Source organism: Cibotium barometz, chromosome 59 (genome assembly GCF_041138505.1).
Source record: "Cibotium barometz isolate CiBa-2024 chromosome 59, ASM4113850v1, whole genome shotgun sequence".
NCBI lineage: Eukaryota > Viridiplantae > Streptophyta > Polypodiopsida > Cyatheales > Cibotiaceae > Cibotium > Cibotium barometz.
In genome coordinates, this window is record NC_141104.1 from 9,575,002 (window position 1) to 9,647,090 (window position 72,089).

At 42.1% G+C, this 72,089-nt stretch overlaps 2 protein-coding genes across 2 annotated transcripts in view; one reads left to right on the forward strand and one right to left on the reverse strand.

Moving 5' to 3' along the window:
* Positions 1-21,065: 21,065 nt before the first annotated feature.
* On the reverse strand, positions 21,066-50,748 carry LOC147605462 (autophagy-related protein 18d-like). The gene is made up of 4 exons (XM_086793164.1): positions 49,920-50,748; positions 49,538-49,808; positions 21,680-21,806; positions 21,066-21,595 (listed from the first exon to the last, which is right to left on the reverse strand). The coding sequence occupies exons 1-4, from the start codon at positions 50,652-50,654 to the stop codon at positions 21,499-21,501; spliced, it is 1,230 nt and encodes a 409-aa protein (XP_086649290.1). The 5' UTR covers positions 50,655-50,748; the 3' UTR covers positions 21,066-21,498.
* Positions 50,749-69,042: 18,294 nt separating this feature from the next.
* The window catches only part of LOC147605463 (uncharacterized), an 8,521-nt gene continuing 5,474 nt past the window's right edge, over positions 69,043-72,089 (forward strand). The window contains exons 1-2 of the mRNA XM_086793030.1: positions 69,043-69,238; positions 69,333-72,089. The exon at positions 69,333-72,089 is cut by the window's right edge and continues 5,474 nt beyond it. Coding sequence (XP_086649156.1) covers positions 70,497-72,089 — 1,593 coding nt within the window. The 5' untranslated portion in view covers positions 69,043-69,238; positions 69,333-70,496. The remainder of the gene's footprint in view (positions 69,239-69,332) is intronic.

Here is a 72,089-nt window from a genome sequence, read left to right on the forward strand (position 1 = left end):
GTATACCTCGAAGGCTGGGGGAGAATCTTACATTCTACCCCACTTGAAAAGTGCGAGATGTCCTCATCTCGCAAGGTAGAGGACAACTCTTTTTCTTAAGATCCAATTTATTCTGGGGTTCCTTATATTCTGGTCAACCCAACAGAATACGGGGATAATTATCCCTTATATAGAACTCATCATTAAATAACAATTCATTCAGATCATATCATTCATATCTTTAACACGATAATGGTTCATTAGTCTGAAAATTTTCCTTCTGAACATTCCTCCACAGGAATTTTAGTTAAGCAAGTTCTCAATTTGTCATCCCTTAACTTAATCTACCGTCTCAAGTGTTAACAGTAGCAATCTGACAGCACAATCCACTAATCTCATAGTGATTTGCTGAAATCATTATCATCATTCCAGTTATGAATATCATCACTGGGACTCGTCCCATTCATCCTCATTGTGGTTTCGCTCAGCTTATTACATTTCAACTAAATTTCGAAAATCGTCATTTTCAATCAGAATCCAATTCAATTCATCAATTCTCAAACAGAATTAAAAATCATATCAACCACATTCGAAATCATCATCTGGATAGCATTAACGCTTATAATTTCAAGTCTTAGATTTACTCGTATATACTATCGGTAAAGAGCTGCAGTTATACCCTCGGTATATACGGATAGTCATGATACTCGAAACTATAAGGTAAATACCATCATGTCTAGGTCTCAAGCAAGTCAGGGTTCCATACAATTGCGGTACTTCCAATTGAAGACCCAATTACTAATTTACGAATTTCAATTTGAATTAACAATTTGTATGAATTATATCAAACAATTACAACCTTTTTGTGCGTCTTGATAAACTTTTGACATAATTTGCTCCTCAGTTGATCTTATTGGAGATCTATGACTTAAGTCTGATAAATAGATTTTTCTTTATCCGATCGTCCGTAAAAAAAACATTTGTATATTTATATACAAGTTGCAATAATTACATAGAGTGGTTCGGCTCCAAAATTCAAAATCTCTTCGAGAGACGTATAAGACGACGGTACTGGGCCATAGTCATGCCCTGTTACATAAGTTCTCTAACTGCGAAGGAAATTATTATTTTCTCCTTAGGGATAAATTGACTAAGGAGTCTATAAATTTGACATGAAAGTCTGAAATTTCGAGGTGTCGAATGATATAGAATGACACCACGCACCATTTTCAGCTTTAACAGGATCATAGTCAATGAGAGATTCTGCCCCACAGCATTGTACGGCGGTTGCAATGAGCGTGGACATATTGCCCTGCAACCCACTTATGTTGTATTCTCTCCACTGGGGTAGGAAAATATAAATCCTTGAAATGGCGTGCAAGTCTTACTCAGCTTGTTTGAGTTGAAGCGGAAGAGATGAGATGCTCGAAGGCAAATGCAATCATATCTTGAGACTGGGTGAGGTCGGGAATACCAGATAAATGTGGAACTTCCATCTATAAAAACAATTTCTTTGATTAAAATTTCTTCATTAAAGAAGCTTACGGGATGAAAATACATTATGAAAATGCTGTTTCTGAATTCTTACCGAAACTGGAAAAACTTCCTTTACTCGGAAAGCATGGGCGATTCCACCAGGATAACTCTTTACTCTAACGTAGTCAAGATCATTACGGATCAACTGATCTGACTGCACCTTTAACGGTACTTGGTCAAATCAAGGTAGAAACTTGCACTTGGATCATTGGGATCAACGCTTTTTTTCCCCATCAAGAGGCACAGCCGTTGATTCCTATCCATAGAACAATTTCTATCCGGGATTTACTTTATCTATCGTAAAAACAAAGTTGAGTCTCGATTTATGGATCCATCAGTCCAGCCTAACCCCATCCGATCCCATGGGTTAGCCAACCGCCCAACCACTGTAGTGATGGGATCCAATTTGGAATTTGGTTAGGTTTTGTCCCGGGTACCAAGGAAAAGAGTTCCAAGGCCCCCTAGCCGGAATTTCATGCAAACATAAAACTAGCCACACCACTTACACACCCAATATGAAAATTGCCTTTTTCTTAGCATCAGCTAACTTTAAAACAATCCTTTAATGAAACCATAGTACCACTGATCACAATCTCCCAATTTATCCAGTTGATTCATAATTTCCCATCATTCCTTCATCGGAGTATCTATGGCATCATTGGCAAGTAGAACGCTCACCACCTGTCCACACAGAGGCCGTTTCCATAGTTCCTAGCCCATAATACTCGGCAATATAATCACTTATCAAGATGGACTCTCGTTGAAGATCAGCAAGATCAACCAACAGATCCATATAAAAGAGCCATGGACTCATCCGTTGAGGACCAGCAAGGTCAGTCAACCAGATCCATGCCCGGTTTCACAAAACAACTCTTACTCCTTGTTCCAATATCTTCCTCGACGCACGCGTGGGTATCCTAGGCGACCCAGAGCCCGAGCACCGTATGGTCAGCACCCTCTAGGATCCTTCGCAGGTGACCTAGCGCTTCACTCATAGGCCGCTTCCTTGGTCCCTCATCCACCGTACCGGAAGCTCACCATTTTAATCGAACCGAGGCTGGTCAAGACCTCGGTCGACCTTGCTACGCGAGACGTCCTCCATTGACTCTCCGTCAGCAGTTGCAACTTTATCAGTTAGGTCTCCACGACCTTAATCACAAGATGGTCAAAATGCTTCCCCAGCATTCTTGACATAAAACAGCCATTTACAAACAGCATTTACAAACAGTTTACAAATACAGTTTCTATATTAACTCTCATTTTTCCACATTATCCCTCATTAATCCACATTACTTATTCCACATTCCATGTATATGTGTACTCATCCAATCACCTCCTTTTCCATCTCTTCACTTCAGATTCCTTCACATCACATATCATATATTCACATCCATATCCACATCCATACATCCACATCCACATCCACATTCACATCCATACATCCACATCTACATGCTTATCTCCATTTTCACATCCTCATTTATACATCCACATCCCATATCCACATTCATACATACACATCCATATATCCACATCTACATCCACATACATACATACATCCACATCCACATTCCACATTCACATCTATACATCCACATCTACATTCACATTCACATACATCCACATCCACATTCCCATACATCCACATCTATACATCCACATTCCACATTCACATCTACATTCACATTCACATACATGCATCCACATCTACATGCTTACCTCCATTTTCACATCCTCATTTATACATCCACATCCCATATCCACATTCATACATACACATCCATACATCCACATCTACATCCACATACATACATACATCCACATCCACATTCCACATTCACATCTATACATCCACATCTACATTCACATTCACATACATCCACATCCACATTCCCATACATCCACATTCCACATTCACATCTACATTCACATTCACATACATCCACATCCACATTCCCATACATCCACATCTATACATCCACATTCCACATTCACATCTACATTCACATTCACATACATCCACATCTACATTCATATTCACATACATCCACATCCCCATTCCCATTCACATCTATACATCCACATCTACATCCACATATATACATACATCCACATCCACATTCCACATTCACATCTATACATCCACATCTACATCCACATTCACATACATCCACATACATACATCCATTTTCACATTCCCATTTATATAACCCCATATACCTTCACATCTAATCTTTTACATCACATCCATTCTCGCCCTATCACAACCCATATACATCTTATCCTATCACATACACTTCTTACCTCATCCCCCCATACACATCTTAATTCATCTTATCACATCCTAACTTATTTCATAAGCATCTTATCACCTCTTAACACACCTCTTATCACATCCTATCACTTTCCATACGTATCTTATCAATTCTTATCACATCTCATACACCTCTTATCACATCTTATCACATTTCATATCTTTTTTTTTTTTAAAGAGAATTCTTTTATTTGATATAAGATTTCTCTACACATTTATTTATACATAAATTCCATTTAAGGAGACTAACACTTTCGAAATTAAAATCAATCTTTTATGCATCTTCTTATGCATGATTTCAATTTGGTAGGGAATTATACTTTTAGAATAAAAGAATTTCTCTTATGCATCTAAGTTAAGCATAAAATCCATTTATGAGGAAAATCATACTTTTAGTATAAAAAGAATATCTTTTATGCATACCTATATGCATGAAATCCAATATGATAAAAGTAACACTTTTGATATAAAAATTTTTCCTTTATGCATACTTCTATGCATGAAAATTAAAAATGATAAAAGTAACACTTTTGATATAAAAATTTTCCTTTATGCATACTTCTATGCATGAAAATTAAAAATGATAAAAGTAACACTTTTGATATAAAAATTTTCTTTTATGCATACTTTTATGTATGAAATAAAAATGATAAAAGTAACACTTTTGATATAAAAATTTATCCATTATGCATACTTCTATGCATGAAAATAAAAATGGTAAAAATAACACTTTTGATATAAAAATTTATCCTTTATGCATACTTCTATGCATGAAAGTAAAAATGATAAAAGTAACACTTTTGATATAAAAATTTATCCATTATGCATACTTCTATGCATGAAAATAAAAATGGTAAAAATAACACTTTTGATATAAAAATTTATCCTTTATGCATAATATTAAAATTCAATTTCTCCATGATTATAATGAAATTCTTTCAATTAATCTAGGATGATGATTCCTAGAATATGGTAGGAAGTCCTCTTTTTATGCTTTGAATGAAAATTTTTTATGCATAATTTTTATAAAAATTTTGCCATAGCTCCGCTGCTATGACTGATAAATCTCAATTTTTCTAAGGGATAAAGCTTATCATTAAGGAAATAATTAAAATGATTCTCTAATTGGATCCTTAATCCATAATGGATTGAATCATCAATATACATAAACTAAAAGCATAAGAAAAAGCCATTAATTTGGCCTCAAGCATAGCTTTATCTTGGTTTAAGGAAAAGCTTTATGAAAAGCTTGATTTGGATTGAGAATGGGTCATGAGTATGACCATTCCTTGAGTGAGAGAGAGAATTTACATAAGAATCATTAGAATTTAAACATAAATGAAAATTAACTTCAATAGCATTTATTAAATTATGTAACTCTTCACTACTATTCAAACTTCAATAGCATTTAAAAAAAACCATACCAATTAAACTTCTCAAGCTTGAGAGGGGTTGAGAAGAGAGAAACATTGAGAAATTATAGAAAGATGAATATTCACTAATTACCTTACAACTTGCTTGATTCTTTGTTCACGGTAGAGGCCCCCAACCAATCAATTGGTTAAGTATGTTGATGGAGTCACTAATGGGGATTGAAGAAAGAGGGAAGCTCCAAAAACTAGTGAATTATTAAATGAATTCACAGTTCTTGGCTTAGGTGGAGTAGAGTAACGATGCATAAACACTATATATTTTTCAACAAGGGTGAGGCTTCTATTTATAGGAAAAATTGAGCTCCTAACCAAACAAACTGATTCTAGAATTTTCTAAATCAGTTTGGTCAATATTTGACCATTTTTAGGTCAGTTAAGCTAACTTTTTGGAACTAGACTTGAATGAGGAGAGAGGAGAGATGAAATATCTCAATTTTTATGAGTTTAAAACTCATTCAAGCATGTGAAATATGCACCTCCTTTAAAGAACTCCCCTTCCTTACATATGTCATATTTTTAATATTGCTCATAGTTTTTTTACTAATAAACCTTGTACATTTTCAACTCTTCATCTTATGTGAAATATGCACCTCCTTTAAAGAACTCCCCTTCCTTACATATGTCATACTTTTAATATTGCACATAATTTTTTATTAATAAACCTTGTACATTTTCAACTCTTCATCTTATGTGAAATATGCACCTCCTTTAAAGAACTCCTCTTCCTTACATATGTCATATTTTTAATATTGCTCATAGTTTTTTACTAATAAACCTTGTACATTTTCAACTCTTCATCTTATGTGAAATATGCACCTCCTTTAAAAAACTCCCCTTCCTTACATATGTCATACTTTTAATATTGCTCATAATTTTTTATTAATAAACCTTGTACATTTTCAACTCTTCATCTTATGTGAAATATGCACCTCCTTTAAAGAACTCCTCTTCCTTACATATGTCATACTTTTAATATTGCTCATAGTTTTTTTACTAATAAACCTTGTACATTTTCAACTCTTCACCTCATGTGAGCATTTACTCATTTTTGGGTATTTTCTTTTTACAAGTTGGATTTATCTCCTCCCTACACATGGATTGATGCTATTGGTCCATAGGAACCTTAATTGGACCATAGTCTAAAGATTTCTGAAAATCTAGACCCTTAGGCTAAGGTTCTTTATAGCTATTTTCAATTAATTCCAATTGCACATTGGAAAATTCTTTTTGAATTTCTGTTTCAGGGGAACTCATCTGAATTAGAAGAGATATTTTTCTATCCAAAAATATTCAAAATCTGAATATTCTCTCTCTAGAATATTTTTCTCTCTCTAGGCTAAAACAGATAGAAACAAGGTCTTTATATTTCTGAAGAGGGATTGATTACAGGGAAAGATACTAGACATCAAAAAGGGGGTGGGGGAGGAATCTTACAGCCTTGGACTTACTTGCCACGTAAAAGGGCACTGACATCTGGTGATCCTGAATGGACACCATAATGATACATTTTCCCTCTATAGGGTTATCTTCCCCTGAGAAGCTTCGTAAGTCAACAGGAATTTGCACAAGTGTTGGTTGTCCCAAGGCTTTCCATGTGTCAAACGAGAGAACATTATAATCTGCACCAGAGTCAATTAAGGCAGAGACAAAGTAGGTAGTCTCATGAAGATGAAGGCACACTTGAATATTGAAAGGATCGACATATGGTTCATCAGTAGCCAACTGTAAGGCCATCATATAAGCTTTGCGACGCTCCTTGGCTTTTGCAACTCTAGCTTTAGCCTCCTCTTGAGCCTGATGTTTAAGTAGGTCAAGTGCTTCTTTCCGTGTTTGTGCAGCATGCATTTGTTGAAGCATGGCTTCAGTTAATGGTTCATTGTATTTCTTGAGACGACTTCCATTAATGAAGTTAGGCATTTGCTCACCTCCTAGGGTCTCTAAACGCACTGCACCACTTGGAGTAAGCTCATTAATCACAAACGGTCCTAGGCCACGTTTCTTGAGCTTTCTCTTATGCTTCTTAAGTGCGCTTGTGTTTGGCAAGGAGGTAATCACTCAATTGTTTTCTATTTATTTCAAAAATGAAACTTATCTTTGTGCCAACATACATTCTCGCTAAAGCTACGGCAGTAACAATACAAACAAGGAACAATTCCCAGAAGATGAATCATTATGCTTTTGTTTTCTAAAAATGACCTATCACAAATTAATAATATATGAAAAATAAGGAACGAATTAGCTTGAGGCAACTTTAAATGATACATTACCTTAGTCAAACACCCTTGTGGTATTTCGTAAGATGTTAATATGATTCTTAATCACACACAACCTTCTATAAGACATTCTTTTTGCTACTCCTTTTGCTGCTCCAACAATCATAAGACCTGCTGAATAGGAATTCCATGGGCAGCAATATTGCATCCAACCCATACACCACACTGAAGCGTGTCATTCATGTGGTGTTCTTTTAAGCTATTTTGAATGCCCATAGTGCAGAATGTAGATTTCACTTTGTGTATACTAGACATTCAGTCTTGGGCGACTTTCTACCTTTCTTCTTCGCTTTTGATGTTTGTCAATTTGGTAGTCTGAACTGGAGTCAGTAGCATGTTCTCTCCAAACTTTGACACTGAAGACTCCTTTTCTTTGCCTTTTCTTTTCTCAGATGTCTTCTTAGTCTCTTTCTTACTTTTTTTTAGGATTCTCTTTTCTCTCAGTGCTCCTACTACCACTTGCTCAAATGTGAGAGTTTCCAGGTCAACAAGGCCACATCTTTCTCTAAAGCATTGTCCGAAATTCTCCCACAAACCATTGGCTAGAGTAGTTATTGATGTTCTATCAGCTTGATTTAATGTCATCATCAATCTCATCATGAGTGCTCTAAACTGAGCAGCATAGTCTTTCATGGGCCTTTTCTTTTGGGTCAATCTTTGCATCTTTACCATCACTTTTGTGGTCATCTTATCCTTACAAAACTCTTCATGAAAGCACTCTTGAGATCATTAAATGTATGGAAGTGATCCAAACCATGATGTGCATATTGACTGGTTACTTTATCGCCCACTGTTATTGCAAAAAGAACTCTATCTTTTGAGCTACTAGAGCTCTGGTGGGGCAAAAATGTGGTTTCAAATGAAAAGACATGATCATCTGATCTTCATCACTCTTCCCTTCAAACTTTGGGTATTTTAGTACCATTGCTTTTGGTTGGGATAGTTTTTGAATTCTCTTTCGTCTTCATGCCCTATGTTTTGCTACTCTAGTTGTTCGCTCCAGTTGCCTTATCCTTATTGAAATTCTTGATGTTCTTGAATTTCTTAAATCCCTTGATCTTGATCCTCTTTAATCTTGGAGTTCAACTTATGCATTGATCTGAAATGAGTGTCCACTTCCATGCAGCTTCCACATGAGCACAGCTTCTAGAAAGCACCTATTGTGACAATAACTCTTGTCATGACACACACTCTTTCCAAGACATGATTAGACCACTCCACTTAACTCTTTCTTTCCTATGCATGTTTCTTCAAAACTTTGGCACTTGTAAATTTCCAACACCACTTCCTAGATTACTAGCACAATAGTCATTTTTATAGTAGTGAGCTTTTCCACGATTTATATCTCCCTAGCTATTGAATCCCAATGAGTGGGATATCCCTAGTAGGATCACCAAACATGTCGATGTCTGGTCAAGCCCAACATTTCAGTAGTTCCGAACCACCTAGGTTGCATTATCTAGCCAAGCTATTTGTCTCTGCCCACTGCCATAAGTGGCAAAATGTGACCCACACTAGTCTACATGAAGTGGGCAACATTTCTAGAGGTTAGTCACCTAGCTAGGCAGCATGGGGCTAGGGAAAAAGGGTTATGATTTTCTTTTCACACCCCTACCCCATCATTATCTCCCTCCTAATCTATTCTTTCAAAGATAAGGAGCTAAATTAACTTTGGATTTTGAGATATCATAGAGAGGTCAAGCATTCATGGATGTCCTAGTGGGAAACATGCAACATGCCTATGGTACATTGTGCACTCAAAACTCAAATGGTTTGGGTGGAGCTGCAAGTTCTAGGTTGTAAAACGATATGTTTCCTCTGTATCTCCTACATTCTAAACATATGACTTTCTTGCATTATGTGCTCTCTCTCTAGATTTCTTGTGTCAAGTAGGATGGTGGAGTTTGAGTACTCAAATGGTTTGGGTGGAGCTGCAAGTTCTAGGTTGTGAAACGATTTGCTCGCTCTGTATCTCCTACCTTCTGTACATATAACCGTCTTGCATTATGTGCTCTCTCTCACCCACAATTCTAGCTTTCTTGTGTCAAGCAAGATGGTGGAGTTTGAGTAGCTCACATCGACAAGGAGGCAGACAAGCATGGAGAGTGGATCAGCAAAGTTGGGGTCAAGAAGTTTGCATCTCTTGTGGGATGAGTTCCAACACAATTTCAGGAGCAGAGAAGCAGCTGGAGCAATTGAAGAGCTCGAGCACTATCACCCACCTATCATCACCACCCTCCTATTTAAGATAGAAGAAAAGTTCACATTTGCTTATACATGTTCCTTAATCACACATTAAAAGCATATGTCTTCTTGCATCATGTAAGTGACTCTTTGCTATTTTGACACCCCAAAAATGAATACTTTGCCACCTAAGTTTTCTAACATCATCCTTTGAAGATTTGAATTCTTGGAGTCCTTTTAAATGGATTGTCTTGACCTTTTTTTTTGAACCAGCCTTGGGTATCCACTACGATGCATACAAGGCTATATTGGACTGCCTAGGTAGACTACATATACAAGTGCTCTACAATCATAGCTAAATTCATGAGACGGTGCAAAGTGTTATTAGGATATACTTCCCATCCTTTTGGGATGATGAGACGTAATCTTGATGCAAACATTTTCATCTATTCCACCTCCAAAATTTGCATAAAAGTAATAACCTTAACAACGTTCTTCCTATACCGGAATCCGTTGATCCCTCTTCATCTCATGCAAGCCACTCACTCCGTCACTCACTTTTTGAAGTCCACTAGCAAGAGGTCTTGATAGAGTAACTTGTTAAACTCTTCCCAAGTTGATGCAATTGTCCACCAGTCACACTAGAGTCTCTTTTAGGTGCATGGCAACATGTCTTAGCTTAGACTTCTTTGAGAAGTCCTCATCACAAAAAGGTAGGGCTTTGTTGACATCCAACTTTCCATAAATGTTTTCAAACTTTACCTTTATTCCTTGTCTTGAATTCTTTACTTTTCTTACTATGGTAAACTCTCTTCCATTATTTGCAACATTGCCACGATTAGGAGAGGTCCTTGAACTCTTTTTGTACTAATTTTCTTCAACTATAAACCAAAAGCATGAATCTTCAATTTAGCCAAAGTCCCATGCTTACTTCTTTTGTCATACCAATGGAAACTTTAAAATTGCCTTAAAGAAGCTGAATATTCCTAGATTACAAGACTTTGTGTACCTGATTAAACTTATCTCCTAGAGTTCTAGAGTTCTAGATTCCTAATAAGCAAATAAAAGCAATACTTAGCTCTCAAGAACAATCTCATGGCCTTGACTTGAAGTCAATACACACAAGAGCCTCAAAACAACTGTGCTATCATGCAACGCTTGTGTTTGGCAAGGAGGTAATCACTCCATTGTTTTCTATTTATTTCAAAAATGAAACTATTTTTGTGCCAACATACATTCTCGCTAAAGCTACGGCAGTAACAATACAAACAAGGAACAATTCCCAGAAGATGAATCATTATGCTTTTGTTTTCTAAAAATGACCTATCACAAATTGAATAATATAGGAAAAATAAGAAACGAATTAGCTTGAGGCAACTTTAAATGATACATTACCTTAGTCAAACACCCTTGTGGTCTTTCTTAAGATATTAATATGATTCTTAATCACACACAACCTTCTATAAGACATTCTTTTTGCTACTCCTTTTTCTGCTCCAACAATCATAAGACCTGCTGAATAGGAATTCTATGGGCAGCAATATTGCATCCAACCCATACACCACACTGAAGCGTGTCATTCATGTGGTGTTCTTTTAAGCTATTTTGAATGCCCATAGTGCAGAATGTAGACTTCACTTTGTGTATACTAGACATTCAGTCTTGGGCGACTTTCTACCTTTCTTCTTCGCTTTTGATGTTTGTCAATTTGGTAGTCTGAACTGGAGTCAGTAGCATGTTCTCTCCAAACTTTGACACTAAAGACTCCTTTTCTTTGCCTTTTCCTTTCTCAGATGTCTTCTTAGTCTCTTTCTTACTTTTTTTTAGGATTCTCTTTTCTCTCAGTGCTCCTACTACCACTTGCTCAAATGTGAGAGTTTCCAGGTCAACAAGGCCACATCTTTCTCTAAAGCATTGTCCAAAATTCTCCCACAAACCATTGGCTAGAGTAGTTATTGATGTTCTATCAGCTTGATTTAATGTCATCATCAATCTCATCATGAGTGCTCTAAACTGAGCAGCATAGTCTTTCATGGGCCTTTTCTTTTGGGTCAATCTTTGCATCTTTACCATCACTTTTGTGGTCATCTTATCCTTACAAAACTCTTCATGAAAGCACTCTTGAGATCATTAAATGTATGGAAGTGATCCAAACCATGATGTGCATATTGACTGGTTACTTTATCGCCCACTGTTATTGCAAAAAGAACTCTATCTTTTGAGCTACTAGAGCTCTGGTGGGGCAAAAATGTGGTTTCAAATGAAAAGACATGAGCATCTGATCTTCATCACTCTTCCCTTCAAACTTTGGGTATTTTAGTACCATTGCTTTTGGTTGGGGTAGTTTTTGAATTCTCTTTCGTCTTCATGCCCTATGTTTTGCTACTCTAGTTATTCGCTCCAGTTGCCTTGTCCTTATTGAAATTCTTGATGTTCTTGAATTTCTTAAATCCCTTGATCTTGATCCTCTTTAATCTTGGAGTTCAACTTATGCATTGATCTGAAATGAGTGTCCACTTCCATGCAGCTTCCACATGAGCACAGCTTCTAGAAAGCACCTATTGTGACAATAACTCTTGTCATGACACACACTCTTTCCAAGACATGATTAGACCACTCCACTTAACTCTTTCTTTCCTATGCATGTTTCTTCAAAACTTTGGCACTTGTAAATTTCCAACACCACTTCCTAGATTACTAGCACAATAGTCATTTTTATAGTAGTGAGCTTTTCCACGATTTATATCTCCCTAGCTATTGAATCCCAATGAGTGGGATATCCCTAGTAGGATCACCAAACATGTCGATGTCAGGTCAAGCCCAACATTTCAGTAGTTCCGAACCACCTAGGTTGCATTATCTAGCCAAGCTATTTGTCTCTGCCCACTGCCATAAGTGGCAAAATGTGACCCACACTAGTCTACATGAAGTGGGCAACATTTCTAGAGGTTAGTCACCTAGCTAGGCAGCATGGGGCTAGGGAAAAAGGGTTATGATTTTCTTTTCACACCCCTACCCCATCATTATCTCCCTCCTAATCTATTCTTTCAAAGATAAGGAGCTAAATTAACTTTGGATTTTGAGATATCATAGAGAGGTCAAGCATTCATGGATGTCCTAGTGGGAAACATGCAACATGCCTATGGTCCATTGTGCACTCAAAACTCAAATGGTTTGGGTGGAGCTGCAAGTTCTAGGTTGTAAAACGATATGTTTCCTCTGTATCTCCTACATTCTAAACATATGACTTTCTTGCATTATGTGCTCTCTCTCTAGATTTCTTGTGTCAAGTAGGATGGTGGAGTTTTACTCAAATGGTTTGGGTGGAGTTGCAAGTTCTAGGTTGTGAAACGATTTGCTCGCTCTGTATCTCCTACCTTCTGTACATATAACCGTCTTGCATTATGTGCTCTCTCACCCACAATTCTAGCTTTCTTGTGTCAAGCAAGATGGTGGAGTTTGAGTAGCTCACATCGACAAGGAGGCAGACAAGCATGGAGAGTGGATCAGCAAAGTTGGGGTCAAGAAGTTTGCATCTCTTGTGGGATGAGTTCCAACACAATTTCAGGAGCAGAGAAGCAGCTGGAGCAATTGAAGAGCTCGAGCACTATCACCCACCTATCATCACCACCCTCCTATTTAAGATAGAAGAAAAGTTCAGATTTGCTTATACATGTTCCTTAATCACACATTAAAAGCATATGTCTTCTTGCATCATGTAAGTGACTCTTTGCTGTTTTGACACCCCAAAAATACATACTTTGGCACCTAAGTTTTCTAACATCATCCTTTGAAGATTTGAATTCTTGGAGTCCTTTTAAATGGATTGTCTTGACCTTTTTTTTTGAACCAGCCTTGGGTATCCACTACGATGCATACAAGGCTATATTGGACTGCCTAGGTAGACTACATATACAAGTGCTCTACAATCATAGCTAAATTCATGAGATGGTGCAAAGTGTTATTAGGATATACTTCCCATCCTTTTTGGATGATGAGATATAATCTTGATGCACACATTTTCGTCTATTCCTATACCGGAATCCGTTGACCCCTCATCATCCCATGCAAGCCAATCTCACTATGTCACTCACTTTTTGAAGTCCACTAGCAAGAGGCCTTCATAGAGTACTTTCGTAAACTCTTCCCAAGTTGATGCAATTGTCCACCAGTCATCATCACTAGCAGTCTCTTTTAGGTGCATGGCAACATGTCTTAGCTTAGACTTCTTTGTGAAGTCCTCATCAGAAAGGTAGGGCTTTGTTGACATCCAACTTTCCATAAATATTTTCAAATTTTACATTTATTCCTTGTCTTGAATTCTTTGCTTTTCTTACTATGGTAAACTCTCTTCCATTATTTGCAACATTGCCACGATTAGGAGATGTCCTTGAACTCTTTCTGTACTAATTTTCTTCAACTACAAACCAAAAGCATGAATCTTCAATTTAGCTAAAGTCCCATGCTTACTTCTTTTGTCATACCAATGGAAACTTTGAGATTACCTTAAAGAAGCTAAATATTCCTAGATTACAAGACTGTGTACCTGATTAAACTTATCTCCTAGAGATCTAGATTCCTAATAAGCAGATAAAAGCAATACTTAGCTCTCAAGAATAATCTCATGGCGTTGACTTGAAATCAATACACAAGAGCCTCAAAACAACTGTGCTATCATGTGCAACCCTTGTGTTTGGCAAGGAGGTAATCACTCAATTGTTTTCTATTTATTTAAAAAATGAAACTTATTTTTGTGCCAACATACATTCTCACTAAAACTACGATGGTAACAATACAAACGAGGAATAATTCCCAGATGATGAATCATTATGCTGTTGTTTTTTAAAAATGACCTATCACAAATTGAATAATATAGTAAAATTGAATAACGAATTAGCTTGAGGCAACTTTAAATGATACATTACCTTAGTCAAACACCCTTGTGGTCTTTCGTAAGATGTTAATATGATTCTAAATCACACACAACCTTCTATAAGACATTCCTTTTGCTACTTCTTTCTACTACAACATTCATAAGACCTGCTAAAGAATAGGAATTCCATGGGCAGCAATATTGCATCCAACCCATACACCATACTGAAGCGTGTCATTCCCGTGGTGTTCTTTTAAGATATTTTGAATGCCCATAGTGCAGAATGTAGATTTGTTACACTTTGTATACTAGACATCTAGTCTTGGTTCAGATCTATTCTTTCCTACGTATCTCCAACAAGCTTGGATAGGGCAGCCTTCAATTCTTCTTGAACATCCATTGCCGACTTTCTACCTTTCTTCTTCGCTTTTGATGTTTGTCAAATTTTTAATCTGAACTGGAGTCAGTAGCATGTTCTCTCCAAACTTCGACACTGAAGACTCCTTTTGTTTGCCTTTTCCTTTCTTAGATGTCTTCTTAGTCTCTTTCTTACTTTTTCTTAGGATTCTCTTTGCTCTCAGTGCTCCTACTACCACTTGCTCAAATGTGAGAGTTTCTAGGTCAACAAGGCCACATCTTTCTCTAAAGCATTATCCAAAATCCTCCCACAAACCATTGGCTAGAGTAGTTATTGATGTTCTATCAGCTTGATTTAATGTCATCATCAATCTCATGATGAGTGCTATATACTGAGCAGCATAGTCTTTCATGGGCCTCTTCTTTTGGGTCAATCTTTGCATCTTTACCTTTTGTGGTCATCTTATCATTACAAAACTCTTCATGAAAGCACTCTTGAGATCATTAAATGTATGGAAATGATCCAAACCATGATGTGCATATCGACTGGTTACTTTATCGCCCACTGTTATTGCAAAAAGAACTCTATCTTTTGAGCTACTGGAGCTCTAGTGGGGCAAAAATGTGGTTTCAAATGAAAAGACATGAGCATCTGATCTTCATCACTCTTCCCTTCAAACTTTGGGTATTTTAGTACCATTGCTTTTGGTTGGGGTAGTTTTTGAATTCTCTTTCGTCTTCATGCCCTATGTTTTGCTACTCTAGTTGTTCTCTCGAGTTGCCTTGTCCTTATTGAAATTCTTGATGTTCTTGAATTTCTTAAATCCCTTGATCTTCATCCTCTTTAATCTTGGAGTTCAACTTATGCATTGATCTGAATGAGTGTCCACTTCCATGCAGCTTCCATCAGCACAGCTTCTAGAACGCTCCTATTGTGACAATAACTCTTGTCATGACACACACTCTTTCCAAGACATGATTAGACCACTCCACTTAACTCTTTCTTTCCTATGCATGTTTCTTCGAAACTTTGGCACTTGTAAATTTCCAACACCACTTCCTAGATTACTAGCACAATAGTCATTTTTATAGTAGTGAGCTTTCCCACGATTTATATCTCCCTAGCTATTGAATCCCAATGAGTGGGATATCCCTAGTAGGATCACCAAACATGTCGATGTCTGGTCAAGTCCCAACATTTTAGTAGTTTCAAAACACCTAGTTGGCATTATCTAGCCAAGCTATTTGTCTAAGCCCAGTGCCATAAGTGGCAAAATGTGACCCACACTAGTCTACATGAAGTGGGCAACATTCTAGAGGTTAGTCACCTAGCTAGGCAGCATGGGGCTAGGGAAAAAGGGTTATGATTTTCGTTTCACACCCCTACCCCATCAGTATCTCTCTCTTAATATATTCTTTCAAAGATAGGGAGCTAAATTAACCTTGGATTTTGAGAAATCATAGAGAGGTCAAGCATTCATGGATGTCCTAGTGGGAAACATGCAACATGCCTATGGTCCATTGTGCACTCAAAACTCAAATGGTGTGGGTGGTGCTGCAAACGATATGTTTCCTCTGTATCTCCTACATTCTGAACATATGACTTTCCTGCATTATGTGCTCTCTATCTAGATTTCTTGTGTCAAGTAGGATGGTGGAGTTTGAGTACTCAAATGGTTTGGGTGGAGTTGCAAGTTCTAGGTTGTGAAACGATTTGCTTGCTCTGTATCTCCTACCTTCTGTACGTATAACCGTCTTGCATTATGTGCTCTCTCTCACCCACAGTTCTAGCTTTCTTCTGTCAAGAAAGATGGTGGAGTTTGAGTAGCTCACATAGACCCTACACCAAGGAGGCAGACAAGCATGGAGAGTGGATCAGCAAAGTTGGGGTCAAGAAGTTTGCATCTCTTGTGGGATGAGTTGTTCCAACACAATTTTAGGAGCAGAGAAGCAGCTGGAGCAATTGAAGAGCTCGAGCGCACTATCACCCACGTACTATCACTACCCTCCTACTTTAGACAGAAGAAAAGTTCACATTTGCTTATACATGTTCCTTAATCACACATTAAAAGCATATGTCTTCTTGCATCATGTAAGTGGCTCTACTATATTGACACCCCAAAAAATGAATACTTTGCCACCTAAGTTTCTTGACATCATCCTTTGAAGATTTGACATTCTTAGAGTCCTTTTAAATGGATTTCTTCACCTTTTTTTTTTGAACCAGCCTTGGGCATCCACTACGATGCATACAAGGCTATATTGGACTGCCTAGGTAGACTACATATACAAGTGCTCTATAATCATAGCTAAATTCATGAGATGTTGCAAAGTGTTATTAGGATATACTTCCCATCCTTTTTGGATGATGAGACGTAATCTTGATGCAAACATTTTCATCTATTCCACCTCCAAAATTTGCATATAAAAGTAGTAACCTTAACAAGTGTCTTCCTATACCGGAATCCGTTGACCCCTCTTCATCTCATGCAAGCCAATCTCACTCCGTCACTCACTTTTTGAAGTCCACTAGCAAGAGGTCTTGATAGAGTAACTTGTTGAACTCTTTTTAAGTTGATGCAATTATCCACCAGTCACTAGCAGTCTCTTTTAGGTGCATGGCAACATGTCTTAGCTTAGACTTCTTTGTGAAGTCCTCATCACAAAAGGTAGGGCTTTGTTGACATTCAACTTTCCACAAATGTTTTCAAACTTTACCTTTATTCCTTAACTTGAAATCTTTGCTTTTCTTACTATGGTAAACTCTCTTCCATTATATTTGCAACATTGCCTTGATTAGGAGAGGTCCTTGAACTCTTTTTGTACTAATTTTCTTCAACTATAAACCAAAAGCATGAATCTTCAATTTAGCTAAAGTGTCATGCTTACTTTTTTTGTCATACCAATGGAAACTTTGAGATTACCTTAAAGAAGCTGAATATTCCTAGATTACAAGACTTTGTGTACCTAACTAAACTTATCTCCTAGAGTTCTAGATTCCGAATAAGCAGATAAAAACAATACTTAGCTCTCAAGAACAATCTCATGGCCTTGACTTGAAATCAATACACAAGAGCCTCAAAACAACCGTGCTATCATGCGACCCTTGTGTTTGGCAAGGAGGTAATCACTCAATTGTTTTTTTTTAATTTAAAAAATGAAACTTATTTTTGTGCCAACATACATTCTCACTAAAACTACGGTGGTAACAATACAAACGATGAACAATTCCCAGAAGATGAATCATTATGCTTTTGTAAAATATAGTAAAATATAACAAATTAGCTTGAAGCAACTTTAATAAATGATACATTACCTTAGTCAAGCACCCTTGTGGTCTTTCATAAGATGTTAATATGATTCTTAATCACACACAACCTTCTATAAGACATTCTTTTTGCTACTCCTTTCTACTACAACAATCATAAGACCTACTGAATAGGAATTCCATGGGCAGCAATATTGCATCCAACCCATACACCATACTGAAGCGTGTCATTCACGTGGTGTTCTTTTAAGCTATTTTAAATGCCCATGGTGCAGAATGTAGATTTGTTACACTTTGTATACTAGACATGCTACCACTTGCTCAAATGTGAGAGTTTCCAGGTCAACAAGGCCACATCTTTCTCTAAAGCATTGTCCAAAATCCTCCCACAAACCATTGGCTAGAGTAGTTATTAATGTTCTATCAGCTTGATTTAATGTCATCATCAATCTCATCCATGAGTGCTCTAAACTGAGCAGCATAGTCTTTCTGGGCCTTTTCTTTTGGGTCAATCTTTACATTTTTACCAGCACTTTTGTGGTCATCTTATCCTTACAAAACTCTTCATGAAAGCACTCTTGAGATCATTAAATGTATGGAAGTGATCCAAACCATGATGTGCATATTGACTGGTTACTTTATCGCCCACTGTTATTACAAAGAACTCTATCTTCTGAGCTACTGGAGCTCTGGTGGGGTAAAAATGTGGTTTCAAATGAAAAGACATGAGCATCTGATCTTCATCACTCTTCCCTGCGAACTTTGGGTATTTTAGTACCATTGCTATTGGTTGGGGTAGTTTTTGAATTCTCTTTCGTCTTCATGCCCTATGTTTTGCTACTCTAGTTATTCTCTCCAGTTGCCTTGTCCTTATTGAAATTCTTGATGTTCTTGAATTTCTTAAATCCCTTGATCTTGATCCTCTTTAATCTTGGATTTCAACTTATGCATTGATCCGGAAGAGTGTCCACTTCCATGTAGCTTCCATCAGCACAGCTTCTAGAAAGCACCTTGAATTTCTTAAATCCCTTGATCTTGATCCTCTTTAATCTTGGAGTTCAACTTATGCGTTGATCCGGAAGAGTGTCCACTTCCATGCAGCTTCCATCAGCACAGCTTCCATGCAACTTCCATCAGCACAGCTTCTAGAAAGCACCTATTGTGACAATAACTATTGTCATGACACACACTCTTTCCAAGACATGATTAGACCACTCCACAACTCTTTCTTTCCTATGCATGTTTTTTCAAAATTTTGGCATTTGTAAATTTCCAACACCACTTCCTAGATTACTAGCACAATGGTCATTTTTATAGTAGTGAGCTTTCCCACGATTTATATCTCCCTAGCTATTGAATCCCAATGAGTGGGATATCCCTAGTAGGATCACCAAACATGTCGATGTCTAGTCAAGTCCCAACCTTTCAATAGTTCCGAACCACCTAGTTGGCATTATCTAGCCAAGCTATTTGTGTGTGCCCAGTGCCATAAGTGGCAAAGTGTGACCCACACTCGTCTACATGAAATGGGCAACATTCTAGAGGTTAGTCACCTAGCTAGGCAGCATGGGGCTAGGGAAAAAGGGTTATGATTTTCTTTTCACACCCCTATCCCATCATTATCTCTCTCCTAATCTATTCTTTCAAAGTTAAGGAGCTAAATTAACCTTGGATTTTGAGAAATCATAGAGAGGTCAAGCATTCATGGATGTCCTAGTGGGAAACATGCAACATGCCTATGGTCCATTGTGCACTCAAAACTCAAATGGTTTGGGTGGAGCTGCAAGTTCTAGGTTGTAAAACGATATGTTTCCTCTATATCTCCTACATTCTGAACATATGACTTTCCTGCATTATGTGCTCTCTCTCTAGATTTCTTGTGTCAAGTAGGATAGTGGAGTTTGAGTATTCAAATGGTTTGGGTGGAGTTGCAAGTTGTAGGTTGTGAAACGATTTGCTTGCTCTATATTTCCTACCTTCTATACATATAACCATCTTGCATTATGTGCTCTCTCTCACCCACAATTCTAGCTTTCTTGTGTCAAGCAAGATGGAGTTTGAGTAGCTCACATCGACCCTACACCGAGGAGGCAGACAAGTATGGAGAGTGGATTAGCAAAGTTGGGGTCAAGAAGTTTGCATCTCTTGTGGGATGAGTTCCAACACAATTTCAGGAGCAGAGAAGCAACTGTAGCAATTGAAGAGCTCGAGCACTATCACCCACCTACCATCACCACCCTCCTATTTTAGACAGAAGAAAAGTTCACATTTGCTTATACATGTTCCTTTATCACACATTAGAAGCATATGTCTTCTTGCATGTAAGTGACTCTTTGCTATTTTGACACCCCAAAAAATACATACTTCGCCACCTAAGTTTTTTGACATCATCCTTTGAAGATTTGACATTCTTAGAGTCCTTTTAAATGGATTGTCTTCACCTTTTTTTTTTTGAACCAGCCTTGGGCAGCCACTACGATGCATACAAGGCTATATTGGACTGCCTAGGTAGGCTACATATACAAGTGCTTTACATTTTTGAAATTTGAAATGAAGGTATAATTTTTCAAGCTTGGGTCACGTTTGGGTTCACGCTTGGGAAACTAGTTTTTGTTATATAGCCTGATCGTACAAAGCACGGGTCAGCTACTTGTTAATATAATTGACACAAACACAAACACAAACACAAGCACAAGAGGCATAGCTGCGCAAGTATGCGCACAATTGCAAGGGCATGCATGTGCACATACATGCATAAATCACGTGTAGAGTTAATTCTTGAACCTAGAGAATACCATAGGCAAACATTTTCAAAATGAGCTGTTGGAAAATCAGAAGCCAATAATCAAAGAAGAAATAGTATGATTAATATACATTATGAGTGTGTAGTGCAAGTGGAGCAAGGGCTAAGACATAAAAGTTGGAAGATAGGAACTGTGCTTATAAGGTTGAGGGCTTGTACACTAATGTAGAGACTTGATTGAGATACAGCCCCTCGCGGAGTAATTCTGTAAAAACAGCAATCGTGTTTAACAGAAATTGCAAAAAGAAAGAATCTTGCTGTCTAGCCCAAAAAGAAGAATTCAAAGAAGAAGAGAAGGCCCATCTGTCTTAAATAAAACTCTCCCCTGCATGTAAATGGTATGAGTCTCACTTAGATTCCAGCTTTCGAAGTAGTAGACTGCTTTTTCTATGGCCAGTTATCATACGAGAAACACCCACCCAATTAGGTAACATTCAATTCTCATTTGTGCAAAGGCTGCTATGCATAAAGCAACCCATCAAACCATCACCTCACTATCCGATCTCAAAAATCTAGCAAACTCCTGTTGCTGCATCTCGCCTCCATGAACAGGATCAAAGGCACACCTGTAGAAGCTGGAGTTGCAAAAACCAAACACTAAAGGCATCAAAATGGCTCCAAAAAATGCCCCAATAACACCCGTTTTGACAGAAAAGTACCTTCCGTCAAGTCCAACAATGGTTACTGTAGTCTTGTCGGGTCCAAATGCAACCAGTGTTCTCACATCTTCAGGCAATCGATATTGAGCAAACGACCACTCGGAACTGAAATATCGTGGAAGCACACCTGCATTAGAGCCATTTTGCATCAGAAAAGAAGTGCAGTGAAGAATCAAAATATTTACATTCCCTTGGGAGTGTACAACCAACATAAAACAACCCAGCCCATAGTGCACTACAAGGCCATCATGGCTCCTTACATCAGGCTCATAATTAGGCTTGGTTTACTCTGCCCATCTAGTTCTAGCCCACCCGTCCACTTGCACCTTATGCACTTCTAAGGCTGCTCTCTTTCCCATTCGGACAGCAATCATAGGGGCTGCAGGGCTGCACCTTCTTAGACTTAAGTGAATCACAGATGCGATGACACAAATGAATTTGATAGCGAAAATGGAGAGCCAGAAACAACTTTTGCAAATGTTGGAACAGTTTATGGAGGAGGAAAGACAAGACCAACTTGCAAAAGATGTGAGACCCATTCCCAAGAAGGTTACAGTTTAGAAGGCCCAATTTTGCACGAGAAATTTAAGTAGGAGGAACAGGAGGTTTGTGGGTCCCAGTTGCAAGTGGAACAAGAAAAAGAAGAGCCGCTTTAGAACAAAGATGAAGAAGACCAGGTCAACAATGCAAGTATGTGTCCACAAAAAAACAAGAAATGGGACCTCGGCGAATTCACCCAGGTTAAACAATGTCAACCCCTTTGCTCCATCATGCATCATCTTCATCATGGATGCATGTGCCACACTACTGCCAAATATGTGTGATGAGGTGAGAGTTGGTGATAATCAATAAAAGCGCACAGGTCGAGTGACTCCAAAGGTTAAAGCCCTTTTTGGTACTTTCATCTTTACCAATTAATTAATGCTTTAGGCCCTCCAGCTTCCCAAATTATGCACTCGGCCTTAAGGGAAGCCAGAAAAATCAGGCAAAACAAGAGGAAAGGGTGGTTTCGTTGTTTTTTTTTTCTTCTTTTGGAGGGGGGGGGGGGGGGGGGTGTCGGGAGGGTCGCATAATGCATTCCATAAACAAACGGCATTCCCCCTCCAAAAGATACTCAGCCCCAGTGCAGCCCTTGTAGACAACACAATTTCAGCCTAGACCAGTCCCAAGGCCGAGAGAAATGGAGGGACTTCTTCAGTTTACTAGTTAAGCCAGAATGAAAAAAGGATTAGCCATCATTGCATTAGGATTGGGAGATGGATTTTGCACACTTGGAGAAAAAAAATGGATTTATTATTCCATTGCCGGTGGCTGGCCTAATATTGTACAAGAGAGCACAGCAGGGTATCTTTTTACAGATTTCAGCCAACCTTTTGCGTTGGACTTTTGTTATCATTTCAGTGAAGTAAATACTCCACAAAGGTGAGAGAGAATGGGTGAGGGCCCAAGGGGGGAGCGGGCTCCACTTGCAAAACTGAGACTTAGTGCTTGTGTATAAATAATTTTATGACTTGTTGTCTAAATGATTAACAGTGTCGCCGCAAGGCGTTCCTCCGCACTTGGCAGCCTGGCCCTTTCCTCACCGCGAGGGGCGAGGATGTCACTTGGCACTACAGGCCTCCAGTTTGGCTCTTCTCACCTCCCGCATGTACTACTAGGTAGCCCCCCCCCCCAGAGAGCGGCCAGCCACGGGGGTGGAGCTCCGGTGTTCACTGTATGTATTATCCCTCCTTGTGAGGTGGGCTTTGTAGCCTTATGGCGTCTTCTCATTAACTAATAGAAGGATCATTTTTCCAAAAAAAAAATGATTAACAGTGTCAAATTCTTGATTTAGAGTAATCTGTTAGAAGTCATCTCCTGTCTAGATTTATACACCGTAACACCAGGGCCTTTGTTGTGGGTGTGCCCGCCCTTATGAGGTGTTTTATCATTTTTCCCCACTCTCCGTATTTTTCCCCTATTTTTTCCCATTTTTCTGAGGCTTGGGAGGGCTGCCAGGTGATGCCAGGAGCACTCTGAAGCTGGCCGACTGCATCTGTAGCAGTCGTGGGCTGTCTGAGTGCTGGCCGACTTGTTCTGTGCAGACATGGGGCACCAGATGCTGGCCGACTGCTGTTTTTCAGCAGTCGTGGGTTTTGTCCAGTCGTGGGCCTCTTCCAGTGCTGGCCGACTGCCCTCTAGGGGAGTATATATAGCTCCTCAGCCCCCATACCTCATTTGTATCATTCCCCGGGATCTTCTTGTGTATATCGGAGCAGAGTTACACGCCTACATCTCTCTCTTTCTGTGCTGTTTTTTCTGCCTGCGTTTTTGCTCTTGTGTTCACAGATTTGGTCATCATCTCCGCTGCATATTCTGACATGGTATCAGAGCCTAGGCTCTAGATAGGTCTTGGGATTTGTGTGAGCAAGAGGGGGCTGTTTCGTGGCTGATTGGTGGACTGTTTTGGGCTGATCGGGAAGAGGAGAAGCAAGAGGAAGGCGGGCTGATTTGCTGGACAGCCACTTGCAGGTATCAGTTCTTCTTTGTTCCCACCCACCCACCCTTTTCAGAGTACATCCCCGCTATGGCAGATCTGTTTGAGATGGCCGAGAGACATGTGAAGATCCCGACACTCCCCACGTTCCCGGTGGACCGTCAGTTGGACGGGAGCAACTACGGCATATGGAAGGTGATGATGGAATCTGTTCTGGAGTCCTACGATCTCGCCGATTTCGTCGTTGTTGGTGTCCCACGGCCGGAAGTAGAGGAAGGGGAGTTACCGTCAACCCGAAAGGACCGGGAGGCCCAGACGCAGATGTGGGATCGCGTCAACGCCAGGGTCCGTTCGTTTATTTTCCTCAACTGCACACCACAGGTAATCAATCATGTAAAGCACATGACGCTGGCCAGAGGTATATGGCAGCATTTGGCTTCTCTGTACAACAGGGTATCACCCATGAAGAGGATTTCTTTGGAAGTACAGATGCGGGTTATGAGCCCTGCAAAGTCGGCGACGATGCCGGAGCATATTAACAAGCTGCAGGCTCTTCAGTAGGAAGTTCTTCAGGCTGGGAAGGAGATATCGTCAGAGGACATGGCCATAACGTTGCTGTCACATTTACCCTCTTCGTACTCAGCATTCTACTCGTCGTTGATTACCAGTGGCAGGCTCAGCACCATCACGTGGAAGGAGCTTGTGCCCATGGTCTTGGACCAGGAGGAACGATTCACGAACCCTCCTCAGGGTGGAGGTTCGGAGGCCTTAACTGGCCAACGGTCGAAAGGCCGTAACTCGGGCAAGGGGAAGGCTTCATCGGAGAAGTCTTCTGAGAAGATGTCCGACGCTGACCGCGAGAAACTAAAGGCAGAGAGGACCTGTAATGATTGTGGCGAGAAAGGCCACTACTGGAGGCAGTGTCCCAAGCGGAAGACCGAGAAGAGTGAAGACTCCTCAACAATCATGAAGACTCCGGCTTTTGTGCACCTGGAGGTGATGGACACCGATGTTCCATTTTCTTCAGGCAGGGAGGAGATTGGAGGACTCTCCGCAACGGATACTCGGGAGTGGATTCTTGATAGTGGTGCTTCCAGGCACATGACTCCTTCCCGTTCCGGTTTACAGGATCTCTGCAGGCTTTCTGGTCATATTCTTACTGGGGATACGTCCACTATCCCAGTTCACAGTGAGGGCAGGATGGAGATAGTTCCCGATGGCAGAGGGGGGAAGTATTCCTCCCAGGTGTTGTATGTTCCGGCACTTGGTTTTCATCTGTTGTCAGTGCATCAGGTTTGCAAGACTGGCGTACGGGTGGAGTTTGATGAGCATTTTGTTGCTCTCCGGGACAAAGCAACAGGCCAAGTGGTTTGGGAAGGTGGAGTGGAGAATGGAGTTTACAGGCTTTCAGCACTCTCTCTCCCAGGTCCTCAGGATTGTGATGAGTGGCAGTGTGGTAATGGCTACTCAAGTGTGGATACGCTGCAGGTACAGGCTTTCCGAGACCAGATGGTGGATAGCGTACCAATAGATGGCAGCAGTTGGCAGGAACTTTCCAGTACTGAGGTTGGTAGTTCTTGTGTTTGTGAGTCAGAGGAAGCTGAACAGGTCACTTATGCTCTGATGTCTCGTCGTGTTCGGGACATAGAACTTCCAGTAGTTGAGGATGTTCTTTCCACGGGGACCTTTCGGAAAGCCAGGCAGGTGACAGGTGTTTACTTGCAGAAGGAGGTGGTTTCTCCAGGCTTTGTGGTTCCGGATTCAGAGGGGGTGGTTGACAGGTTTCATCGGGTTTCCAGGACTTGCTTGTGCACCGTAACAGGTGTTGATCCTTGTGAGCAGTGTGATGTCTCTGTGACTCAGAAGCTGTACAGTTCATTGATCTGGTTGATGGACACCGGATTGGACGGGAGCTTCCTGATGAGGCAGTTGAGCTCTTGGTTGCAGATGTCTCTTTGTGAGGCAGGATTGCGTTTCCTGTGGTTTCTGCGACATGCGAAGGATCATGGACTCTTGTACACAGGAGGGGGATTGCTGGATGGAGTCCGACTCCACGGTTGGAGTGACTCGGTTTGGGGAAGAGATCCGGACACGAGGAGATCTACTTATGGCCCAGGAGCAGTTTTACGGAGCAGGAGGAGGTTACATTGCAGGTTTGGGCTTCCACTGGAGGAACCCTTGGTCATCCAAAGGCACTTTGTTCGTGAACAGATTGTTGCTGATGACATCTTGCTGGAGTTCTGTTCGACGGAGGACAGTACGGTGGACCTCTTCACGAAGTCGCTCTCAGGATTTGCTCAGGCGGCACCCCAGCTCCCAGTGGTTGGTCACACAGCCAGGAGCTGAGAGGGGGTGTTAGAAGTCATCTCCTGTCTAGATTTATACACCGTAACACCAGGGCCTTTGTTGTGGGTGTGCCCGCCCTTATGAGGTGTTTTATCATTTTTCCCCACTCTCCGTATTTTTCCCCTATTTTTTCCCATTTTTCTGAGGCTTGGGAGGGCTGCCAGGTGATGCCAGGAGCACTCTGAAGCTGGCCGACTGCATCTGTAGCAGTCGTGGGCTGTCTGAGTGCTGGCCGACTTGTTCTGTGCAGACATGGGGCACCAGATGCTGGCCGACTGCTGTTTTTCAGCAGTCGTGGGTTTTGTCCAGTCGTGGGCCTCTTCCAGTGCTGGCCGACTGCCCTCTAGGGGAGTATATATAGCTCCTCAGCCCCCATACCTCATTTGTATCATTCCCCGGGATCTTCTTGTGTATATCAGAGCAGAGTTACACGCCTACATCTCTCTCTTTCTGTGCTGTTTTTTCTGCCTGCGTTTTTGCTCTTGTGTTCCCAGATTTGGTCATCATCTCCGCTGCATATTCTGACATAATCACCTCTGTAGGATCGGTGGAAAAACAAGAAAACACCGCTCCGGGACCACCTTCATGACAATCTTCAAGAACTCATGCTGCTTGGCAAAGGACTTATCGTAGAACAAAATGTATCCTTGAACACATCGTGAGAATACCTCAATATTGGTTTAAAAACTGAACCATCATTTGATTAAAAAGCATAGGTCAATTTGATTGGCATTAGTAGGAATATCAATAAATATATTGTTATATTCCTATTTGACCTTTGGTTAGATAAGGGGTAGGCACTCAAAGGCTCACACCTAGCAGAATTTGTAACTATTTGGCCATCCTAGCACTATTCACATGATGGAACCCTTGCCAGGACACTAGAGTGTTGGAAGAAGCCATGGGGATAGGGACCATAAAGTTTGCACATGGAAAAGCACCAGCTTTGGTCAAAAAGTAGAGAAAAGCAAAAAGTCAAATTGAGTTGACCGGCAAGCCAAGAGCTGTGAACTGGCAAGAGGGGATTGAGCAAGTGCAACCAATAGATTGTGTTTCATGCTCTAAGAAAAAGAGGACAGAGAGTGGTCAGAAAGTTCCTCTTGAAATTCAAGAATTATTCGCCATTGGATGCAAAATGGATGCCAGAGAAGTACTTCCAAGACTATCCAAAGATACTTTGAGCTTATGACGAAGCAGTTGTTCCAAATGTATTTGAAGTGCATACAGACGTCTTGAGAACAAGACAGATTCAAGAGAGAGGGAATGTACCTCTAGCCCTCTTCATTGTATATATATATTGGAATATAATTGATCATTATTTTGCTTATGTAATGGTTAATTGGACATGCTCTAGTTTGGGTCAGTTGCATACCAGATGACCCAAGGAGCGAGATTTGTATTTGGGTGGCAGTAATGCCAGATGACCCATTGGGCTGCCTTTGTGCCAGATGCCTTGGATTTCACAGTCGGGCGGTCATTATGGCCCAAATGAAAGGATTTGATAGTCAAGCAATCAATGCGACCAAATGACCCAGATGACTATTTGACAGTCATGCGGTCCGAGAGAGCAAATGACCCAAATGACTGTGTTGATAAACACTCGGGCGGTCATAGTGACCAAATGGCCCAGATGAGTGGTTATGATTGACTGAGTGGTTATGATTGACTGAGCGGTTTTCCTTGGGAAGCCAGATAGCTTAGAAGTGGTTTTTGATATGAGACCACATGATCGACCATGACGACAAGACAATCTATGAACAGGAGGATTTTTACATGTGCACTGCATATTAATGTATGTTTAAGTTTCTTTGACTTTTGTGTGCTATCTTTGATGTGTGGACAATGCTTGGATTTATGACATGTGATAGTCCACTAAGCTTCAAACTACCTGGCCAATACCTAGAATATCCAATAGACGCGAATGATGCATACCTGTTTGTTAACCACGTAGTTTCCAATTTCTTGAAAACTTCCTACCAAAAATGAGCTGTGAACTTAGAGTCCCAATTACTCAGTAATAGATAAATTTATGAGTTTTTATGGTATAAAAATCAATGATTTTATTATTTGAGTTATTTCTACTTAGAATCTTCAAATTCTGAGTCCAAATTTGGAATCTGCGCGCGATTTTATCCTAATATAGGATTTTACAACATCCAAAACGAACACTGGATCAAGCTTATACGCAAATTTCAGTCATTTTTAGTTAAAAAGCGACGACCTTTAAACCTTAATAAATGCACGACCAGGCGTCCGATTGACGGACGCTCTACACCCCAACGACCAGGAGAACCTCCCGGAGAGAAAAAATTCGCCCCTCAGGACGGTCCAGCACGCAAATCGAGGCCGGCGTCCCAAATTTGGAGACCCCGTCCCAAAATTTAGATCGTACACACTTACCAGGGTGCCCGTACGATAGCCGCACAAGAACCAAAGGACGGCCGTCCACTGTGTGGTCCACACGTACCGCTACGTGGACACCCATGCTGTCCCAGACCAGATAAGGTACATGCGTTCCACTCCTTTCCCTTTTAACCAACACCGTACCTTTCCCACAAAGCCATGCAAGCCACTGATCTACAACCTTTGCTGGTACACCGTCCTTTCGTTCTTGCTTTGCGCAGCGCCCGTATCCGTACCCCACCGTTATATAAACCCCCGGGGTGCTCCATGGACAACACGCATTTCTGCATAGCATATACTCTGTTGTGCCGCCGTCCGTACCGCCGTCTGTCCCTGTGCAGTGTACTTGCTGTAGTACAACCGCCCCTTGCAGCCACTCCTCTCCACACCCCCTCATTTGCCACTTTTCAGATAAGGTAATTTTCCTCCATCTCCCTCTTGCTAGAGGCAGTGTCCCGTGTGAAGAGACTTACAGCAATCCTCAGCCCTTCTCCCCTTTAGCAAAACGTTTTTGTGTTAAGGACATCTCACAATTCCCTCCCCCCCCCCAATTTGCGTGGACTTTAGTAAGAGGTTTTTGCCTTAGAGAGGGTTCATGCGCTGTGATCTTTTGCTCATACAGTGAGCAAACGATCTCAAAATTGAGATCTGATTGGAGCGTTTCGACCGCGACAATGAGCCCTACAAGACGACGTCCAAGATGGCCCCTTCCCAAAAACGTTAGAATATTGCCTCAAGAGGAGCATGCAACAACGAGATTAGAGAAGATGCTCCCGATGCGGCTCCAACCCTCCCTTTACAAGCTCCTCAAGGAAATGGTGGCCAGGTTAGTTTGGTTATCTTTTAAAGACGAGTTTTTTTTCTATATTAGTGTTAATAAATGTGTATCTTTTCCTTTTAAAATAATGACATAAAATTGTATGAAGTTATGAATTGTGTGATGCTGTATTCAATAAATTGCATTGAAATTGTTATCTTTAAAGAGTGCAAGTTTTTCCTGGCTTCGACGCTAATACCGTTCCAGGCGGCGTCGTTAGCAAAGCTCGGAAATGGCCCAAGGTATCCCTCATACCATTGGGAGAATAAGGTTCGCCAATTGAGGCGAGAGATTATGATGCTGCCTAATTCTGAGGGCCCAGGCTAGTGCAGTGAATAAGCCCACCCTAGTGTGCAGACATCCCTCTGAGGGGCGGGAGGATCGAGCGATGGAGCCTGAGAGGGCGACAGGCCGGCTTGAGTCCTCGCCAGCGGCGGCCGACGATGAGGTGTATGGTCCTGTAGGGTTTCGCCCAACATGTAGAGGCTGGAAGGCCGAATTCTAGATCATCGGCAGTATAAAGGAAAAGAATAAGAGAGCCAATTTGGCTTGTATAAAATTGATTCATGTATAAACTTTTTTATAAATCTTATCTTTGGCATTATTGTACTGTGAAAAAACGTTGTTTTAACAAACCTTGTGAGATATTTCTTCATCCGAGCAAATCGAATTGGAAACCTTACCACCGACCTAAAGTGGATTCGTTGGATTGAAAAGTTGAAGATGATCTGTTTATTTTGGTTCGTCGGTACTCCCAGGACCGACACCTCTGTAACTATAGATGGGTTTCGCATACCTCAGGATCGCTGGGTGTATGACCAAGTGATGCAAGTCTTACCTGCTGACAGAGTAGCTGTGTTGGGACCTACCCCAATCCAGAGTCTACCACCCTTACCATCAGTTTTTAGAGTCTTAGAAACTACAGCGGAACCCCCATATTTCACCTATGTGGACCGCTCTACCCTTATGTCATAGTCAAGCTTAGGAATTTCCCTTGATGGCAAATAAGACTAATTATATTAGCCTCAGATCTTTGTAATAAAACTCATCCTTGTAAATATTTGGAAATAAAATGCTTTCAATGTTTTACTCTCCAAAATAAGTGTTGTGCAAGTATGAATCTTGTAATCTTAAAATTGTTTTTACAATTGTCCGCATATGCTCACTTATGGTAGTGCTATGTGTGAACAGGGCTTAACCAAGGGCACTTTTTCCCATGTGGTTTTTCCCCTTGGACATCAAGTGTGAAAGGACACTCTAACATATAATATTTTGTACTTCTATATTATATGGATGTGGCACACATGCAAGGGTTGACTTGCATTTTGTGGATACCACACTTTTGGCTCTCTCTCTCTCTCTCATTTCTGTGTGTGAGCTTCTCTACCCTGCACCTAACCCTAATGTGCAGGTTTGTGTGTGTGAGTGTGTGAGTCCAACACCCAACATTTGGTATCAGAGCTGGGAGCTGGGAGCTAGCCTTGGAAAACTGCTGCTGGAAAAATTTCTGTGAAATTCCGTCCACAGGCTGCCAAATTCCGTCGCCTGTGTTTTTCCGTCCGTCAGATTCCGTCGCCGCTGTGTTTCCGTCCGTGGGAGCTCAGCCATCCGGCCGCCAGAGACGGGCGGCACTAGTGGGGAGCCCACCACCTCCGCCCACCAGCTCGCGGGCGGTTCTGCAACTCCAGCCGGCGCCTGCTCCTGCCGCCGCCCAGGCCCCCCTCCGCTCCGTCACAGCACCCGCCGGCCAGCGTCGTCTCGACCTGCCATTCTGTTCCGGCCGACCACTTCCGTCCACGCCTCTCCGTTCCAGTCGCCGTCTGCTCACGTCTGGCGTTTCCGTCAGCGCTCGCTGTTCCGACCAACGTCGTCCCCAGGCACCGGCGTTTCCCCAGTGCTCGACGTTTCTGCTCCGGCCACCATATACACCTCCGTCGACGTTCCGCTCCGTTCAGGCCGTCGCCGTTCGCCAACTCGCTCGCCCAACACCACCGTGCCCAGCAGCGCCCAGCACATCGGCGCTCTGCTCCCGTTCGGCCTCCGTCGAAGTCGCCCGTTTCAGGCCATTCGCGCTAGCCCACTACACCGACGACTCCAGTTACATCTGCTCGCTCCCCGTGCTGGCCCACGGCTGCCGCTTCCGCTTGCTCGCCTGCCCGCCACCAGCTCGACTACCCAACATTCGACTGCTTGCACACCTCCCACTTGTTCGACTCCCTACAACAACAACTCCCCCTCCACAGCCTCCACCTTGCTGCCAGCTACATGCAACAGCCTCCATATTCGTGTCCTTCTCATTGTTGAGTCTCCACCTGCAACGTCTCCCCGGCTGTGCAACATTGCTGCCCAGGTACCTTTGTTTCAGTAAACAAAATAAGGTTTGCAGGCAGATTCAACAAATTTTGGGGGTTTGCCAGGAAGATTTGAATTTGCAGGTGGTACAGGAGTCAAGAAATTTGGGGGATTTATCAATTTCAAGACAAATTGAAAAAAATTGGGCATTTTGCTTTGCCTGCAATTTGGGGGTTTTCGAAATTGAGGTCAAAATCAGCCAATTGAACCTCTTTCATTTGCAGAAATTTGGGGGTTTTCAAAATTGAGGTCAAAATCAGCAAATTGGAACTCTTACATTTGCAGAAATTTGGGGCTTTTGTGAAAATTGGCCAATTAGATGCACATTGCAGCGATTGGAGTGCATAAAAATTGGGGATTTTCTGATTGGAGCATGTAATTGGGCATTACAGCTGCGATTTGTCGCGTATGTATACACATTGTGTGTAATTGGACAATTTGGTGCAGGTTTACACTTGCTTTGGTTTGCAGGCATACATTTGCACATGACATTTGGTTGCCTGGCAGTGCACATTGGTGCTTGGTTTGCTTGCAGTTATACTTTGTTGACATGGCACAGAATGCTACAGATGTATTTGGTGTGCTCACCTAGGAGGACAAGCTGGATGGATCTAACTACTCCCTCTGGAGTTTCATGATCCGTAATTTGCTGGTAGCCAAAGGGCTTTGGGGCATCGTGTGTGGTGATGACACACGCCCACATACCATTCAGCCAGCCACACCTCAAAGGGGAGGTCCACACCTCAAAGGGGAGGTGCTCAAAGAGCTCCTGATGTAGATCCTGCTCCCACACAAGAGCAGAAAAGATGGGACTCTAGAGATGCACAGGCCATGTCATTGATAGCCCTTTCAGTGAAAAGGACTATTATTCCGCACATTCGTTCATGCAAGACATCGAAGCTTGCATGGGACACATTGGAAGCAATGTATCAGGTACGCAACGAGGCAAGAGTTGCCTACTTGAAGAGGCAATTGGATCTTCTTTCAATGGATGAGGGTGACTCTATGGCAGATCATCTCACCAAAGTGAAAGATTTGCAGGAACAATTGCTCAACATTGATGAGGTTATCCCAGACAGACAGATGGTCACCAACACTCTTCATTCTTTACCGCCTTCCTACTTGGGCTTTCACACCTCTCTCAACCTCTCGATGAGAGGAGGTGGTGATCCCGTCACTTTTGAAGAGCTCGTTGGTTTACTCTTGCAGGAAGAGCAAACATATCGAGCAACCGTGGTGGAGAAAAGGCATTTACAGCCAAGGATAAGGGTAAAGCAAAGAGCTTTAAGCATGGGGGACAACAGTCTAGCAAGGCTGGTCATGGACAGCCCTCTTCTAGTGGTGAAAAGTTTGACAAAGGGGATGCAAACAAGCCCAAAAAGAAGAGCAAATGTCACTACTGCCATAAGCCTGGACACTACATCAGTGAATGTAGGAAAAGGATTGCAAAAGAGAAAAAGAAAGAAGCAGGCAATGCAGTAGCAGACTCTTCGGACCCTAAACCCTAAACCCTAAACCCTAAACCCTAAACCCTAAACCCTAAACTTTCCCAACTCATTGAGCAAGGATTCGTACGCCCCAGTAGCTCTCCTTGGGGGACACCTGTTCTTTTCCAAAAAAAGAAGGACGTAACTCTCCGCCTCTGCATAGATTATCGAGGACTAAATCAAGTCACTGTCAAGAATAAGTATCCTATCCCTCGCATCGACGAACTTCTTGACAGGCTTCATGGGACCTGTTGGGGTAAAGGCGTTATGCCCACCCTTATAGTGTGTACAAGTCCATAAGTTATAGTACATAGTACACTTAGTACTTTTAATGTACTAAGTGCACTATGTGTACTAGTGCAATATACATGTGTGATAGGGGAGTCACACACTCATGCTTTTCATGAGTTGACTTATCCCCACAACTCACTCTCTCTCTCTCCCTTGCTTCTCTGTGTATGTCTCCCATGAATGAACTCTAAACCCTAATTACAGGTTTCTCCCCATCAACTGGTATCAGAGCTTTGGTCCCTCCCTCTTCTCCTTGATGGCTCCTGCCTGCTGAATCTCTCTTGGAGCTGGTCGCCTGCTGAATCTCTCTTGGAGCTGCCTGTATTTTTTCTGGTCTCTGCCCAGCCAGTAGGCGTGGGCTGGCTCAACTGCTGCCCAGCCATCAGCGTGGGCTGCCCCATTGCCCAGCAGCCAAGCTGGCAAGATCTACTATCATGTTGTCTGTGTCAGACTCATTACTTTTCAGCATTCGTGAAGAGAAGACAGCTTGGGGAATGTGGCAGAGATTGCAGGACTTGTATGCCCAACAAAGTGCCTCAAGCAAAGTGTATTGGTTGAAGAAACTCATAGGCCTTCAGATGAAGGAAGGGGCATCTATGACAGCCCATCTCAATGAGTTTAATGGTATTGTCAGCCAGGTCATCAATCAAAAGTTGGCAATGGACGATGAGTTCAAAGCCACCTTTTTGTTATGCACTTTGCCAGAGAGTTGGGACACATTCAGGACAGCCACTAGCAATTCGCATGCTATGCTGTCATATGCAGATGTTGAGGGTGCTCTTCTTCAAGAAGAGATGAACAGGAAAAACAACTCTGTGGGAAAGTCCAATGCAATGAATGCACGTGGGAGATCCCAGCAAAGGGGGAAAAGCCAAGAAAGGGGAAGGAGCAAGTCTCGCTCCAAAAAGGATTTGGAATGCCATTATTGTGGCAAGAAGGGACACATCAAAAAACAATGCTACAAATGGAAAAATGATCAGAAAGAAAAGGGAAAAGGCAAAGACAAAGACAAGGATGAAGCCAAAGATGTAAAGCCGAAGGGCAAAAGTGGAGTCAAGATTGAAGAAATCAATGTGTCACATGCAGGTGGCAGTGAGGATGAGGTCCTCTTTACGTCTTCACTTGATGCCCATTCACTTCTTACAGGTGGTCATGGTATGCACTCATGGATCATTGATTCAAGTGCCTCCTTTCATGTCACAGGTTGCAGAGACTTGTTTGTCAGGTACACTGCTGGCAATGAAGGAGTGGTTTATTTGGGTGATAACCATGCATGCAAAATTCTTGGCAGAGGTGATGTGAGGCTTGTATTTTCAGATGGCTCACAGCTTATGCTCCATGATGTCAGGCATGTGCCTGAGATCAAGAAGAATCTGCTTTCTACTGGACAGCTTGATGATGCTGATTATGTTACCACATTTGGTAGTGGAAAGTGGAAGATTAGTAAGGACTCACTGGTTGTTGCCAGAGGCTCTAAGGTGGACACTCTTTATTTCATGCATGCAGGTGTTTGTCACCATGCAAATGTAAATGCAACCGAGCTGCCGGAAATCTCTATGTGGCATAGCCGGTTGGGACACATGAGTGTCAAGGGAATGGAGCAATTGTCTCGTTTGGGTTACTTGCCTTCTCTAAAGTTTTCAAGTTTTCAGTTTTGTGAGCATTGTATATATGGTAGGCAACTACAGTGCCCCCACAAGAAAGCTCTTGGACAGAAAGATGCTCAGTTAGAGCTTGTGCATACAGATGTATGTGAGATGCCTCAGCTTTCTTTGGGAGGGGCAAAATATTTTGTGTCTTTCATTGATGATGCCACACGCAAGGTGTGGGTTTATCCTCTTCGTTTGAAGAGTGATACATTCTCAGTGTTTCAGAAGTTTGTTGCTCATGTTGAGAATCAAACTGGCAAAACACTGAAGGCTTTGCGTTCCGACAATGGTGGAGAGTATACGTCCAAACAGTTTCAGGACTTTTGTGATGCTAAAGGCATCAAGAGGGAGCTCTCTACTCCTTATGATCCTCCACAAAACGGGACAGCAGAGAGGATGAACAGGACCATACAGGAGAAGGTCCGTTCTATGTTGTCACATGCTGCATTACCTCATGGTTTTTGGGCTGAAGCTGTTATGACAGCCGTTCACCTTATAAACAGGTCACCTAACACGAGGCTTGGTGGGAAAGTGCCAGAAGAAGTATGGACAGGAAAGCCTCCGTCATACAAGCACTTGAGAGTGTTTGGTTGCGTTGCGTACGTGCACATACGCAGGGAAATGCGCACCAAACTTGATCCCAAGTCTCACAAATGCATATTCCTAGGATATGGTGACAGAGGTGAAATGGGGTATAGACTTTGGGATCCCATGAATAGAAAGATCATACGCAGCAATGATGTCATTTTTGATGAAACATGCATGTATAAGGAGCCTGCAAGGCAACAGGAGCCTGGCAGAGTCATCTTTGATGATGATGGACATCATGGACAACAACAAAGGGCTGTAAATCAGCCATTACAGCAGGAAAACCAGCCCTTAAATGGTGCTGAAAATGGTCCAAATGGACAGCCAGATATGGCAGAAGATATCCCTATGGATATACCACAGTTGGAGGATATACCGGGCATGATTTTTCAGCCTTATGGCATGGAACAGGAGCCACCAATGGGTGATATGCAGGCTGGACAGCAACCTGCAAATGATGGTCATTGGGTACGGAGGTCCACTAGACCCTCCAGAGTCCCTGACAGGTTTGTTCCAGGGGTTGACTATTTGATGCTTACTGACTGTGGGGAGCCCTCATGTTACAAAGAGGCTTTACAGAGGGCAGACAAGGCTCTATGGGAGCGTGCCATGAAGTCAGAGATGGATTCTCTGCATAAAAATGGAACATGGAAATTGGTGTCTTTGCCTGCAGGCAAGAAGGTTTTGCCATGCAAGTGGGTATACAGGCTCAAAGTTGCATCAGATGCAAAGCCAAGATACAAAGCCAGGTTAGTGGCTAAGGGCTTCAAGCAGGAATATGGTGTGGACTTTGATGAGATCTTCTCTCCAGTGGTCAAAATGACCACACTTAGAGCTGTGTTGGCTTTGGTTGCGCATGATGATCTGGACTTGATTCAGATGGATGTGAAGACTGCTTTTCTTCACGGTGATCTCCATGAGGAGATATATATGCAGCAGCCAGAGGGTTATGCAGTGAGTGGAAAGGAGAAGCTTGTATGCAAGCTGAAAAAGAGTCTTTATGGGCTCAAACAGGCACCAAGAGAATGGTATCATAAATTTGATACATTCATGAAAACTCAAAAATTCAGGAGAAGTGACATAGATCACTGCTTGTACACCAAGAAAGCTTTGGATGGCAGTCTCTTGATTCTCATTTTGTATGTTGATGATATGTTGATTGCCGGGAAATCTCGTAAAGAGATAGATGCCTTGAAGCAGAGGCTGCATCAAACCTTTGATATGAAGGATTTGGGTGATGCAAATCACATCTTGGGTATGCGGATACTTCGGGACAGAAATCAGCATGTGTTGTATTTGTCTCAGAAGGAATACATTGGCAAAGTCTTGCAGAGGTTCAATATGGACGGGGGGAAGAAGACTAGTACTCCTTTACCTCCATATGTGAAACTCAGTGCTATGGACAGCCCACAGTCAGATAGAGACAGGGCTGATATGGCCAAGATTCCGTATGCTTCAGCTTGTGGCAGTCTCATGTATGCCATGGTTGCTACTAGGCCGGACATTGCATTTGCAGTGGGAGTGGTTTCTAGATACATGGCCAACCCTGGCAAGAAGCATTGGGAAGCAGTGAAAGGTGTCATGAGATACCTGAAGGGCACACAGGATTTGTGCATTTGCTTTGGCAAACAGGATGCATTAGTGCATGGTTACACGGATTCGGATTATGCCGGTCATCCAGATAACCGGAAGTCTACTACCGGTTATGTCTTTACATTCACAGGAGGTGCTGTGTCATGGATATCCAGGATGCAGAAGTGCACAGCCTTATCTACTACAGAGGCCGAGTATATTGCAGCCACAGAGGCTTGCAAGGAGGCATTATGGCTATCTCGGTTAGTGGTTGATTTGGGTTATACAGGGGATACTCCATTGTTGCATTGTGACAGTCAGAGTGCCATCCAGTTGGCAAAGAACCCTGTCTTTCATGCAAAGACGAAGCATGTGGATGTGAAGTATCACTTCATCAGAGAGGTGATAGAGAACAAGCAAATTCAGCTTGTTAAGATTCACACGGATGACAACCCGGCTGATCTGTTGACGAAGAGTTTGCCTCCGGAGCGGTTTGCTCATTGCAGACACTTGATGGGCATTGGATGAGGCCATTTTCAGCCTTGATATGGTCTTGTATATTATCATGTACATGCTGATTTTTCTTTTCCTTTACTTAAGGGCACTTTGCCTTTAAGTGGGAGGTTGTTGGGGTAAAGGCGTTATGCCCACCCTTATAGTGTGTACAAGTCCATAAGTTATAGTACATAGTACACTTAGTACTTTTAATGTACTAAGTGCACTATGTGTACTAGTGCAATATACATGTGTGATAGGGGAGTCACACACTCATGCTTTTCATGAGTTGACTTATCCCCACAACTCACTCTCTCTCTCTCCCTTGCTTCTCTGTGTATGTCTCCCATGAATGAACTCTAAACCCTAATTACAGGTTTCTCCCCATCAGGACCAAAGTCTTCTCAAAAATAGATTTGAGGTCTGGTTACTATCAGATCAAAGTCAAGGAAGCAGATATACCCAAGACAGCCTTCAATACCCGTTATGGCCACTATGAGTTTACTGTAATGTCATTCGGATTAACCAATGCTCCTGCAACCTTCAACCGCCTATTGCAAGATATATTCCGTCCTTACTTGGATGAATTTGTGCTTGTTTTTTTTTATGACATCTTAATCTACTCCAAATCAATGGAAGAGCATGAGGAGCATGTGCGTAGAGTTCTGCAATTGTTGCGAAGACACAAACTCTATGCCAAGAAGAGCAAATGTACCTTCTTTACTCATCAAATTGAGTATCTTGGATTCATCCTCTCCAAAGATGGCATTTCAGTAGACCCCGCCAAGATCAAAGATATTCTAGAGAGGCCACCCCCTAAATTAGTTCGTGAAGTTCATGGGTTTTTGGGAATCACCGGATGGTATAGGATTTTTATCAAAGATTATGCCTTGGTAGCTGCACCTTTGATGGATCTTCTTAAGAAGGATTGCAAAATAGTGTGGCTGCTAATCCATCAAAACAGTTTTGATCAGCTCAAGGTCATTATTACTTCTGTCCCAGTCTTGAAACTTCCTTATTTCACCAAGGAATTTGAAGTGGTTACTAATGCCAGTAGTCTAGTACTTGGTGGTGTCTTAGACCAAGAAGGAAGACCAGTCGCTTATACTTCCCGCAAGCTGAAGCAATATGAAGCAAATTATGCCACCCATGATTTGGAGCTCTTAGCAGTTGTTCATTGCCTCAAATTATGGAGACATTATCTCTTGGGAGGCAAATTCAGCTTGTAACTGACCACAAAAGTCTGAAGTGGATCTTCACCCAGCCTAACCTCAACATGCGGCAAAGGAGATGGATTGAAATTCTACAAGAATATGACTTCGACATCAAATTCCGCCCTGGGAAAGATAATGTGGTAGCAGATGCACTTAGCCGCAAATCTTTCTTAAGTGCAATTTCAATGCCAAATAATCCCATACTAGTCAAGGTGGAAGAAGTCTCATCTCATGATCCACATTATCAGAGGATGATGAAGTTAGTAAAAGAAGGGGGAAATTCAGAGAAAGAGAAGAATCTAATCAAGGGATACTCCACTCATGAAGGAAGCCTCAACTTCAATCACAGGCTATGTATCCCTAAGGATCCTGCTTTAAAGAAACTAATCCTCCATGAAGCTCATGATAGTCCTACTGCGGGACACCAAGGCTATGCAAAAACATTAAATGCCATAAGAAGGAGCTTTCATTGGGCAGGCTTGAAAAATGATGTCCTTCGATACTTGAAGCAATGTCTCTCATGCCAAAGGATCAAAGCTGAAAGGATCAAGATGCCTGGGAAACTTCAATCCTTGGATATTCCCCAAATGAAGCGGGAGTGCATTAGTATGGATTTTGTCACAAGTCTCCCCGCTGTTCAAGGAGGATATGACTCCATTCTGATAGTAGTGGACTTACTTACCAAAGTAGCTCACCTTATACCAGCAAAGAAGACCTTCAAAGCTTCTGATGTTGCTCGAATATTCATCAAGGAAGTCCTCAAACTTCATGGTCTCCCAAAAAGGATAGTAAGTGACCGGGATTCTGACTTCACTTCAAAGTTCTGGCAGTCCTTATTTCAAGCCCTGGGAACTCAACTTTGCTTTAGCACAGCTTATCATCCAGAGACCGATGGCCAGACTGAGAGAGTCAATCAAGTAATTGAAGACATTCTTAGAGCATATTGTGGACAGGAACCAAGAAGGTGGATTCAATACCTTCCTCTGGTAGAATTTGCCCAATGCATCTTATCATCAGAGGATAGGAATGTCACCATTTAAAGCACTCTATGGGCAAGAATGCTTGTCTCCTCTAAATTTCTCTGATCCGACCATAAGAGTTGAGGCATCCAGGAAAATGCTCGAAGAGATGGAGGAACAAACCAAGGCAATCCAAAAGGATATTAAAGCTGCCCAAGATCGACAAAAGCATTATGCTGACACCAAGAGGTCTGAAAGGATCTTCAAGGAAGGGGACAAAGTTCTTCTACGAGTGCGACCCAAACGAAGTTCTCTATCACTTGGGAAATATAAGAAGCTCAGCCCTAGGTATTGTGGTCCCTATACAGTTATCAAGTGTCTAGGTAAAAGTGCCTATAAACTCCAACTCCAGCCCATATCAAAGTCCACAATGTATTTCATGTAAGTTTGTTAAAACCTTATGTACCCAGTCTCGATCATATTCTTGATGATGAACAAGTTGTAATCCCTACTCAAGGAGTCCTTGAATTACAGCCCAGTAGCATCATAGACTCTAGGGAAAGGCAACTCCAAAATAGAACTCTTGTAGAACATCTAGTACAGTGGAAAGATTACCCTGAAGAGGATGCAACTTGGGAAGATGAAGCTACACTCTTAAAGGATTATCCCCAATTCATGACGAGATGAGGACATCTCGATTTCTTTAGGAGGGGAAGGATGTAACATACCCATCTTCACTAATAAAGAAATGTCCATGTAATAGATAAATTTATGAGTTTTTATGGTATAAAAATCAATGATTTTATTATTTGAGTCATTTCTACTTAGAATCTTCAAAATCTGAGCCCAAATTTGGAATCTGCGCGCGATTTTACCCTAATATAGAATTTTATGTCAGAATACGCAGCGGAGATGATGACCAGATCTGGGAACACAAGAGCAAAAAACGCATGCAGAAAAATAGCACAAGAGAGAGAGAGATGTAGGCGTGTAACTCTGCTCTCATATACACAAGAAGATCCCGGGTATGATACAATGAGTGGTATGGGGGTGGGGGTCTATTTATATGCCCCCACGTGCAGTCGGCCTGCTGAAAAAGGCTCCACGACTGCATCTACAGTCGGCCAGCTCTGAGGGTCCACGATTGCATCAAGTACAGTCGGCCAGCTCCAGTACACACATCTGATGTAGTCGGCCAGCAAATGGATCCTCCTGCCAACTCAGGGCTGCCTCCCAAGCCACAAAAAAATGAAAAAAATAGGGGGAAAATGCGGGAAGTGAGGAGAAATGATAAAACACCTGATAAGGGCGGGCACACCCACAACAAAGGCCCTGGTGTATAAATCTAGACAGGAGATGACTTCTAACACCCCCTCTCAGCTCCTGGCTATGAAACCAACAACAGGGAGCTGGGGTGCCGCCTGAGCAAATCCTGAGAGAGCGACTTCGTGAAGAGGTCCACCGTACTGTCCTCCGTCGAACAAAACTCTAACAAGATGTCATCAGCAACGATCTGTTCACGAACAAAGTGCCTTTGGATGACCATGGGTTCCTCGAGTGGAAGCCCAAACCTGCAATGCAACCTCTGCATCCTCACCACCTCACAAGCAGCATCACAAGCAGCCCGGTACTCTGCCTCTGTGCTCGACAAGGCAAAAGATGACTGTCTCTTACTACTACAAAAACCTGCTCCTGGGCCTGAAGTAGATCTCCTCGTGTCCGGATCTCCTCCCCAAATTGAGTCACTCCAACCGTGGAGTCGGACTCCATCAATCAATCCCCCTCGTGTACAAGAGTCCATGATCCTTCGCATGCCGCAGAAACCACAGGAAACGCAATCCTGCCTCCCAAAGAACATCTGCAACCATGAGCTCAACTGCCTCATCAGGAAGCTCTCGTCCAAACTGGTGTCCATCAACCAGATCCATGAACCATACAGCTTATGAGTCAAAAAGGCATCACACTGCTCACAAGGATCAACACCTGTTACGGTGCACAAGCAAGTCCTGGAAACCTGATGAAGACCACGCAAGGCCTTCTGAAACCTGTCAACCACCCCCTCTGAATCCAGAACCACAAAGCCTGGAGAAACCACCTCCTTCTGCAAGTAAGCACCTGCCACCTGCCTGGCTTTCCGAAAGGTCCCCGTGGAAAGCACATCCTCAACTACTGGAGGTTCTTTGTCCCGAATACTACGAGACATAAGAGCATAAGTGACCTGTTCAGCTTCCTCTAACTGACGAACACAAGAACTACCAACATCAGTACTAGAAGGTTCCTGCCAACTGCTGCCATCTACTGGCAAGCTATCCACCACCTGGTCTCGGAAAGCCCGCACCTGCAGTGTATCCACACTTAAGTGGCCATTACCAGACTGCCACTCATCACAAACCTGAGGACCTGGGGGAGAGAGTGCTGAAAGCTTGTAAACTCCATTCTCCACTCTGCCTTCCCAAACCACTTGGCTTGTTGCTTTGTCCCGGAGAGCAACAAAATGCTCATCAAACTCCACCCGTACGCCAGTCTTGCAAACCTGATGCACTGACAACAGATGAAAACCAAGTGCCGGAACATACAACACCTGGGAGGAATGCTTCCCCCCTCTGCCATCGAGAACTATCTCCATCCTGCCCTCACTGTGAACTGGGATAGTGATGTATCACCAGTAAGAATATGACCAGAAAGCCTGCAGAGATCCTGTAAACCGGAACGGGAAGGAGTCATGTGCCTGGAAGCACCACTATCGAGAATCCACTCCCGAGTATCCGTTGCGGAGAGTCATCCAATCTCCTCCTTGCCTGAAGAAAATGAAACATCGGTGTCCATCACCTCCAGGTGTACAAAAGCCGGAGTCTTCATGATTACTGCCGAGGAATCTTCACCCTTCTCGGTCTTCCGCTTGGGACACTGTCTCCAGTAGTGGCCTTTCTCGCCACAATCATTACAGGTCCCCTTTGCCTTCAGTTTCTCGCGATCAGCGTCGGACTTCTTCTCAGAAGACTTCTTCTCAGAAGACTTCTCCGATGAAGCCTTCCCTTTGCCCGTGTTACGGCCTTTCGACCGTTGGCCAGTTAAGGCCTCCGAACCTCCACCCTGAGGAGGGTTCGTGAATCGTTCCTCCTAGTCCAGGACCATGGGCACAAGCTCCTCCCACGTGATGGTGCTGAGCCTACCACTGGTAATCAAAGACGTGTAAAATGCTGAGTACGAAGAGGGCAAATGTGACAGCAACGTGATGGCCATGTCCTCTGACGATATCTCCTTCCCAGCCTGAAGAACTTCCTGCTGAAGAGCCTGTAGCTTGTTAATATGCTCCCGCATCATCGACTTTGTAGGGTTCATAACCCGCATCTGTACTTCCAAGGAAATCCTCTTCATGGGCGATACCCTGTTGTAAAGTGAGGCCAAATGCTACCATATACCTCTGGCCAACGTCATATGCTTTACATGATTGATTACCTATGGTGTGCAGTTGAGGAAAATAAACGAACGGACCCTGGCGTTGACACGATCCTACATCTGTGTCTGGGTCTCCCGGTCCTTTCGGGTTGACAGTAACTCCCCTTCCTCTACTTCCGGCCGTGGAACACCAACAACGATGAAATCAGCGAGGTCGTAAGACTCCAGAACAGATTCCATCATAACCTTCCATATGTCGTAGTTGCTCCCATCCAACTGACGGTCCACCGAGAACGTGGGGAGTGTCGGGATCTTCACATGTCTCTCAGCCATCTCAAACAGATCTGCCATTGCGGGGATGTACTCTGAATAGGGTGGGTGGCTGGGAACAAAGAAGAACTAAAACCTGCAAGTGGCTGTCCAGCAAATCAGCCTGCCTTCCTCTTGCACCTTCTCTTCCCAATCAGCCCAAAACAGTCCACCAATTAGCCACACAACAGCCCCCCTCTTGCTCACACAAATCCCAAGACCTATCTAGAGCCTAGGCTTTGATACCATGTCAGAATACGCAGCGGAGATGATGACCAGATCTGGGAACACGAGCAAAAAACGCATGCAGAAAAACAGCACAAGAGAGAGAGAGAGAGAGATGTAGGCGTGTTAACTCTGCTCTGATATACACAAGAAGATCCCGGGTATGATACAATGAGTGGTATGGGGGTGGGGGCCTATTTATATGCCCCCACATGTGCAGTCGGCCTGCTGAAAAAGGCTCCACGACTGCATCTACAGTCGGCCAACAGCATGCAGCCAGTCGGCCAGCTCTGAGGGTCCACGACTGCATCAAGTACAGTCGGCCAGCTCCAGTACACACATCTGATGTAGTCGGCCAGCAAATGGATCCTCTTGCCAACTCAGGGCTGCCTCCCAAGCCACAGAAAAATGGAAAAAAATAGGGGAAAAATGCGGGGAGTGAGGAAAAATGATAAAACACCTGATAAGGGCGGGCACACCCACAACAAAGGCCCTGGTGTATAAATCTAGACAGGAGATGACTTCTAACATTTTACAACATCCAAAACGGACACCAGATCAAGCTTATACGCAAATTTCAATCATTTTTTGTTAAAAAGCGACGACCTTTAAACCTTAATAAATGCACGACCGGGCGTCCGATTGACGGACGGTCTGCACCCCAACAACCAGGAGAACCTCCCGAACAAAAAAACCCCCCCCCCCGGGCGGTCCGGCACGCAAATCGAGGCCGGTGTCCCAAATTTGGGGACCCCGTCCCAAAATTTCGACCGTACACACTTACCAGGGTGCCCGCACGATGGCCGCACAAGAACCAAAGGACGACCGTCCATTGTGTGGTCCACACGTGCCGCTACGTGGACACCCATGCCGCCCCAGACCAGATAAGGTACATGCGTACCACTCCTTTCCTTGTTAACCGACACCGTACCTTTCCCACAGAGCCATGCAGGCCACTGATCTACAGCCTTTGCTGGTACACCGTCCTTTTGCCCTTGCTTTGCGCAGCTCCCGTACCCGTACCCCACAGTTATATAAACCCCCGGGTGCTCCATGGACAACACGCATTTTTGTGTAGCGTATGCTCTGTTGTGCTGCCGTCCGTACTGCCATCTATCCCTGTGCAGTGTACTTGCTATAGTACAGCAAACGATCTCAGAATTGAGATCTGATTGGAGCGTTTCGACAACGACAACGAGCCATACAAGAGGACGTCCAAGATGGCCCCTTCCCGAAAACGTCAGAATATTGCCTCGAGAGGAGCATGCAACAACGAGATCAGAGAAGATGCTCCCGATGCGGCTCCAACCCTCCCTTTACAAGCTCCTCAAGGAAATGGTGGCCAGGTTAGTTTGGTTATCTTTTAAAGAAGAGTTTTTTTTATATTAGTGTTAATAAATGAATATCTTTTCCTTTTAAAATAATGACATAAAATTGTATGGAGTTATGAATTGTGTGATGCTGTATTCAATAAATTGCATTGGAATTGTTATCTTTAAAGAGTGCAAGTTTTTCCTGGCTTCGACGCTAACTCTGTTCCGTGCTTGTGTAGCCGGGCGGCGTCGTTAGCAAAGCCCAGAAATGGCCCAAGATATCCCTCATACCATTGGGAGAATAAGGTTCGCCGATTGAGGCGAGAGATTATGATGCTGCCTAGTTCTGAGGACCCAGGCTAGTGTGGTGAATAAGCCCACCCTAGTGTGCAGACATCCCTCTAAGGAGCGGGAGGATCAAGCGATGGAGCCTGAGAGGGCGACAGGCCGGCTTGAGTCCTCGCCAGCGGCCGACGATGAGGTGTATGGTCCCGTAGGGTTTTGCCCAGCATGTAGAGGCTAGAAGGCCGAATTCTAGATCATCGGCAATATAAAGGAAAAGAATAAGAGAGCCGGTTTGGCTTGTATGAAATTGATTCATGTATAAACTTTTTTATAAATCTTGTCTTTGGCATTATTGTACTGTGGAAAAGGTTGTTTTAATAAACCTTGTGAAAAGGACCTTAATTAAGGAATATGTTTATTTATGTCAAACAGTGTGGTAGGATTAATTAAAAAACAAATTGACGCGTGAGTAGGGTGGAAAGTGGGAGGATGGAATGCCCCAACGGCACCATCCTACGAACGGGTGGACCCGATTAGTCGGGTAGCTTTCCAACAGATTAAGTGAAAGCCCTACGCTAGATAAATAGGTTCTTGGGCAACTCTATTCTAAAAGACTAGGCCAGCGACTGTGCCTTGCATGGATGAGAAAAAAAGCGTTGCCTCTAGAAATCAAGTCTAGTAGTTACCCAATTTATGATCAATTACTCTATGGGTGATTTGATTTTTAGAAGATCACGCTCCCCCTGCGGGATAGGACTAGGTCTTACCTATGAATCGTATCCTTGAATCTCTACATGGTCAAGGTGTCGATAAATAAGAAATTTTCTCCAATTTAAGACTTAGTGGACTATCTTAAGCGTTTCCCCTATTTTAGAAGGGGAGAACCTTACAATATAACACATGTGACAGGTCATGAAGAAAAACCATCAAGGACAAAGCCATTGATCAAAGATAAGGCATTCAGATGTTGCTAGATGAGCAGATGACATCACAGATATGGGAGATGTCCAGATGCACAAGCTCACCAAATGGGACTAGTACTTGGAACATATGGATATGCTTGGTACACTTGTACTCCATAGTTGAGGACAATTGTGATATAAGAGGAAGGAAATGTAACTATTTGGCCTTCCTAGCACTATTCACATGATGGAACCCTTTCTAGGACACTGGACCCGTGGAATAAGGCATGGGATAGGGAGTCAGGACCATAAGGTTTGCACATGGAAAAGCACCAATTTTGGTCAAAAAGCAAAGAAAAGCAAAAAGTCAAACTGAGTTGTCAACAAGCCAAGAGCATCATTGGCAAGAGGATTGAGCAAGACCAAAAAGCAAAAGCTGCTTTTTCAAAAAGCAACTCTAGGACCAAAAGCAAGGCCCTAAAGCTAGAAAAAGCACTTGGGAAAAGCTAGCCTTATTTGAATAAGTATTTTATTGTAAAAAGTGAAAAAGAGGAAAACAAAGCAAAAAGAAAAACAAAAGCAAAGTAAAATGTAAAAACAAAAGCAAGGCTAGCTTTTGGGGCAAAAAGTAGGACCCCTCCTCAAGTATAAAAGAAGCATGAACCTCTCTTCATCATCATCGTTGAAGCGTGAAGTTCATCATCATCGAAGTATCATCGCCCTGCTACTGATTCTCAACGCCGCTGCGACTGCATGTGCCAAGTCATCATCTGCTGCCCATACCTTGTACGGATCCGTACAGTCATAGGGAACCGCTGCCGCTGTTACCAACTGCTGTTCAACGCCGTACACCTGCGCCGCCTGGTTGCCGCCGCCTGATATCTGTGTCGTGCAGTTGAACTGCGCCGTTTGACTATTCTGCGCAGCACCACTACTGCCGTCGACGGCCGTGTTGCGTTGATCTAGTTCATACTCCCCTATACGGCCTTTTGTGGGCTATTTCTACTACAGATTGGACATCAAAGCTACAGCTGATCATCATAAGCTTCATCATCTACACTTAACACTTGAAGTACCTTGTTTATAAGCTTGGGGTACATTGGATTTGGTACTAGCCCAGTGAGAGATCTTGTGGGCCATCCCCATGGTCTACTCGGCAACAAGATCTCGTGCCTCGACATCGACTACAACATTGGTTTTTTTACATCAGCATGTTTGTTTGCTTTTGCATTCATTGATGTATTGATCTTGGCTTCCGAGCCCGTGGATTGTTCCGAAATAAATTCCTGAAAGTAGGCGGGGCTTGTTCTCCGCTCAGTGTGTGTGTCATGTGCAAAGTTCTCTAAACCCTACGCTCCCTCTCTCTATCTTCTCTCTCTATTTTTCTATCTCTTGGATACGTGGTGGAATCTGATAAGTGCATGCACACATAGTGATTAACCGCAGCTTAGTTGCAAGTTTCACACAAGGATCTTGTGTCTAGAGTCATGTCTACATAAGAATTGTGTGGGTCTCGTGCACTACAATGGCCAACACTCTAGTGGAATGGTTTTTTTTTTTTTGGGGGGGGGGGGGGGGGGAGGGGGGAGGGGCTTTTAACTGCACAAAAGAAGGTAGAAGTATTGTACTAAAGCATAAGTGACCCTCGAAAAGGTCAGAAAACAGCCGAAAAGGATGAGTTTTTTTAGGAAAGGGAAAAGTGCAGCCTTACTTTTCACTTTTCGGAGAGGAAAAACGCAAAAGCAGAAGAGGATATTCTCTATCGCAAAAGCTTCAATTCGTTCATTCTATTCCCTCACGGTGAGATTCTTGCCAAAGAAGTATTCAAAATAAGCTATTTACTGCCTGAACATGACCTAGGCTAAGGCTTTTGCAAGTCCTAGACTACATGCAACCTATGCTACATGCAAAACAAGTTGAAACCCTAAAAACGCATACCCTAATTTGCTACAAACTGAAGCGGGACTGAAAACCCAAATGCAAGGGCTGAACTAACGTAAAACATGAAAATCCTAATTTGGCCTACAAACCCTAATTTTAGGGACCCTAATTCAACATGCAAAAAACTCTACCTATGGATTGCCTTGGGCTGCCCTAACCTCTAATACCATTGTTACATGCAGGCGGAAGCATGATCTTGATTAACACTAAGCAAGAGAGATTAATGCTAATCTACTTCACTTGCAAACACACAAAAGACAAGAGATGTAAACCTAATCTATTGTATATTACTAAAACATTCTCATGCTACAATGGTTCTAGGACCTAGAGTTCATGAAAGCTAACCTACTATGCATACAAAAGATGTCTAGCTGAGTCCACACCTTGATCATGCTCTCCATATGCTTGAGTTCTTGCCTAGTGCTGCCTCTCTGTGGGGTTCTTGACGACACCTGAGAGACACCTAAACGAGGTTTGAAACCCCGTTTACATAGGGTTCATGGTTGGCTGGTTGTTTTCAGGTCGCCAACAATTTTTACAGGTCCAAAAATATCATCGTTAACTTCATAAAACATGTTCATACTGTGCCCCAAAGTTGTCCCATCCATGGGCGCATGTCCTAGGCACATCTGGGCACCACATTTTTGGGCCGCCAAAACTAATCCACTCTACCCATATCCGGCCTCTTGCCTTGCCAAGATACAAGCTGCAACGGTAAAGCGTGTGCCTAGGCATGCACGTGACATCATTGCTAACTTTTCTATTATGAATAGTAAGCAAAAGAAAGGGCGAGAGAGAGAGAGAGAGAGAGAGGAGAAAACAATCTGTACCGTACCTTTCATGAAGGATAAGGTAGAGCTTGGATTGCCGCCAGAAATAGACACAGAGCTGGAGCCACTGCCAGGTGGGCTATTGCTACCATTTCCACTTCCATTGCCAGAACCTAGTGATGATCCAGAACCACTGTGCCTCAGCTCGTCATTGATTGTAGGACCCCTCAAGGTAAATACATGCACGGTCCCCTTATCACTTGACAAGGCAAGCCATTGTGCATTAGAGGAAAATGCAATGCTGTAAATCTCTGCCCTGTCTGCCCCACGTCTAACCTGTTGGCATCACACAGATTTAGACTAAGCCTGGACAATGGACATGTTCAGAGAAAAGAATAACAAGTTTGCTGTTATACAATTATACTGGCTGAACAAGGTTGTGTATACCTCACGCAGCTTAGTCCCATCCAGAGAGTTGAAGATCCGAACAAGGGTGCCCTTAAAGCTCGCAGTCGCGAGAAGATGCCCATCAACTGTAAGGGCAAAGCAAGCTAGATGTGAATCATGTGCTGCGATGAACTTGGTCTTCTTCAACCCATAATGCTCCACCCTGACTTGACCTCGGTGCAACCCTAAACACGCAAGCACAGTGGAGTGCGACGCAGCAGAGAGAGCGCAAAGGCCTCTGGGGTTGGCTATGGTTTCAATCTGATGGAGCAGTTTGAGATCAGCAAAGTTGTACACATAGATTTTGTGCTCGAGAACCACCACAATTCTGTCACGGCGCAGGCGAACTGCGCGCACCTCAGACCGAAAAGAGAGCTCGCCGATGCAGCGATTCTGATGGTCATCCCAGATCATGACCTTGTTGGGAGGGTAGAGGGGGTTGACTCCACCGCCAACAAGGGCAAGTATGTTGCATCTGAAGAGCATTTCCACCATGCCTATGCCACCATCTTTGAAATCTCTTTGAAAGGTTTTCTTGAAAGGGTCACAGTTGTAGATGCGGAACCCTTTGTTTGTTGCACAGGCAAAGCAGCCATGGTCTTGATTGAAAGAAACAGACAAGAGATCATTCTCTACGTTGAAAAACCCATAATCAGACTGGTGAGAGGAAGAAACCTCTGAACTTGCCGGCACGGGAGGATCTGACGGAAGTTCGGGGTCCGACGCGAGCGACATTCGAACGGAGGTTTCCGACCAGCAGACAAATCAGGTAGACATTAATTGTTTATTTACCCTAACCTTGGCAGGGATGATGTCTCTGGCATGGAAAGACTTTTGCCAATCAAATTTACCATTTTGCTAATCCTCATAACTATAGGCTTTCCTTTCACACATGCCCAACCATACGAGTGAGCGCCCAGCACACGGCTTTTCTTGGAGTGGGTTCTCTTTTCCTCAGGGTCAACCTGAGAAATCGTATGATAGTCCTCTTCTCCTCCGGTCGAGTCCCTTTCAACCTCACGATATGGGCCAATCAAAAGTTCAGGTGCCCTTTTCGATTTCTAGAAGACGACAACGGTGAGGGTACATCAGTCATACTTTTTCCTGAAGACCTAGAATGCCAAGGCAATGGTGCTTTTGGTTTCTCATGTTCATTTAAAATGTACAGCACAAGGAAGGACGATGAGATTTGAGAGCATGTTAACATGTTTATTGAGGCACAACATGGCTAGCCTAATCAATGAAACACATTTTGAAGAAATTAAGTTTTGGCGTTTAATCGCAATACATTTAAAAATCACACAAGCCTTCATTACATATCCACACAATAATCAAAAACTATATTTTGTATTGCTTGTTAAGATGGAAGTAAACATCAGAGATCAAAATATGCTCGTATAGTCACACATGGTAGTCAAGGAGTTAGAAAAATTACTTATGATTTCTCATTAATAGTGAAACTATAAGAAATTACAACTTGTGCGTTAACAAAATTTACTTGTATAGTCACACATGGTAGTCAAGGAATTATAAAAAATAATTATGATTTCTTATTAACAAGGAAACTATAAGAAATTACAACTTGTGTGTTGACACAAACAGTAGGACCTTCACATAGAACAAGATCTACCAAGATAGGATGAAGAATAATTTGAATTACCATTGTAAACCAATATTACAACCGATGGCAGTTATCTTCCACCCATGCGCTTTTGTGAGGGAGCTTCAATTTGGAAAGACATTGAGACAAAGGTTGTAAATGCTATGAAAGAAGGGTACACATAGCAATCAAGGTGGGAAATGAAGGTAGAGACCTCAAAACTAATAATCTGAATGGAAGTTGTCAAGCTCATCTTTGTATACTACCTCTAGGGATGACAGTATGATAGGTCGGCCCTTGTCAATACTCTAGTCCAACTCGACCCAACCAACCACAACACTTGATTAGGGTGATAAAAGACTAAATAAGTAATCTACTCTCTTGATGCAATTTTGAGATCCGTTTGAGAGTCTAGGCACTTGTTCATGCCCTCGCATAGTTCCAAGAAGATCTCCCTTACTCTTAATGCAATCTAATATGGATGTTATTTCAACCCACAATTGTGCATGTAGCCTATTTGGTGTGATGCCAACTAATACACAAAGAAGGAGGCCTTACAACATATAGATAGGCAGTACCTGGCACAGTTAACATGACAAGGGTGGATTATTCCTTTCTAACAAAAACAAGGATGCTATTAGAAGTGCATCTATTGGAATTTTCAAAGTTATTGTTAGGAACGAAGTGGATACACCAATTGTTGAATGTGAATAAGCCTTTCACATAATCTTTACACATTAACATGTGAACCAATATCACTAGTTGTCGATGAAATTAAACATTATGACTACAGTAATGCTTCTTATGTGCATCTATGTGTGAGTTGAGAGCAAGAGGCGGGAAGGAGGGGGTTTACAGTAATGCTTCTTCTGTGCATCTATGTGTGAGTTGAGAGCAGGAGGCAGGAAGGAGGGGGTTTACAGTGGGGTAGGGAGGGGGGACCATCCACAAGGTATATAGGGAAGGTGGCACAAGTATCTCTTACTTTAAACTCTAACCGTAGGGGGATGTGTCATTCCCTCGTTTACATGAGTACTTTCATTTAAGGAAGTGCAAGATAGCGCATGGTATAATGTGCTAGCGTGGTGGCTTCTTGCTTCGAAATTGTTTTGGGGCATTTTTCTTGCTTGTTTAATGTTTATTTGCCAAGTTATCCTTTAATAATGATAATATTTTGAATATGCATATATAAGGAGATAAAAAATTCTACCTTAAAGTGTAGGCCTCCCCTTTTGCGTTTAACTTGACACTTATTTGAAACTCTTACTTGGAGTTTAGAAAAATGAACTTTAAAAATGTGTCACTTTTATACAACTAGCTAATATGTTTCATTAATTATATTAATGTGTAATTGGCTAACTTAAATGATTACATGTAATCATCAATTTCAAATCACCTTAATAAAAAGTGCACTACTTTATGATACACAAAAACTAACATGTGAATAGGGTCTTATTTTTCTTATATGATGGTTCTTCTTTCTTTCTTTTTTTTGTCTGTGGAAAAGTATTTATAGTAAAGCTCCCAAATACTTCAAAGACGATGAGGACTAGCCCATGTGAGTCACTCTGGATTGTAGAAGTTAGATTCCATTTATTCTCTAGGTCATCACTCGATGTTGATGGCAGATACACTTTAGTAAAAATTGCACTACTTTACGATACACAAAAACTAACTTGAATAGGGAATATTTTTCTTATATAATGGTTCTTCTTTCTTTTTAAAAAATCCATGGACAAGTGTTTATAGTAAAGAACGAACTTCAAAGGCGGTGAGGGCTAGCCCATGTGAGTCACTCTAGATTGTAGAAGTTAGCGTTAGGATTCCGTTTACTCTCTAGGTCACCACTCAATGCTGTTGGTAGGTGTAGTCCATGGTATATTTACTGACACAAAAAAAGGTGCTTCTTTGAACCATGTTAATCACATCGCCAATTAACCCGTCTTACCATAATGTGCTTTGCCATCTTACCCATATGTAACGGAAGCTTATCTTTTATAAGGAGATGGTGCTGGACTTTATGAAGAAACCTTACCATGTGCTTAATGATGAATAGGGAAGTCACAAACTTGGTATATATACTTGTGTAAGGCTAGAAACAGTGGCCTTAGACCATTTTTAAGTTTTTTCTAACCGAGTGTGAACATTAACCATTTGTTTATATCACAAATGGCCAAGTGTGAACACTAGCCATTTGTATATGAGTTAATTTTGACATTAAGCAATACTTATGATCTCTCCCTCTTCTCTACTCTCATGCTTACTTGTGTTTTGTTGGATTCTTGTATAGTTTGATGGTTGCTTCTATAGATAGGACTGAGTGTAGGTCTCCCCTTCTCATGGATAGGATTGAGTGTAGGTCTCTCCCTCTTATGAGCTTATCCTCTACCCCCCTCTTGTGAGTGAGTGTAGGCCACCTTCTCCTCACCTCCATTAAGGCGATTAAAGCTCTACCTTCAGTCCCAAAGCCATAGAAGCTCTTGGGTGTGACAATTGAGAGGATGCGAAAGAAGAGCTAGAGCACCTACACACGAAGTTGCATTTCGGCAGCTCGACGACCCAATGACACATGTTTCGACAAGAGCAAGGTAGGATCTAGTTTTGAACATATTTGGTGCCACCCTCAGAGACTAGTAGGTGATTGGGTTTACCTAAAATCGCTCAATACCAAGTAGGGGTTAAGACATTTGGTAATGGAGTCTCAGATGCATTTGATTTTAATGTTTTAAAGCTTGTTTTATATTAGGTTTTGACATTATAATTGCAAGGTTGGAAGGGAAAAACCTAATTTCTTTTGCTAGTTGCATTGGATTTCACCCCAAGAGCCTTAGATTTAGTGGCATAGAGCAAAGAGTTTGCTTAGTAAAGTGATTAATCCACTATGTGAAAACATAAGCTAGAAGCCTTCAATTTGTTTATGTTATCTATTGGAAAAAAAATTTGCTCAATGCTCCACCTGTGAATGACCTCACCAATCCTCGCTAGGGAACTTGAGGACTATTGGCACAAACAATAGGGTTGGGGAAAAGGGAGCGTGGATCCTCTCAGGGAATATACCCGCCAAGGATGAGTCGACCTCACTGGCTAGACATGCAAGACCTCTGCTCTACATTGTCTACCATGCTCTCCGAACACCACCTAGCACCATAGTATCCCTACATGCATCTCACTTACACCACACCCACCACTGACCACTCACTCACCTTTCTCACACAAAGAGATAGACCAACACCACAAGAGCGTAACACTGTATATCAAGATACCAAAAGGAATGATACAAGAGAGACTCTACTCCAACAGAGAGTGTGCTACAATGTATGTCCTACAAAAGAGTGTTGTTTGTGAGAGTGTGTTCGAGACCATGTGTCTGTGTGAGTGTGTCCTGCTCTGCTCTGCTGAAAGAGTGCTCCCCTTATCTCCTCCTTGGGTGTCCTCCTCCTCGGGTGTCCTCCTTCTCGAAGTCCCAACCCTCATCATGTAGTGTAGAGGGAAGATTGATGGTGCTCAAAAGGATCTCTCCTTGCCTTGGGAAAGGGAGAGGGGTGTTGCCTGCATGAGTGCCATCGGAGTTGGCCATGCACATCGAAGGGCACTGGTGATTGGCGGTCGGAGGGCGCACTGACGGACGGCGGTCAGAGCGATCAGAGGGCACTGGCGGTCAGAGTGGTCAGAGGGCACCGATGGTGATGGTGGTCGAAGCGGTCAGAGAGCTCCGGTGGTGATGGCGGTCGGAGGTGGAGGGCACCAGGAACGGCAGTCGGAGGGCATCGGCGGTGATGGAGGTCAAAGCGCACCGGCGGTTGGAGCAGTCGGAGGTGTTGGAGGTGATGGAGGGAAGCTCTTGGTGGAGTGTGGAGGACCTGGCTTCCCGTCCACACCACCCTTGTGATGTTTCTCTAGGTGACGGATGTGCTCTATTTTGTAAGCCTCCCTTTATGAGGAGTAGCCGTTGTGGTGAGCACCTGGACACCCTAATAGTTCCCAGTTTAGAGTACCCAAGTGTGGCCATATTATTAGGAGATGGCTTATGTAAACTTGGCACCATGCCAAGTAGGATGCATGCTTGTGTGGATAAAGTGATCGCACAAGCAGTTCCTAAGTGTGGCCAGATTGTTAGGAGATAGCTTATGTAGACTTGGCACCATGCCAAGTAGAATGCAAGCTTGTGCAGACAAAGTGACTGCATTATGTGGGCAATGGATAATAAACCGAGGACACACTATTCTTAGGTTGCAAAGGAGTTCATAGTTCATAGTACATATATCTGGTTGGCAAATATTTGTGGTTGTGGGTAGGATCCGACAACCATCCCTATCATATGGGGTATTATATATAGGAGGATTTGTGAAACTCCATAATAATTGAGTTCATTGTGTTTAAGCACTCTTGTAAGTGAGACATCCTCCGTCTCTAGAGTCTGTCTAGATTGCCTTAAAAGCTCCCTTACCCGGAGCACATGGGTAGGAGGATGCTATCAGTTTGTAATTAAGTTTTTTGCAAGCAGCAATATTGTTTACTTCTTCTTTTTACAATTTAGTGCTTTGTATTGTATTGATCCAGCTTTCGTTGATGTGTATTCTTACATGGTCTCACAACATAGGCTCTATGCAAAGCTTATTTTTTGGCAGTTTTCTATTTAAAGGCAATTTGGAGAGATGGCCCAACCTATAAAGAATGCAGTCGCTCGTGCTCGCCCTCCACCTTTTGGTGATGAGAAATTGGATGGGACAAATTAAGATCTTAGAAGTTTAAGATTAGGTCCATTCTTGATTCATATGAGTTGTGGGAAACCACAATACGGGTTAATGCAAAGCCAGGTCCTACTCTCCATATCCAACACATCCACTATAGACCATACCGCCAAATTATGTTCTTGCTTTGGCATGGAGGCAAAGGAATGCAAATACACTATGTGCCATCATCACACTAGTGTCACTAATTTGGTGATAGCCATGATTCAGCATAATATCAAAGCTTTCTGAAGCATGGAAAGTTCTAAAGAACCAGTGTGAGACGAGGAATCAAATAAGAATTCAAAACCTAATCAACGAAAAGGTATTCTGATGGAGAAGAAGAAGTGCAGTTTATATTATTGTGAATAAAAAATCTACAAGATGAAATGGCGGTGGTAGGGATCACTAAGACATGTGAGGAGCTAGCATAAACTTACACAAACTTACATCAGAGTATTACCCCCGATGTGTAATAGTTTGGTGACCTCACTGAACATGCACGTGCATAACCCGCCTCTTACTTTTGAGGAGTTTGGTGACCTCACTGAACATGCATGTGCATAACCCGCCTCTTACTTTTGAGGAGTTTGGTGCAATGGTGGAGGAGGAGATGTGTTTCAAAGCCAGAGATGGTAGCGATCCAACATTCTCTATTATTGCAAAGAAAGACAAGGGAAAGGGCTCCGTTAACCCCAATGCTTCATAAGTACAAGGCAAGGCTCATGGCGAAGGGTTTTGCATAGAGGTCAAAGGGTTCAACTTTCAAGAGACATTTGCCCCCACAACTAGATTGACCACTATTCGTACAATACTTGCCTTGGCTGCTCATGGTGGCCAATATTGCATATGGATATGAAGTTAACATTTTTGAATGGCCATCTTAAGGAGGAGGTTTAAGTGGTGCAGCCACTCGAGTTTGAGGTACCTAGTTCAAAAAACAAAGTGTACATACTCCAGAAGGCTTTGTAGGAGTTGAAATAGGCCCATCGAGCATGGTACTATCGAATAGATGCTTTCATTGTAACTATTGGTCTTTCGAAATGCCCATTAGATGTAAATTTGTATATTTTCTCTAAGTAGAGCAGGGCAGGTTTACATTCATGGTAGTTTGATGGAGAGAATCAAGGAGGGATTTGTGGATCTGGAAACTCTCTTGATGAGCTATAAAATTGATATAACAATCTCATTTCACTAATGAAATTCATGGGTTTATGATTAGCAATCATTAGCATTTTAATTAGTGTTCTAATCATGGGTTTTTTCAATTTTTATCCACCATAGCTTTCCTTTCTTACTCATTCTAATTGCATAATGCTCATATTTCAACATGGTATCACAGCCAATGCACCATCTAGCTATCTCAATCAAGATCTAAATTTAGCAAAGAAATTAGCATTAATTACTTTTTTAATTACCCACTAATCATTTTATCCACAAAAGGCTTGTAGTAGAAAAGTGATCTGTGGTGGAGGAGCTCCCAGCAAACAATGTGCTCAACCATTTGCAAAATGCTTCAAGGGGCACATGGAGGACTCATGGGCAAAGGCATGGCTACAAGCAATTAGAAGGATGCAATCGCGTCTGCAAGAAGCGATGCCATTTTTTATTTTTATTTTGGGAAAAATCAGTAAATTGACAAGTTTTCTTGAAGATAGCGTAAAGCCCCAAGGGTTTTTGATACCTACAAATCTAGTTGTGAAAGTCAAATTTGCAAATGATCCAGCCAATCTTTCTATTCAGCTCTACATGTTATCATTTGGATAAAGGCTTAATATTTGTTTAATACCTCCCTCACTTCGCTGATTCACGGTCCAAAATCATTTGTGCTTATTCATGGTCCAAAATCATTTGGTTCAATTCTAAGTGGAACTATTTCAATTTCTTAACCGAGATTTGCCTACATTTCTCTTAGGATTAGTAGTTCTAATCATGGTTAGCATCTAAATTTGAGCCATACTCATGTAAAAGGAACTTTAGGAGGGTAGTAAATGTAGATGAGCTCAAGGAAGGGAGTGATGTTGAGGTTAAAGCATAGATACATAAAGTCATGTGGCAAGGTAGGTCACTTGGAAAAGAATTTTTGAAAACCTTGGGATTGGGCAGAGTGTTTTTTGACGGAGCTTGGTGGAGGGTACCCAACGCACCACTACCTCCTACAACCTCCACCACCGCCTCTTGGCCCACCAACCGACTTTCTCCCTCTCCCTCTCCCACCCGCTTCCCTCTCTCCTTCTCCCAACCTCATCCCTTTCTTTCTCCCTCTCCCTCTCCCTCTCTCTCCCCTCCTCCGTCTCCCACCCTCTTCCTTCTCTCCTTCCTTTCCCTCTGTCTCACTCCTCTTGTGCATAATCTCTCCTTCCCTCTCCCTCACCCTTCCTATTTATAATCTCTCCTTCCCTCTCTCTCAGTCTTTCTCCCTTTCCCACCCTCCCTCCTCCTCTCCGTCTCCCTCTCCCCCTCTCCCACTCTCTTACCTTTCTCTCCCCCTCTCCCACTCTCTTACCTTTCTCTCCCCCTCCCCCACCCTCCACCCTCTCTCTCTCCTTCCTCTCCCACCCTCTTCCCTCACTCCTTCCTTGCCCTCTCCCTCCCACACCCTCCCTATATATAATCTCTCCTTCCTTCTCTCTCACTCTTTCTCCTTGTCCCAACCTCCCTCTCACTCTTTGTCCTTCCCTCTCCCACCCTCTTCCCTCACTCCTTACTTGCCCTCCCCTCTCGCACCCTCCCTATGCATAATATCTCCTTCCTTCTCTCTCACTCTTTCTCCCTATCCCAACCTCCCTGTCACTCTATGTCCTTATCTCCTAACATTTTTTTCTCCTTCTCCCACCCTCTTTCTCTCTTGTGTTTCCCTCTCCCTATCACTCTTCCACTCTCCTCTTTCTCTCCTCATCACTCTCCCATCCTTCCTCTCTCTTTCTCCTCATCTTACTTTCTCTCTCTAATTGCTCTATCTTGCATAACAATTCTTGTATGAGCCATTGCATTGCATGGCATGGCATAGCATTGGGATGTTATTACATATGCATGTCATTGCATTTCATTGCATGGTACTACTATATAATGCATAGTGTTGCATGTGATTTCATGTCATTGCATGCACTTGAGGAGAGTTGCATGCCTGTGCATGTCACTACATGTCATTGGATGCCTTTGCATGTCTTTGCATGTGACTTTATGCCATAAAAAATAATGAACAATGCAAAATTGAAAAGGATAATATTGCAGCCAATTGTGGACAAAAGATAATTTTATTCCCCAAAAGAAATTACATCGGGATCGTATATTGCTTCCTAAAAACAACAAACAATGCTAAATTTGACAAGGTAAATAATAAGATTGACAAGGTGAATTATAGTTAAAAGAAGACTTTATTCTAGAAAGGTTACTACAACTAAGTTCTTGTAAGGACTACAACCCACAATAATGTTACTAAAGATAACATGACCTAACTACATAAGGTTTCTTACACCTGTGTGCTTTTACTGGTTACTTTATTCTTCAACTCCTCTTGGAGGGGCTTCTCCGTTTCTTCACCAATGCAGCCATAACTTTGCCAAGTGCCGAAGGCGGTTCCAATCTTCATATTCCACACATAAAGATCTTTCGAATCGATGGGCTCATAAAGATCTTCCGAATTGATGGGCTCATCCGCTAAAAGCTTGCTCCAAAGTTTATAGGACTCCATTGTAATTTTGAGATGTTCTTACACATCTCCACCCGACTTCTTGCACAGATCCTTGCAAACAGCTTCAAGGATATCCTTGAGAGTAGACTTGGGGGCATTTGATGAAGGAATGATGAGATCGACAAAGATAAAGAATGAGGGAGAAGGTGAGGGCGAGAGGGTAGGTGAGGTGGAGAATGATGTGGTGAGAGAGAGTGAAGGATAAATAGGGAGGGAGAGAATTACAGTAAGAGAGAGGGAGGTAATGAGATATGGGAGTGAGGGTTAGAGTAAGAGCTAGGGGGTCACATATATAGATAGAACATACTAAAAGCAAAAAGTGATTTGCATGGATATTTTCTAAATTTAGAAAAGAAATAGCATGGATAAGTGGTTTGTGTAGGAAAAGTAATTGCATGAATAAATGCTATATTTAAGAAAATCAATTCTAATAATTGATAATATATAAAATGATGTTGACATCAACATCTTAAAATAATAAATGTCACCTTTTTTCTCTTTCTTTTCTCCCAGATATGGTGCCCTTAACTCGAAAAAGGGACACGGGTGTTTTTAACGTTCAACTGTACAAAAGTAGCCACTCACACCTTGTTGCATGTAAACTCCACTGTCGATGTGCATGGAGTTCTTTTGCCGTTTGGGTATGTTGGTGTGTCAATTAAAGATGTCAAAGTGGGAGAAGTACCGCTTCCTTTTCTTCTTGAAGATGGTGATGTCTCCACATTGAATTAAAGTGAAGGTTATATCATTTTGTTGTTTCCTTGTTAATTATGTTTTTTTTAATTTACTTAAATTAATTTATCTTGTATATGTCGTTGTATTTAGATTGACCCATACCCAATGGAAACCCAACATGTAATTAAATCTCCAAAGCGTGGATAATGCTTACACAACATTACTACTAGCAGATAAGAAAGCTAGGAAGTAACAAGCACAAATGGCTATGATCGATGTAGATTCATTTTCTCTATCTCCTCATCCCACAATACTGTTACAAGGTGATATCAGTAGATGTGATGACATATGGTGAATGAAAAATGAGGAGTTCAAGAATGTGATCAAAGACACGGAGTAGGCATTTCTTGTCAAGGAAGATGCTTTATGTGTGGGACGATAATCATTGCATTGTGGCATGGATCGAGGAGATTAGTAAATGTGAGGCATCTTAACATGCTAACTTTTTGAAAGCGGTGTTAAGTTTTTTAAAATAGCAATGGACTAATTAGGTTCACACATTGAACGTAGCATTTAAGAATGTTGTATTAAGACATCCATATGCTAACGCTATCCTTATTGAATTTAATGAGGATAGCAAGGGGGAGGTCCTCACAGCATAGCTTGCTTAAACAGCTAAGGGAGGAACATACATATTACAAGAATATATATCTTAAATCTCTCTGACTTAGGATGGTCCAAGTGCAATATGTTTTATCTTTCATCATAACTTATAATTTGTTTGCCCCCCCAGAGGATGAATGAAGTGGGCCATGTTTCGTCGTCTCTTGTGGACAAAGTGTGCCTCATTAGGGTGCTCTTATTAGCAAATAAAGAAAAAATTATGAAGCACACAAGAGTGATGAAAAAGGCATGAATGGAGAAGCATGTCTCGATGCAAAAAAAAAAAAAGGGAGTTGCCCATTTTGGTACAACTATGAACTTTCAAAACTATCCCAAATAGTATTCCAGGTACAATATCCTATCTTCTGACATTTGCAATATATGTAACATTTATATATTCTCATACTAATGTAGTAACCTGTAAAATATAGGATGAGTATCCCACTTCCACCCGAGAGATTGACCCCCTTGTGGATGCCTTACGTGCAAACAAGTTTGAAGACAAATGGAGAACTGCATTTTATAAAGATGAGAGAAAGTGGAGGCATGCTACTAGACGGTTAGCCGTGATTGCAAACCCTGCAAAAGGAGATGGTTTCTTTGAGTAACAAAACCTATGCTCTTCCCTCTTAGTATTTTTGGTAAGCAATGACATATTTTGGTTTTAATGTTACGGTTTGATTTTGGTGTTGTGTATTACAGTCGCCTAATGCAAGTAAATTGGGATAACAAACCAGATTCTTTGACAGAGGATAGGTTGTATAGCTTGGCATCTAGCACATTGCTAAATGACTAGAAAGCTATGATTTAAGATATCTTGATTGATGGAGATTCGCAAAGGCTAAAGGACTTACAAATCTCAAAGAGTAAGTAATAATTATTTTTCTATTTTCTTGATATATACAAAGCATTGTATACTGTATTAATAACAATTTCAATGACAACGTAGCAAATGCAAGTTTATTCATAGATTAGCTAAGACGAGAAGTGACATAGCGTGAGATTAAAACACAAGATGTGACAATCCTTACAAAAATCATAGATAGGTACCAAATACAATTTCCAGATACATTTCAGAAGGGCCTTGCCAATCTATGCAGCAAATGCAAATTTATTCAAAGATTGGCTAAGACGAGAAGTGATGTGGCACGATATTGGAGCACAAGGTGTGGCAATCCTTACAAAAATTACAAATAAGTATCGAATACATTTTAGGAGAACCTCATCGATCTCAAGAGACTATATTTTGGGAAGCTTCTTGAGGAAATGGTGGGGTCACTAAAAAAACAAGGCGTGGTAGCTTCAAACCTTGTTGTCATCAAAGCTACTAAGTGTGTTGCATTTGCATAATAATCTAGAAAGACTACTTTACTACTTTATTGTGTTCTTATATTCGTAATCTGAATGGAAACAATTATACGTAGATGGATTTGTAAGTGCCATGCCGAGAAAGATATTGTAGATGTGCCAGCCATCGTAAATGAGTGGTAGGATCCAGGACATGAGAACACAATGTATACATAGCAACAACTTCAAGAACTTTGGGATGCAGGGGTATACAAGAGATGTCCACTATTCCTTGACTTTCCAAATGGAAAAATTCCCAAGAGTAAGAAGGAGATGTAGACTCGAGCTTGTAAATTAAAGCAATCCAAGATGGTATGTACTATATATCTACTCGTGCTAGTAATTAGATATTTTAGTGAATTCTAATATTATATCTTATATATTCTCAAATTGTGATTTATATTATGAAGACTTGAAGTCTACATGACCAATCACATTGTTAAGAAAAGGACAAAGGGTTTGCAAAAGATTAAGAGGTCGATGAAGATGAAGAGGATGATGAACTGGTAAAAGTGCCAAAACGAAGGATGACAAAGATTAAAAGGTTGATGAAGATGAAGATGAAGAGGATGATGAAGATTAAGAGGCTGATGAAGATGAAGAGGATGATGTTGTGATGAAGTGGCAAAAGTGCCAAAGAAGGATGCCACGAATAAAGAGGAAGAAGCAAAGGTAGGAGGGGAAGAATATGATTTTGATGTCTCTACATCAAAGTATGATGAAACTGATTCCAAGGATAACACTTGGTCTATCGAGGACAACCCCAAAAATTGACGAAGTGGATCATGCAGCAACACAGGCAGGGCACTATTTTTCCTCATGAGATTGATTAGTTTTATTATTAAATAGTTGGGATACTAATGTAGATGATTTTAGTTATGGGTCTAAAGATTCTTGCTTGGCAAGAGGTGAGGGGTTTATTATTACATAGTTGGAATACTAACATAGATAAATTAGTTATGGGTCCAAATAAGCTTAGCAACAAGAGGTGAAGTGCCAAATGCACCATTTCGACATAATAATCCACCTAACCTAGGTGTTTTGACACCAATCCAAATGAATTTGCTAGGTATGATTTTGCTAAATAGTACTGACAATATAATGTATATGTGTAGTGAATGTACAAAATGTATGCTTTGTAGGAGTGTCTCATCGTACACTCTCTATAGTAGTCCTTGGTGTTTCGAGCGTGTTGCAACATCAAAGTGCTAGTTCCTCTATTGTTATAGAAGCCTCGGCATTTACAGGTGTACTAATCAATTGTACATCACATGTGTAATGACACAGCTTTTATGTCATGTAATGATAATTAGTGTAACTCTTCTCAACATGGTGTAGGACATAATTTTACAAAGGTGAGAGGGCAACCATGATGGAGATGAGTCTTTATCACTTAAGATTTGTGAGACCATCCTTGACAACAATGGCTTCCTTATTGTCATTATAGTACTATGTATCAAGTGGCAACCATGATAGGGAAGGCTGAGCAATATGGCTTTATATTAGATACCCTACTGAATGTGCGGCGTACAAAGAAGATTGGAAAGGCGTTTGGACAAGAGGTGAGCAACACTAACCATAGAGGTGCTTATAATTCTCATAAAAGGCTGCCATCAAACATCACCTTCTGTTACAATAAATCTTATGATACTCTTGTGCAGACATATACCCTTGTTGCTACTACCTTCATGAGCATAGTTAGAATAAACCATGCACAACCTTTCTCACTTGATTATATCATTGATCCTTGCACCACGATGCACTGGGGAAGATGCCCAGATAGGACAGCATGGCGAGGTATGGTATAAACATATAAGTACTCCAAATTATGGGTGTTACATATTATGTGAAATTCAGAGAAATGTTTTCTTTTGAGGTGGATGTCAATGTGGAAATGACTTTTGGGATAGCCTATTGAAGCAACATGCAAAAGAAGGTCAAGTGATGTTTTATGTAGGATGTGGAGATTGTGCCATGGTAGCATGCAAATTAGGCATGAACATTTGTTTAATTTGATCTTGAAGAGGACGTTGTGGAGGGTGTCTTGATGAAGATGTCATTGTTGTAGTGCAATGAACATATTTGTTTACGAATATTCAAGTGATTGGGTTTAATTGTTTATGATTATGTCATGATCTTGTTTTATATATGAATAAAGAGAGAGACGGTGAGAGCAATGTATGTTGGGGTTTGGCAATGAGATATGATTGACAGTTTCAACAATGAGATATGATTGACAGTTTCAACAATGAGATATGATTATGTCATGATCTTGTTTTATATATGAATAAAGAGAGAGAGGGTGAGAGCAATGTATGTTGGGGTTTGGTAATGAGATATGATTGACAGTTTCAACAATGTTTGTGCTCAACATGTCATACAAAGTAATAAAGAATTAATATTTTCTGTATTGTGTATATGAATAAGGTAGTGTTAAGTTTGTAAACTCAAAGGATCTGTATACATAAAATGAAGTTAAGTGTACTGTGTTAAGAAATGAATGATAAGTTTGCGGCCTCACATGAACATAAGAATAAGAGAGAGAAAACCTGAAAAGCAAGAGGTGACAACATGGACAAGAGAAAGACACATGAAGAGAGAGAGGATGCTATCTCCCTAATGTATGAGCTTCAATAAAGACAACAAGATTGAAAAGAAGGAAGAGAAAAAATGAGTTGGAAAGAGAGAGACAGTGATAGACTACTAATGAAATAGACGACGAGGGGAGAGGGTTAAAGGTGACAGAGACAAGGAGGAGGGAGGAAGGGGAAGAGAGAAGGAGAAGGGGGAGAGAGAGGGAGACAAGAGACAACCACTAAACAAGAGATGGTATAGGGGAGAGAGAGAGAGAGAGAGAGAGAGAGAGAGAGAGAGAGAGAGAGAGAGAGAGAGAGAGAGAGAGAGAGAGAGAGAGGACCAACGGAGAGATGTAAGATGGTTGGAGAGAGAAGAGAGTGATGTAAGATGGTAGTAGAGAGATATGAGGGTGGGAGAGGGCAAGAGAAAGATATGGTGGGAGAGAGAGAAAAAATCTGAACAGAGAGAGAGAAGCAACGAAGATATGTGAGATGGTTGGAGAGAGAGAGGAGAGGAAGAGAAGAGAGTAATGTGAGACGGTTGGAGAGAGAGAGAGAGAGAGAGAGAGGAGAGGGAGAGAAGAGAGTGTGCTAGAGGAGAGAGAGGGAGGAGACAGAGAGACATGAGATGGTTGGAGAGAGAGAGAGGGAAAGAGAAAGAGATGGAGAGAGAGAGAGAAAAATCTGAAGGGAGAGAGAGAAGCAACAGAGATATGTGAGATGGTTGGAGATAGAGAGGAGAGGACGAGAAGATAGTGATGCGAGATGGTTGGAGGGAGAGAGGAGAGGGAGAGAAGAGAGGGTACTAGAGGAGGGAGAGGGAAGAGCGTGTGCTTAGAGGAGAGAGAGGGAAGAGCGTGTGCTTAGAGGAGAGAGAATGAAGAGACAGAGAGATGTGAGATGGTTGGAAAGAGAGAAGAGAGTGTGCTGGAAGAGAGAGAGAGATAAGAGAATGGAAAGATATGGTAGGGGAAAGGTGGCGAGAGAGAGATGGTAATAGAGAGAGAAAGTGAGGAACAAGGTTGGTGGTGGAGGGAGGTGGTGGGCTGGGACGAGAGAGATGTTAATAGAGAGAGAAAGGGAGGAGCAAGGTTGGTGGTGGAGGGAGGTGGCTGGGCTAGGAAGAGAGAGAGAGAGAGAGATGTTAATAGAGAGAGAAAGGGAGGAGCAAGGTTGGTGGTGGAGGGAGGTCGGCTGGGCTAGGAAGAGTTAGAGAGAGAGTGTTCAAAGTAGAGAGAGGGTAGCCAAGAAACGCTCCCTCCACCAAGCTCCCTTGGTGACCATTATCGATTGGGCAGCCCTTGGTCCACCAAGCTCCCTTGGTGACCATTGTCGATTGGGCAGCCCTTGGTTAGCCCTTGGTCAACATGTGCCCATATGTATATGGATGTGATGATGTATATGTTCATGTCCATGTTATGTCTTATGTTCATGATGATATAATCACCTCTAGATGATGTAGGCTAAGTGACGTATGTGTGTGTCTCCATTAAGGGGGGGCAAATGAGATGTCAAAAGTTATGAAGTCACATTACCTTCTTGGGATGAGACCCATTTGGGCACCAAGCGGGGGTGTTGAAAATGTGGTGCCTTATTAAGGTACAAATCATCAAAGGTTAATGGAGCTACTGAATGTAACTGTTGCAGTGAAAAGGGTGAAAGGGTAAAGACCCAAATGATGTAAAGCATATAACACATGGGATGATTGAGAGAATCAAGGGTAGTGGAGAGAGCTATAAAATTGATGTAACAATCTCATTTCACTAATGAAATTCGTGGGTTTATGATTAGCACTAATTAGAATCATTAATATTTTAATTAGTGTTCACTATATGCTCTAAACATTAATATTTTAATTAGTGTTCACTATATGCTCTAAACATGTGCTTTCCCAATTTTTATCCACCATAGCTTTCCTTTCTTGCTTATTCTAATTGCATAAAGCTTATATTTCAACACATAATACAACCCATTATTGGTTCCAAAGAAACTTAACACCACAACCTATGCTTATGGCACCAAAGTAACCACTAGCCCTACCAAAGTAACCATTATTGGTTCCAAAGAAACTTAACACCACAACCTATGCTTATGGCACCAAAGTAACCGCTAGCCCTACCACCCAATAACGGATCTTGAAATCAAACTCTTGCATAAAGCTTCAACCAATGAGCCTTTCTCCCCCTCAACTTTGGAGGGTTGTAAAAATATTTCAGAGAGATGAGTTATCCACATAAACAACTATATAAATAGTGTCTTCACTTTATCAAGGCATGAATCATAGCTTAAAGCTCTTTTTCATGCATTGGCCACTTAATCTATGGGTCAATAATCTTTTTACTCCCAAAAGTAACCAACTATCATGAAATAATGCTAGCCCAACAACAACGTAAATCATTGGCATCAATTTTAACCACAAAAGGTTTACTTGGATCCACAATTTGGACCGTATACACATTTGCCATTTAGCTTGCCCACATAAAACTTCAAATCAAATTCAGCAAAGCCTTATTTTTTCAAATCACTCAAACAATTCACTGTTTTGGACCAGGTGAGCCCAACTCCACTTATGAGCTCTAACACATCAACAAAATATATCCATACATACCCAAGGACTTGCTCTACCAATGCCTCAACTTAGTTTGACAAGATCTAGCTTAATCGCAAAGCTTTCCAACACCACAAAGTGCTACCTTGCTTTGTTGTGCTTAAAGCACTTGATCACTTGCAAATCAATGACTAATTAAATTAACTTAAGGGGGATCATGTATTTTACCTTCCAAGGTCTTCTTCTTGCTGGGAGCTCTTGAATCTGTGCTTTGATATACCAAGATCAAAGAGTGGAATTGCAATCCCATAGCTTGATTATACTCTAATTTATACAAAATCACTCATACACACTCAAAATGGCTACCATATGAAGGGGATTAATTAGGGGACTTAAATTCTTGCTTAATTATTGGATAATCATGAAATGGCAAGGTTGCAAATACCTCACTAAAGAGACCCACAAATTTCACACATCCTTTACAGATATCTCTTCACACAGAAAATGTTGTGTACAAAGTCTATAGTTCAACCACACTACTAAAGTACTAGGAGGGTGCCCAAATGGTGTTGGAAACTTATTATCTAGCTACTACACACTACCATACATAAAAAAGATGCAAACCAGACTGTCACTATATCCAAAGATAATGATGTGGACCAAGTCGTATTACTCCATGCGCCACATTTCATCCTGGAGCGTCGGCACTACTTGAGCTTGCACCATGCTCTTTCCTAGAAGAGGAGGATTAGAGTGGAGTCCTATGCTACTTAAAGGACTTTCTTTTCCATTTTTATCTCCCCCTCATCATTCTCTTTCCTACTAGAAGAGGAGGATTAGAGTGGAGTCCTATGCTGCTTAAAGGACTTCTTTTCCATTTAAATCTCCCCCTATTATATGGAGACCCCCCAAATTGGTTAGTTATCCTTTGCCTACACATTTTATTTTTGGCACCTCCCTACTAACATGAAGAGATATACCTGGGGCATGTAGTAGTGCAGTGGCAAAATGGGTTGACTCACTGCCCAGGGGCATGGATTCAAACCCTGCTACGCTAGTGACTACACCCGCAAGGTGTCTGCCTGAATGGCATAATCTAGGTACCAAAAATTATCTCAACAAAAATCTAGGTACCAAAAATTATCTCAACAAAAATTATCTGAATGGGATAATCTAGGTACCAAAAATTATCTCAACAAAAATAAAAAAAATAAAAAATAAGAAATAAAAATGAAAATGGGAAAAAACATGAAGAGATATTAAGTAACTAAAATGACCTTGAGAGATATTGAATGAGAAAGGCAAGTAATCTCATCTTTGTGCCTAAAGCTCGTTTCTTGTGTGCCTTTCCTTCTTGTTTGCAACAGTAATACCTTCCTTCTCCAATCGTGGGGCATTCTGTTTTGTCAGAATCAGTGATTCTACTTTGGTGTGTGTTCCAATGCCCTTCCCGACCTCCTCGGTTGGCTTTCTACTTAACTTGAAGGTGTTGTACGTCAAATTACGCACCATTGATGATCACCTAGGGCTTATGGGCACTGATCGAGTCTCTGATTTCAGTCAGGCTTTCTCTGTTGCAGCCCTGCGCCACAGATGTTTAATCCGGCCCACAAGCTCCAAATGTCATTCACTATCGATTTCGTAAGACCATCCGTGCGGTATCAACCGGCCCTTCTATCAGCCTCCAAAGAGACTTACAACAGTTGTGGTTATGTAGCAGATGGTCATGATCATACCATGTGTGGTCATTTCCCTGACATAGTTGGTGAAGATCCAGCACGATCATGCCATATGTGGCTATGTAAGATTGATCATCCATTGCCGGCCTATGACCCTAGTAGTACTTGGCATGATGGGCAAGGTTGGCCATCCATCGCTGTTCAATGCGGAAATCTCGCACATGGACCATATATGGTCATGTAAGATTGCCCATCCATTGCCCCCCTATGAACATAGCAGAGACTTGCAAATCCAGTGCCCTTCCATAGCCAGAATACGGTTATGTAGGAATGCTGGCACATTGCGACGAAATTACCATCTGCAGTCCCATAAGACTGTCCATCTGTTGCCAGTGTATGACTGCGGTGTGGCGGGCACGATTGCCCATTCGTTGCCCTTCCATGGCCAAAATATGGTTATGTAGGAACTGCTGACATATTGCCATGATCATATTATCCATGGTCACGTAAGGCTGTCCACCCATTGCCCGCTTATGCTTGGCAACTTGGGCAAGATTGTTAATCCATTGCCCTTCCATGGGCAAAATGGTTTGCAAAGGATAGAGATGTTACACGCCAAGCGCGCCTGAAAATTGGTGCAAGTTTATGAGATGATGTGATGGGCAAGATTGCCAGTCCCTTGGCTTCTCACGGCCACAACGGGCTTGTGATTTTCAAACCCCCCAACCTAGATATCGCTACAAGTATCTTTGGTTGTACAAGCTTGCACGATCATTTCTCCTACATGGCCATGATAAGACTTGGCATGATAGATGAGGGATTTTTGCTCACTGCCGCAAAAGACTTATGGGATTGGCAGCAAGATAAATTCTTTCTTGATGTTTGGCAGATCCTTTATGGTAGATTACAGTATGTTTCTATGGATTTGACTATGAGACTGATCCAATGCCCTTGGTTCCATACAAGAGCATGGAATTGCCATGAAAGGTGTCTCAGCTCTTTTGGCATGTGACACAAGTAGACACAAAAAACCCTCCCAAAGAACCTACAATTTAGTACAAATCCATGTTTGCCCACCCAGTGCCTATTCAAGGCTACAATGTGCCTGTGGGAGTGGAAGAGAGAAGATGTGTAATCCCCCCAAAAAAGCCTCAGCACAAGCCTTTGTGGATCACCTCTTTGCCATCCACTGCTCATCAGGAGGAGGGAAACCTGCAAGGTTCAAAGAATGTCATATCAAATGATCGACACCAATGTCCATACAAGGATGGGCAGCTGGAAAGGCTGCTAGATGAATTTTTGCACACGGACAAGCAGGGCACTGTTCCTAATGAGCAGATGTATTGGTCTCTCTTAGAGGAGTGCAACAGGAGGAAGACCTTGACACTAGCTAAGCAAGTGCATGCATATCTGGCCCTACTAGGGTTGGAGTGCACTAGCTTGCTTGGTGAATACTTGGTGAGCACGCTTGTGAAGTGTGTTGGCCTTGAATATGCAGTTCGGGTATTCAATATTTTGCCACATCGAACAGTGGTCTCATGGACAGCTATGATTTCTGGTTACACAGATTGTGGAAAGGGTTTGGAAGCGCTGAAAACGTATCAATCTATGCAAGAAGAAGGTGTAGAGCCAAATGGATACACCTTTGTCAGCCTACTTAAAGCTTGTGGCAGTATACCTGACTTAGGAAAGGGCGAGGCAATACATGCTGATGCCCGTAGGAACGGCCTTGATAACGATGTCTTTGTTGCAGGTGCCCTTATGAGATTCTATAGCAAATGTGGGAACATTGTGGAAGTAGAAAATGTGTTTGGTGGGTTATTTCAACGCAACATTGTGTCATGGAATGTCATGCTTTCAGCATATCTTGATCAAGGTGAAGGACAAATGGTTTTACAGCAGTACATTAAAATGCAAGATGAAGGTGTAATTCCAGATGAGTGGACCTTTGTGATTGCTCTTCAAGCATGTTGCAAGGTTTCTGAGAACAAAGTGGATGCTATTGTGGAAGGACAACCCTTGGAAGTGATGCTTTTGAAGGTTGGACAGGCACTGCATGCTGATGCTCGTAGAAAGGGATTGGATTCGCATGTTTTTGTAGGTAGCACTCTTGTTAGTATGTATGGAAAGTTTGGAAGCATTATTGAAGCAGAGAGTATGATAAATGGATTGTCCCAATGCAACATCGTGACATGGAATGCAATGCTCTCAGCATATATCGAGCAAGGTGAAGGAGAGAAAGTTTTGCAGTTGTACAAACATATCCAAGAGGAAGGTATCAGTCCAAATGAGCGGACCTTTGTAATTGCCCTTCAAGCATGTTGTAAGTTGGCACAAGAGGAAGGGGCTGGGTATGTGGGACGGGGATCAAACAAAGCAATGGCTTTGGAAATTGGTCAGGCATTACATGGAGATGCTCAAAGGAAGGGCTTTGATTCAAATGCTTTTCTAAGTAACAGCCTTGTTAGCATGTATGGCAAGTGTGGGAGCATTCTAGACGCAGAGGATGTGTTTGGCAGGTTGTCTCATTGCGAGGTTGTTTCTTGGAATGTGATGCTCTCAGCATATGTTGATCAAGGTGAAGGAGAGAAGGCTTTACAGCTGCTTAAACGAATGCAAGAGCAAGGTATGAGTCTAGACAAGTGCACCTTTTTAGTT

Excerpts from the sequence above, each read along its gene's own strand:
- LOC147605462 (XM_086793164.1), bottom strand. The coding sequence starts at position 50,654 with ATGTCGCTCGCGTCGGACCCCGAACTTCCGTCAGATCCTCCCGTGCCG. Across the intron at positions 49,809-49,919 it reads ATGGGACTAAGCTGCGTGAG|GTTAGACGTGGGGCAGACAG; the intron begins GTATACACAACC and ends TGATGCCAACAG. Across the intron at positions 21,807-49,537 it reads TACCTTATCCTTCATGAAAG|GTGTGCTTCCACGATATTTC; the intron begins GTACGGTACAGA and ends GCTCTAATGCAG.